The following is a 72,089-nucleotide window of genomic DNA, read 5'->3' as shown; positions in this document are numbered from 1 at the left end:
CGTTGCTGCTCAAACTCCCTCCAACCCCGTTCCCCCTCACTCAACTACCCCCTCATCACCCTCTCCCACGGCCCCACCACTGCTCTGACCCCCACTTCCACCCCACCCTACATTCCTCATACTGAAGCCCCCCCAACACTCCGCACCTTTGACCTTACTACCATCGAGGAAGTCTCCAAGATCCTCTCTGATGCCCGCCTCACCACCTGCCCCCTCGACCCTATCCCCTCACAACTCCTACGACCTCCCTCCCCCTCCATCCTACGCTCCCTCACCCACATCTTTAATCTCTCCCTCTCCTCCGGCACTTTCCCCTCCCCTCTGAAACATGCACACATTACCTCCATACTTAAAAAGCCCTCTCTGGACCCCAATAACCCGAACAACCTCAGACCCATCTCCCTGCTTCTATTTACATCTAAACTCCTCGAGCGCCTAGTCTACACCTGCCTAAGCTCTCACCTCAACGACAACAACCTCCTCGATCCCCTACAGTCCGGCTTCCGTCCCCTACACTCCACCGAAACTGCCTTACTCAAACTCTCCAACGACCTGCTAACTGCCAAAGCTAATGGCCATTATTCAGTGCTCCTACTTCTTGACCTCTTTGCGGCCTTCGACACAGTCGACCACCCCTTCCTCCTCAAAAAACTACACTCCCTTGGCCTCAGAGATTCTGCTCTCTCCTGGCTCTCATCCTACCTGTCACAACGCTCTTTCAGCGTTACCTATAATGCTACCACCTCCCCCTCACTCCCCCTCTCTGTTGGGGTCCCTCAAGGCTCTGTCCTCGGTCCCCTTCTCTTCTCCATCTACACCTCCTCCCTTGGCCAACTCATACACTCTCACGGCTTCAACTACCACCTCCATGCCGACGACACACAAATCTATCTCTCAACCCCCCACCTCACCCCCGCGGTCTCCTCCCGAATCACACACCTACTGAGCGACATATCAGACTGGATGTCGCTCCACTTCCTTAAACTGAACCTCTCCAAAACCGAGTTTCTTGTCTTCCCCCCAGCCCGGACATCACCCCCCATTGACTTCTCTGTCACATCCAACAACGCCACCATCAAATCCGCCCCGAAGGCCAGAGTACTTGGTGTCATTCTGGACTCCAACCTATCCTTCCAGCCCCAATTCCAATCTTTAACAAACTCGTGCAGACTCCACCTCCGCAACATCGCCAAAATACACACGTTCCTAACCCCAGAAACCACTAAACAGCTCATCCACTCCCTCATCATATCACAACTCGACTAATGCAACTCCCTCCTCACTGGCCTGCCTCGCCGCTGGCTATCCCTGCTTCAGTCCATCCTGAATACGGCTGCCAGACTCATTCACCTTTCCAACTGCTCCATCTCCGCCACCCCCCTCTGCCAATCCTTCCACTGGCTTCCGATTGCGCAACGGATCAAATTCAAAATCCTAACACTGACGTACAAAGCTGTCCACCATACTGCCCCATACTACATCACTGACCTAATATGCAAGTACCGCCCAGCACGCACACTCCGCTCCTCACAAGACCTCCTTCTCTCTAGTTCCCTGGTCTCCTCCTCCCATGCCCGCCTCCAGGACTTCTCCAGGGTGTCACCCATCCTCTGGAACTCCCTGCCCCAACCCATCAGATTATCACCTACTCTCCTCTCCTTTAGGCGCACCCTGAAAACCCATCTCTTCAGGGAAGCCTACCCCACCCCCTGCTAACCTGCCGACCTCCTCCACTCTTCCTACCACTCCATCCCCCACAGCTATCTCCTCCTGTGCCACCATCCCCTGCCTCCTAGATTGTAAGCTCGAAAGAGCAGGGCCCTCAATCCCCTCATGTTTTGCATTGTATTGGTATTGTTCTGTCACATGTTCTGTCCCCCTTTGTAATGTACAGCGCTGAGCGAACCATTGGCACTTTATAAATACTGTATAATAATAATAATTCTAAAGGAAATCCTTTTATTTTTTTTTCAATAACAAATATGTTATACTTATCTGTTCTGTGGTTTTGCACAAAGCAGCTCTGATTCTCAGGTCCCCTGCTGGCGCTCCTGGCCCCTCCCCCTTGCTGAGTGCCTCCATAGGGGTTGATTACACCGCTTTAATTTTATCCTTTTTAGTACAAAGAACAGTTCTTTTATCAAAGCTATCATGTAGACAGTAGTGCCAAATATGGATTTAGAGCAACAAATATTGCATAAGAAGCAAAGGTAATACCTTGTATCTCTGGATGTTTCATCATTATTATAAAAGCATATCTCAGAGTATTGCTTGTAGTTTCTGTACCAGCAAAGAACAAGTCAAGTACTGATCCCAATAGGTTTTCCGCATGAAATTCTGTATTTGGGTTTTGCTTCTCCTGAAATACAAACACACAGGTAACACTTAGTGGTACATGGGTATGTTTATTGTGTAGCACCCTCTAGTGTGCTACTAGAATAGTGTAGTGTATTGTAGCTAAAATCATTGCATATGACTCATGATAATTGTGTGAGTCTGTAATTGATGTTGGTATATTGCAGGTCAGCTGGATGACTCAACAGGTTGTGGCTCTATTGCCACCTCCTGACTCTGGAGGACCATAAAACCTTTCAGAAGTCAGTAAGCAGGAAGGGTTGGAGACCTGATCTGCATGTTCATGGGAGTCTGGCCAATCCCAGGTTTGGAGGCCCTTATAGAGTGGTGGGCTGGCCCATAAATATGGGAGAGTCAGGCTGACAGAGGAGTCGAGTGGAAGATGGAAGACTGTTGGTGCCTAGGAGGAGTCCACTAGATCTGGGGGGGGGGCAGCCTCCAGGCTTGGCTTGGGCTGGCTCAGGAAGATACATTCAGCAGTGAGGCGTGAATGGGATCAAGACCTGGAGCAGCAGGGAGCAAAGAGGACAAAGTGAGTACAGTAGCAGTGTGTGGGAACCACAAGGGGAAAGACTGCCACACACAGCAAGCTTTCTAAGGGCAGTGCTGGGCTCAGTCCTGTATCTTTGTCCTGGGAGATCATCTGAGAAGCCAGGAGGGCTGGTAGTGTTGGCAGGGCATGGAGCTGGGAGCAAATCTACAAGGGGAGAGAAGACATCCCTGCATGTAGTTATGAGAAGTTAAGATGATTTTTGAGGGGCTGCTAGTTCCAAACCCAGAAAGGTCTGTTGCTATTGATCCGCAATGACTGACAGCTTTCAAGAACAGAACAGTCCAGCATCTTTCTTTGAACATAGGAAGGAAATACCCCCCTTTCATTGATTTAACCATAACAAGGGTAGCACTACAATTGTGTTATAAATACACATGCTCACTTACACTACTGCGCAAAAGTTTTAAGCAGGTGTGAAAAAATGTTGTCAATTAAGAATGCTTTCAGAAATAGAAATGTTAATAATTTATTTTTATTAATTAACAAAATGGAAAGGAAATGAACAGAAGAGAAATACAGATCAAATCCAATATTTGGTGTGACCACCCTTTGACTTCAAAACAGCATTCCTTTTTCTTTTTTGTTTACAAATAATTTTATTTTTCAAGAAATAAACTGTAAGGTGACATTACAGCTTCAAACAGTGTTTAAAACAGTAACAAGGTACAACTGAAGTGTACATTTCAAAAAGGCACAATCATATAGAGTAAAGAAAAAGTAAAGAGAAAAGAAGAGGAGAGAATAGAGTTTAGGTGCATGAGCAATATAAATAAAGAGGTAGGCAGAGTTATACATCTACCAACAGAGTAAGTCAATTAACCCAAATAAGGATTGCCCTTAGTCATGTAGTAAATGTCTATGAGTTCTCCAAATTTCCCATTTTCTATAAAATGAGTGCATCCAGCACAGTATAATGAATTCTTTCCATGAGCATCACAGCATCAACTCTATGTAGAACAGAGGCCAATGGTACTGTAATAGATTTCTAGTGTAGGGAGATAGCCCACAGGGTGGATATACAAATAGTATGAATTATCCCCATAACCTCAGTCTGAACCCCCGGGATATGAGCTCCCAATAGGCAAGACTGCATAGTCAGATGTACTGGGGCACCCACCAGTGCAGGAGCTATCTCAGAGATCCTGCGCCACACCAAGGAGAGGATTGGGCAAGCCCAGAATGTATGCACCAGAGTACCAGTAAGGCCACATCCCCGGAAGCATAGATGGGACGTCCGTGGATACAGGGCGTGTAGTCTAGATGGGGTATAATACCATCTGGTTAAAACCTTGAGGGCTGTCTCACGGACAGAGAGGGATCTAGAACGCTTTCGTATGTTATCCACCATGGAATTCCAATCCTCATCCAAAAAGGTGATACCACTATCAGCTTCCCATTTTTGTCTATATAGAGGGGATGTGGGAAAGGAACTACCCAGGGAATTGGTGATACAAATCAGAGATAAGACCCTTGCCCCTAGGAGAGTCACAACTAATTTGTTCAAAGAACGAAATCGGAGATGAGGGTATAAGACCAAAATGTGAATTTAAAAAATGTCTAATCTGTCGATAACGATAATATTCATGAAGCGGGATATCAAAAAGTATGCGTAGCATCTCAAAGGTGATATAAGATCCTCCTCTTTGAAAGTCAGAAAGCATCCCGTTTTCTAGGTACACTTGCACACAATTTTTGAAGGAACTCGGCAGGTAGGCTGTTCCAAACATCTTAGATCTTCTGTGGATGTAGGCTGCCTCATATTCTTCTGTCTCTTCATGTAATCCCAGACAGAATCAATGATGTTGAGGACTGCCAAATACTTCATATTTTAACTCATCAGTCCAGAGCACCTGTTGCCAATTTTTTGCAACCCTTTTCCTATATTTTCATGCATAGTTGAGTTGCATTGCGTTGTTTCCACATATGGCTTTTTGGCTGCAATTCTTCCAAGAAGACCACTTCTGCCCAAAGATCTCCAGATGGTAGATGGGTGTACCTGGGTCCCACTGGTTTCTGATGTCCAAGAGAAGTAAGTATGATGTGTCTTTCATCTACTGCATTAAGTTATCTTGGCCAACCACTGCATCTACAGTCCTCAACTTTGCCCATTTCTTTGTGCTTCTTCAAAAGAACTTGAACAGCACATCTTAAAACCCCAGTCTGCTTTGAAATATTTGCCTGGGAGAGACCCTGTTGATGCAGTATAACCTTGTGTCTTGTTGCTGTGCTCATTCTTGCCATGGTGTATGACCTGTGACATGAAACTGTCTTCCACACTCTCACCTTAGTAGCAGAGTTTGACTGTTCCTCATCCAGATTTAAACCTCTGTTTCAGGTAAAGGATAAGTTCACCTATGGGAACAAGTTACATGTTCCACCTGTTTTAGGGTGGAACATGTATTAAGCTCCCAGTGCTGCAGCCACCGCCCTTGGCTCCATCCTCCCTCTGACAGAAGTATGGGGAGGAGTTCCCCCATACTAGCTGTCAGATTTGACAACAGCACGGCCATGCCAGGCTCCACCCACACAGCAGCATCATTCATTCACAGAGTTTCGTGAAAAAATACACTGCAAGTCCCAACAGCCTTAGCGACTCTTGGCTTGTAGTTTTCAGTGAACTACCACGGCGCTCAGGAGCGTCGTGCTAGTTCATTGAATCTTACTCTCAGTATATCTGTAAGCATGGCACAATAATAAACCACAATCAATAAACCTCCAATATTTCACAATAATTAACCCTTAGCATGGCACAACAATTAAATCCCAACAAATGGCACAGTAATGAACCCTAGCACAGCACAGTAATTAACCCCTAGGAATGTGCATTAGTAACTACCTGAACCACACAATTAACCCCAACAATATATTATTATTATACAGGATTTATATAGCATCAACAGTTTGCTCAGCGCTGTACATTATAATGGGAGACAGTACACGAGACAGTACAGTAACAATATGATTCAATACACAAGGGGTTCGAGGGCCCTGCTCCTTGGAGCTTACAATCTAGGAGGGAGGGGATAGTGGTACAGGAGGAAATAGCTGTGGGGGATGGAGTGGTAGGAATAGTGAAGGAGTTCAGTAATTATCTGAGAGCGGGGTAGGCTTCCCTGAAGAGATGGGTTTTCAGAATGCGCCTGTCGGAGATCGCCGCGCCGCTGGGCTCGGCGCAGGCGCAGTACACCTCCCTGTACGCGGGCGCCGGGACTTGGCCGACCGCGGCAATCAGGTTCGCGCATGCGCAGTAGAGACCACGGGCGCGCGTCTGGCACCAATGACAGCGCAGGGCGGGATATTTAAATGGGGGCCCCATCAGGGGCCCTGGTGAACAAGTACTCTGGGGCTTAGACTCCGTGCGCTGGGAACATCCGATCAGTGGAGTGCTAGTGGTACCGCCGGGCGGTCCCTTACAGCGCCTAAAGGTGAGGAGAGTAGGTGATAGTCTGATGGATTGGGGTAGGGAGTTCTAGAGGATGGGGGAAGCCCTGGAGAAGTCCTGGAGATGGGCATGGGAGGAGGAGACCAGGGAACTAGAGAGTAGGAGGTCTTGTGAGGAGCGGAGAGTACATACCAGATCGGTAATGTAGTTTGGGGCAGTATTATGAACAGCTTTATACGTCAATGTTAGCATTTTGAATTTTATCCGTTGAGCAATCGGAAGCCAGTGGAGGGATTGGCAGAGAGGGGTGGAGGATCCGGAGTGGTTAGTAAGGTGGATGAGTCTGGCCGCAGCATTCAAGATAGACTGAAGCGAGGATAGCCTGCGGTGAGGTAAGCTGATGAGGAGGGAGTTACAGTAGTCGAGGCGTGATATAATGAGGGAGTGAATGAGTTGCTTAGTGGTTTTCGGGGTTAGGAACAAACGTATTTTGGAGATGTTGCGGAGGTGATGTCTACATGAGTTTGTCAGCGATTGGATCTGGGGCTGGAAGGACAGATTGGAGTCTAGGATGACATCTAGTACTCTGGCTTGAGGGGAGGGACTGATGGTGGTGTTGTTGGTCTTGATGGAGACGTCGGGGGGGCACGGGCTGGGGGGAAAACTAGGAGCTCAGTTTTGGAGAGATTTAGTTTGAGGAAGTGGAATGACATCCAATCCGATATGTCGCTCATTAGGCTTGTGATATGGGCAGAGACTGAACGGGTGAGGTGAGGGGTAGAGAGATAGATTTGCGTGTCATCGGCATAGAGATGGTAGTTGAAGCCGTGAGAGTGTATCAGTTGGCCAAGGGAGGAGGTGTAGATGGAGAAGAGAAGGGGCCCCGAGGACAAAATCTTGAGGGACCCCAACAGAGAGGGGGAGTGAAGAGGAGGTGGCAGCGTTATATATAATATTCACCTCCAGGATTATAGCAGTCAGTGTGCCCCCTTCATTGTGAAAAATACAACAGAGCATACAGAGTGAAGGAGTCAGCACTATGCAGCGTATAATGTGTGGCGGTCAGGACTGAGTAAAACAATACTTTGTTGGGGGAGGCAGTGAGCATTATACATTAGGGGGACAGTGAGCAGCATACAGTGGGGGGGATGGGAGAGTGAGCAGAATACAGTGGAGGGCAGTGAGCAGTACACAGTGCAGAGCAGAAGTGACCCCTTATAGTTCCAAGATTAGGAGTGACCCCTTAGAGTTCCAAGATTAGGAGTGATCCCTTGAATCAGTGCCCATATCAAGGATGTTTAATTCCTATCGCCCGTTGCCTGGGACATTCAATTCTGGGCACCGGGCAAGAAGTTTTGTTCTACATTTAGCCCTGCTGCGGGCTACTCCGGCAGCGGCAGAAGCTGAAGACAGAGAAGCCTAGCTTCTAGTCCAACAGCACAAACCCCTCGCTGCTCTGCACATGACAGCAGAGGAGAGGGCGGGGGAGAGGTGTTTCCTTCAGTGCGGCTGCCGTTCTGAGCGAGTACACACAGACTCCTGTCTCCTATGAAACATCCCTTTTTATCTCTTAATCCTGAATCATATTACAACCTGTCCTCGCCCTGCACTCTACTGCAGCTAATCATCTTCTGCAATGAAAAGCCAGCACTGTGAGTTTTGCTTCCCTTTCCGAAGGAAGTGAATGCACACTTTCCTGGCTTCTTCCTATTGGTTGTCAGTCCTGGGACACTGAGCCGCCTCCAGCCTGTGCACCTATTGCTCAGAGCTCTGCTCCTCTGCTGTTCCAGGAATGGGTGTACCACTTATCCCAAATGTCCCCCTCTCCCCCCACCTATACCAAATGTCCCCCTCTCCCCCACTTATCCCCAATGTTCCTCATCTCCCTCTACTTATCCCCAAATGTCTCCCCTCTCCCCACTACTTATCCCAAATGTCCCCTTCCCCCCTCTCCCCACCACCTACCCCAAATGCCCCCTCTCCCCCACTTCTCTCCAATTTTCCTCCCCCTCCACTAAACCCCAATTCCCCCCCCACTAATCCCCAGTTTCCTCCCTCTTCTCCCACTTATCCCAAATATCCCTTCTCTCCCCCCACTTATCCCTAATGCCCTCCCTCTTCCCCACTTATCTCCAATGTCCCCCTCTTCTCCCACATGTCCTCCTCTTTTCCCACTTATCCCAAATGCCCCCCTCTTCTCCCACTTATCCCCAATGTTCCTCCTCTCCCTCCCCTAATCCTCAATGTCCCCACTCTACCCCACATTATAAATTAGCATATTTCCCCCTCCCCCATTTAGCACCAATGCCTCATTAACTTGGCACCAATGTCATCCCCTATCACCCCTTAGCACCAATGCCCCCTCTCCCCACTTAACATTTCACTCCTACTGTAAGTTGTAGCTGCTCTCCTGCAGCAGCCCCTCTCTCTGATACTCTGTAGGTGGGTAGAGAGGATTTGGAGGTGGGTGGAGGGCTCTGTACTAGAAGGGGGGGTTGTAAACTGTCCTGTGAGATATGCATTCCTGAGAGCGGCATTTTGAACACACTCATGAACTCTGTACATAGCACACTCATGAACTCTGCACTCTCATGTACCCTGCACTCTGTTCGTAGCGCACTCCTGAACCCTGCACTCTGTACGCAGTGCACTCCTGAACTCTGCACTCCGTACGCAATGCACTCCTGAACCCTGCACTCTGTACACAGTGCACTCCTGAACTTTGCACTCTGTACACAGTGCACTCCTGAACTCTGTACGCAGTGCACTCCTGAACCCTGCCCCATGCAGTATGCACTACTGGTATTTAACAATGCTCCATTAGGACCCTACCACTGTTAGGCTGTGGAGAGGTGAGGGCGTGGTTGAGTTCCTGCACCTACTTTCTGAGAAAAAAAGCCCTGGCGAGCTGTCCCATCCTGTTCCATGGGACACCCGGTCAACCAGCCGCCTCACAACCAGAACCACTCTGTCCACCTGTATGATATAGAAAAAAGGAAGCAATGACCATACATCAACACCGGTTTCCCCGGCATTTTTAAAAATAGATAGCATTTGATCACTTGATTTTGGTGTGATCAAGGGCAGAAGAGGGATCTGGGGTCTTATTAACCCCATATTTCTCGAAAAGGAGCACCTGCCATCGTTTAAAAAAATATATAACGTTTGGGGGTTCTAGCAAATTTTTTGCAAAAACTAAAAAACATTAAAAGTTTAAGTCATCATAAAGCCGGTTTTCATTTTTGCATTGGTATAAGACTCCTGTAGTACTTCCTGAAATTAACTCAAGTTTCTCTGATAAATGCTGGAGATGTGTAGAAGGAGTGGGTACATTGTCGCACATCTTTTGGTTCTGCCTGCAGATTATGGGATATTGGTTTGTGGTTCAAATGGTATTGGAACAAGTACTTAATGTTGTCCTGCCCCTAGATCCACTACATTATCTCCTGGGTCTACCCTTTAGGGATATCCCCAAACCATCTAAACGGTTGGGGGTTCACATTTTGACAGCTGCCAGAAGAGTGATACCACGTTTTTGAAAATCAGCAGATATACCATCGCAAAAGGATCTCTTGGGAGCGATCTCTGAAATAAGGGAAATGGAATATCTTACGGCTCTAGTGGGTGAACACTCTGGTATTTTCCACTCTATTTGGGGGGCATGGGAGCACTCTCCTTTTGGTAAATTCCTTTCATCTTCTCTATCATTCCCTCTTATATAGTCTGGACACTATATTATAAGTAGTATGCCTCTGACTTATAATGTAAACCACTGTAGTTTGAAGATGTGCAGGTTTATGATTCATGTTCTTATAGAGTACTGAATGACGTGCTGTTCATATATGTTCCTGTTTTTCTTAACCTTGCTTATTTCTAAGCCGATGATAGATTTTTGTCACTGTAATGTTTAAACACAATATGTTCTTGTTGAAATTGTGTACTGTTCTAAAATTTGGGTATTTGACCCTCAATAAAAATTTACAATTACAAAAAAAAATTAGGTATTTATTTGAAACTGATCACCATGTAAATTATAATATTATAAACATATTTTAAAAACCTTCTTTATGTGTACAGTTTTTTTTTACCTCTGAAAATACTCTGTGGCCCCTTTCGCACAGGGCAGACTCCCATGAATCCATAGGGCTGAATGGACCGACCGACCAGGTCCGCCTAAAAAACTGATAGGCTGGTCTTATCAGAACAGTCGTGTGATGGGGACCTATAGGCTACCTTTCCTAAAAGTATTTGTGCTAGTTCCAATTCTTCTTTAAAGACTCCACATAAAAGAGACAACACTTCATAAACATTCCATCACCAGTTTCAGTCAATTCTTGAACTCACCTCTTCCATTTTTATGAGGAAACAGTCTATGAAGTCCTGTGGACAGTTCTGATCCAGAACTTCTCGGTGGGACTTCACTGATTCTCTCACAAATGCCCGCAGGTTTTCAAAATTGATAAACAATTTCTGATGGGGTCCAGGAAGCTTACTCAGCAATTTTGGGAACATGCCCAAGAGCTAAAACAAAAATATAGTTTTAATATAAAATGCCAATAAATCAACCTGATCTGAATCTATCTGACCAAAATAAAATGGTTTAGGTGACAATTGTTTCATTTCTCTGAGTATCTTTACAAATTATAATGGTATTAAAGGTTTATAAAATGCACTTCAAAGCTGAATGCATGCAACTATCCAAGAATGTATTCCAGCTTTGCCACTATATATTCACCTGACCAGATTTGGAGTTCATTCTCATGAAGATCTCTCTGATGTATTCCAGAAGGGTCATAAACTTTTTGTCCTCATAATCAAATCTCTTTCCAAACACAACAGAGCAGATGACATTGGAGACAGCTAATCCCATTAGATATGTTGGGTCAAATGGAGTGTCTGTTGTCAAAGAGAAAAGGCTAGTCACTCTTCATATGGTTACGCCACTATATAGGTTTGTGTTGAAGAAGATGAAAGCAAGTGCATAATACAATACAAAATCCCTGAGCAATCAGATCTACCAGGCAGGAAGAGGACTTTCCTATTGTTTCTACTTTAATTCTAGTGTCAGAACAAAACTGTATTATATACAAAAGAGGTCATCTCATACAACATTCACAAAATGTATTTGACAGAATAGGTAATCGGATGAATGATCAGAAAATAAGGCTAGCCATATATTATTGCAATTTTCTTTCAATCAAACATAGGTTGAAGGAAAGAAAATTGCTTGATTCCCCATCAACACAGTCAGCGTGTCCTCCGGCAGCACTATTGTGTTTATTTGGCTGGGAGCGTTCCCTACCAGCAGAATACAATGATAAAATCTGGTAGCTATAGTTGCCAGCAGTGATTTCATGAAAAAACATGTCAGATTGGTTATACTGAAGGTAATCAACAGACTGACTTCAGTACAACTAGCCTGCCCATAGATGGAACAACATCTGGGTGGTTCCTCTTGGACTGTTCGAATTTCAGTCCATCTTTGTAAGGCATAACTGTAACTTGCAATTTTCTAAATAGGTGCAGAATTAGAAGCAATATGGCAAAACAGGTTTCGGGTGGCAAAAAACATGCATATACTGCATAAAAATTAAAGCTACAGAAATCTATGGAAACTACGCAAACATGAACTTTTACCAGCAATGTTTCTGACTCAATCAGGTTAAGATGGGACTGTATAGAATTGTCTCTGTAAGACACTACAACAACAGAGAGTCAAGCTGAGAATCACCACTTTAGTAAAATAGTACATAAGACAGCTATTTGTGATTATCCTCATAAACACCGTCCCTCACAGTGAAGTTCCGGGTAGCTCTGACAACAGGTAGACAGCTGAAGGAATCCACAGACATAGGGCCACACCACTGGTACTGGAGTACTCTGGTAGCAATTAGGAAGGGCCTCCCCCACAGTTGTTGAGACTTTTGGAGAAGCTGCAAGTTATAAGGCTCTGGCCTGACTACCTGCTTGCCAGTTCTGACCATGGAGGGCCTCCCACCTGGCTGCAAGTCATTTACCCGGCCACTTCTGCCTCATCAGATGAGGACTGTCTAAGCTGAGCTGGGGAACATGAGAAATTTATACTCCCTGGGCATGTCCAGGAACCCAAAGAATTATAGAACGAGGGCCCTTCGCTAGAAGTATATGAAAGGTACAAATAAAGGAAAGGAAGCCAATTTTATTTTCTGCTATGTATCTGAGGAATGATAGTTGAAAATCAACAAATTGACCTCATCTCTATCACCTACCTTTTTCTTTCATGAATTGCTCTCTCAGGTTCTGAGCCTCTTCCTGAATCCGCTCTTCAATGCTTCTCTTCCCCATTCCGAAATTTCTCAAGGTCATTAGAGCAAAGCGCCTCATTGTCTTCCATCTTTCTCCATTACTCATGACAATCCCTAGATCATTGCAGGAGAGTGTTTGTCTACAAATTGCAATGGCCACAAGCTTATCAAATATGAATATGTAAGCATTATGGATGGAGCTTATGAGACTAGACAAGTGGCCTCAGATCAAAATATATGAAATAGAACAAATCTGTGCCTTTAAGAAACAACTAGATTTTGGCTTTCTGTCAATGTTTTGATGGAAAAAGGTAGTTTGAATATTGTAATTTGTCAGGACAACCCAGTCCCAATTAAAATAAAACTTTCACCCAATTTAGGCTTAAAGCTATTTCTTTAAAGTCGCCATCCCTCCTCTCCACCTTGACCAGTCAAGGAATGTCTTGTATTCATTGAAAAAATACTGTTCTGTGAACAGCGATAGTTACCCAGCAGGTGAGCCCCTGTGGTCGGTACACTGAACGTTCCACAATGGTCCCTACAGTAATCACCACAACTGATTGTGGTAATCACTGTAGGGACCCCTGTGGTAACTGACAATATCTGTAGTAGTCTGTGCAAAAGCTACAGTGATTTTCAACTTCCATGGTGGTCCCTCAGGTATAAGCTGGACCAATGTAAATATGCAATCATGATCATACCTGGAGTTCAGGTTTAAGTCAACGGTAATGCTTATAGGTAATTGACTAACAGTGAGTGTTTGTTGAGTTTCTTGGCAAGACACTTAAAAGAAGGTAAACTGCCAGGAATTCTGTATTCTGGATATTCATACTATGGACATTTTAGTCAGTGAATGAATATTAATACTCTTGATTTATGTAGTGGGATCTGCTCCCATTGCTTTGTACAATGTAAGTGGTAGTGGCAAGAGTGAGTAATACAGATTACAACATTCATCCAAAAACGACCACACACTGATGATTCCACCAACTGGCTTACTGGTGGTCCCCATCTATTGCAACTTCCCTCTGATGTGTTTCACCCTTTTTGGGCTTTCATAGAGGTAGAGGTTAGAGAGGAATAGCCATAGGTGGGCACCACTAGGAAGCCAGTTTGCAGAATGAACATACTGTAACTGGAGCGATGTGACCAGTGTGCAGCCTTTTTTTGGTGATCATTATGGATGCATAGCTGAGACTGGCTTTTGGGCCCAAACACCTAATTCAACAGTAATGCAGATTTTACTGTGAAACATTTCCATTGACAGGTACATGAAGATTTATAGCAAAAACACGTACTGCTGAAACACCTGGACAGAGGGTTCTACTTTTATAAGGTTATGGTGCTTTGGCAAGGAAGCAGGCCACATCCACACAAACATAGTAAGAACATGCAACTCCATGTAGTAAGACAGGCCATAGATGATGCGATTTTCTTTCCTGCAACCATGAATCGCAGGAAAGAAAATTGGTTGATTCCCCAATCAACATTGTCAATGTTGATGGGGGAATCCCTTCAACCGAGGTACTGTGTTTTTCTGGTGGAGGTGTTGCTGGGAGTCGTCCCTGCCAGGAGAACATAGGGATTATTGCTAGTGGCTATGGTCACTGGCAATAATCGTACAACAATCAAATTGGGTACAATTAGTCTGCCCATAGATGGTTTGAGTCCTGGCCATTCCCTGCTGAACTGGCTGAGATTCAAACCATCTATGGCTGGCTTAAGAATCCCCATAAGGAACTCACAGCTAGTACCCAAGCACTGCAAAGTTTTACACATGTAGACACCTTGTTTCCAATTAGAGCTTACACAGTTTGGATATAAAATAAAACTATATATCATTTTAACATTATCTCAGTCTTTTATAATTTTACAGGAGACTTGGTTTACCAAAAGGAAATGCACAAGAGCAGAGAGAAATTGCTAAGAAAATGATTGGTATGCTTATATGGTGAATGAGCATATGGAACTTTACACGCTTATCTGCTATGCTAATGAAGAGATTCTGAGTGTGTTCCTATTCTGCAATATTAAAAAAACTGTCATGTAAGAAGCCTTATGATTTATTCATATATATCATTACGACATGCATTGCCAGCCAGCAATCTATTAAGTACGCATGCCTACCCCAATCAAAGACTGCACAAAATGACCATGCACTGTGGTATGCCCCATCAAGCATGCACCATGAGATACAGTATGTTTAAATGTTTATCATAGTTCTCTCCTTACCATAACTTTTGAATAATATATGGACTGCCTCGACTTCTCCTCTGTTGCTGAACACATCGCTGCGGTCCACCAATGCCTCCTTCACCGCATCATATCCAACCAGTACAACCGCCGGAAGGTTGGCCATGTAGCAGGTGTACACTGGTCCGTAGGTTTTACTTATCTGTATAACATGATAGGATATGTTGTTCCCAGGATGGAAGAGCAGCAAGTAAAAAGACTGTCGTTAAACATTCCTCCTTTCCCCAGTAACAATGAACATTCAAGGAAATATTACCTTTACAAGATCTTTGGGAATTTCCGTGATGCTTAGCTGCATTATATTTCCTATCAGAGGCAGAGGTGTGGGGCCTGGAGGGAGATTACTGTGCTTTATCCTTCTCCACCATGACACCAGGTAAATTACGAGAGTGACTACAGTAGCCAGTAGAAGAGTTGTCCCTATTCCCAGTGCCATGCTGATGATAACTAGTTCAGTGGTCTGCGTCCTTTTTCCTGATTGTATATGAGCTTTGAACTCTGCCAGCTTTTCTGATAAAAATGTGCATGACATGAAACTAGGAAGTGCTGTAAAGGATTGGTGCTGTTCACAATTCCTTTAGGGCCTGGAGCCAAAGGGGCCCCACTAGGGAGGTAACACAGATCTAGTGCTGTATAGTCATTCCTGATTTTACAGATTGTCTTGATTCTAGAACTGACTGCCAGAAACAGGACAAGTATTTGGGATCTTGCTGTTAGTCACATAATTTCTTTCTTTCCCACCAGTGAGTAGATTTATTGTCTTCAGAACTTCTGATCATCCTGGCCAGGGCTCTGCTTTTAACTCTGTATGTCTAACACCATCTTCCTGAGGCTAAAATAAATCCTAAACGTGAGAATTTGATTACTTTTTTTAGGTTTGTAACTTTCAAAACAAGCCATAGTTTAACCACTTATACCCCCTTCCTGCCCAGGCCAATTTTCAGCTTTCAGTGTTGTTGCACTTTGAATGACAATTGTGCGGTCATGCAACACTGTACCCATATGACATTTTTATCATTTTTTTTCACACACATAGAACTTTCTTTTGGTGGCATTTAATCGCCACTGGGTTTTTTTTTTTTTCTTGCACTATAAACAAAAAAAGAGCAAACAATGTGAAAAAATGTTTTTCTTTGTTTCTATTATAAAATTTTGCAAACAATTAATTTGTATCCTTCACTGATGAGGCTGCACTGATAGGCAGCACTGATGAGGTGGTATGGATAGGCAGCACTGATGGACACTGATAGACTGCACTGATGAGGTGGCACTGATGACACAGCACTGGTTTATCCTTCTCCACCATGACACCAGCTAAATTACGAGAGTGACTAAGGTAGCCAGTAGAAGAGTTGTCCCTATTCCCAGCACCATGCTGATATTGACTAGTTCACATAAGGGACTAAATGCTATTTTAATGTTTGTATATGAGCTTTGAACTCTGCCAGCTTTTGGCTGAAATGTGCATGACATAAAACACAGAAATGTTGGCGTCATTCACAATTGCTATGGGAGAAGGGGCCCCACTAAGGAGGTTGTGTGCGTGTACAGAAAACACAAATCTGGTTTTATATATCCCTGATTCTAAGGGCTGTCTTGATTCTAGATCTGACTGCCAGATGCACAGGACAAGTACAGGTGATACTCGAAAAATTAGAATATTGTGCATAAGTTCATTTATTTCAGTAATGCAACTTAAAAGGTGAAACTAATATACAAGATAGACTCATTACATGCAAAGCAAGATAGTTCAAGATGTGATTTGTCATAATTGTGATGATTATGGCTTACAGCTCATGAAAACTACAAATCCACAATCTCAGAAAATTAGAATATTACATGCAATCAATAAAACAAGGATTGTACATAGAACAATATAGGACCGCTGAAAAGTATAAGCATGCATATGTACTCAGTACTTGGTTTGGGTCCCTTTTGCAGCAATTACTGTCTCAATGCGGCATGGCATGGAAGCTATCAGCCTGTGGCACTGCTGAGGTGCTATGGAAGACCAGGATGCTTCAATAGCGGCCTTCAGCTTTTCTGCATTGTTCAGTCTCATGTCTCTCATCTTTCTCTTGGCAATGCTCCATAGATACTCTATGGGGTTCAGGTCAGGCGAGTTTGCTGGCCAATCAAACACAGTACTCCCACGGTCATTGAACCAGGTTTTGGTGCTTTTGGCAGTGTGGGCAGGTGCCAAATCCTGCTGGAAAATGAAATCAGCATCCCCATAAAGCTCGTCTACGGAAGGAAGCATGAAGTGCTCCAAAATCTCCTAGTAGACGGCTGCGTTGACCCTGGACTTAATGAAGCACAGTGGACCAACACCAGCAGATGCTGGCCAATCAAACACAGTACTCCCACGGTCATTGAACCAGGTTTTGGTGCTTTTGGCAGTGTGGGCAGGTGCCAAATCCTGCTGGAAAATGAAATCAGCATCCCCATAAAGCTCGTCTACGGAAGGAAGCATGAAGTGCTCCAAAATCTCCTAGTAGACGGCTGCGTTGACCCTGGACTTAATGAAGCACAGTGGACCAACACCAGCAGATGACACGGCTCCCCAAATCAACACAGACTGTGGAAACATCACACTGGACTTCAAGCATCTTGCAGTGTGTGCCTCTCCATTCTTCCTCCATACTTTGGGTCCTTGGTTTCCAAATGAGATGCAAAAGTTGCTCTCATCAGAAAAGAGGACTTTGGACCACTGAGCAACAGACCAGGTCTGTTTTTCTTTATCCCAGGTTAGACACTTCTGACGTTGTTTGTTGTTCTGGAGGAATACGACATTTGAAGCCCATGTCCAGGATCCGTCTGTGTGTGGTGGCTCTTGATGCACTGACTCCAGCCTCAGTCCACTCCTTGTGAAAGTCCCCAACACTTTTGAATGGCCTTTTCCTGACAATCCTCTCCAGGCTGCGGTCATCCCTGCTGCTTGTGCACCTTTTTCTTCCACACTTTTCCATCCACATAACTTTCTATTAATGTGCTTTGATACAGCACTTTGGGAACATCCAATTTCTTTTGCAACGTTTTGAGGCTTTCCCTCCTTATGGAGGGTGTCAATGATGGTTTTCTGCACAACTGTCAGGTCAGCAGTCTTTCCCATGATTGTGATTCCTACTGAACGAGACTGAGAGACCATTTAAAGGCTCAGGAACCCTTTGCAGGTGTTATGGCTTAATTAGCTGATTAGAGTGGGACACTTTGAGCCGAGAATATTGCACCTTTTCACAATATTCTCATTTTCTGAGATTGTGGATTTGGGGTTTTCATAAGCTGTAAGCCATAATCATCACAATTATGACAAATCACGGCTTGAACTATCTTGCTTTGCATGTAATGAGTCTATCTCATATATTAGTTTCACCTTTTAAGTTGCATTACTGAAATAAATGAACTTTTGCATGATATTCTAATTTTCGAGTTTCACCTGTATTTGGGATCCTGCTGTCATTAGTCACATAACTCCCTTTCTTCCCCCCATCTATGAATATATTTTTTTTCAGAACTGTAGAACTTCTGATCATCCTGGCCAGGACTCTGATTTTAACTCTATACTTACTAAATTAAAAATAAATAATTTGATTATCATTTTAGGTTTGTAACTTTGCTTTACAAACAACAGTTTAACCACTTGCACTCCAGAGGATTTACCCCCCTTCCTGACCAGGCCATTTTGTGCGATACGAAGCTACATTACTTTAACTAACAATTGTGCGGTCATGCAACGCTGCACCAAAATGAAATTTGCACAGTTTTATTCCCACAAATGTAGCTTTCTTTGGTGGTATTTGATTTCCTATGCATTTTTTTTATTTGTTGCACTATAAACAAAAAAAGAGCCATAATTTTGAAAAAATAACCTATATTTGTGACTTTTTGCTATTAAACATGTCCAGTAAAAAAATTCAGAAATCATATTTCATCATAAATTTAGGCCAAAATGCATTCTGCTCCATGTCTTTGCTAAAATAATTATCCCAATACATGTAAATTAATTGGTTTATGTGAATGTTATAGCGTCTACAAATGGCAGTATATATACTGGAATTGTTTTTTTTAATCTAGTAATAGTGGCGATCAGCGACTTATAGTGGGACTGTGGCAGGCATTCTGACACTGGGGGAACTGACTTGGTGTCACTGATATCCCCAGTGACACCAATACAGTGATCAGTGCTAACAAAAAGCACTGACACTGTACTAATGGCACTGGGCAGGAAGGGGTTAACATCTGGGGCAATCAAAGGATTAACTGTGTGCTGTGGGCTGTTTTACTATGAGGGCTGTGTGTGTGTTTGACAGTAAGAACACTGCTTTGTATGCAGTGTGCAGGAGCTGACAAGGGAGAGATCTGTGCTGCTTAAACACAGGCCTCTCCCCCATTGGTGATACTTGGTGATCATCGGGTGCCAGTGGGGAATCACAGGCCGGAACCTGGTGATTGACAGCCGAGGCCATGAATGGTGGCGCAGTTAGGGCGCAAGCATCCCCTGCCCGGAAATGCAAAATCATGTATAAATATGTAGATTTTGCATACCCGTGCCGCCCTGTAGCAGTATATCTGCTATAGGGTGGCGCAGAAGCAGTTAAAAAATATGCCAACCCAACATTTCATATTCCTGATATGTGCCTTCTGTATCATGTACTTATATGAAAAAAATATCCTATTCTCTTTGTATTGCTTCCTTTGTGTGAAATCCCTGGTGTTTCTGCCAGTCCCTCTGCTTTCCTACTAAAAACTGATCGCACTATGCATGTGAACACAGTGTGTTCAGATCTGTAGCTGTGCTGAGATCTGTCTGCTCTCTCCCAGTGATCAGATTTGTCCTGACACCCACCCCACCCTCTCCACCTGCATAGCCTTTTACTGGGAAGACTAGTTTCCTGCTGTTTCTGCTCCTCCAGCTCTATAAGCTCCTTATGCAGATGAGAACAGAATGTATGTGATCATTGTTTTTTATATGTATACACAAATGTTTTATTTGTCATTTCTATTTTAACCACTTGCCTATCGGGCACTTATACCCCCTTCCTTCTCAGGCCAATTTTCAACTTTAAGCGCTGTTGCTCTTTGAATGACAATTGCCTGGTCATGCGATACTGTACCCATATGAATTTTTTATATTTGTTTTCACACAAATAGAGCTTTCTATTGGTGGTATTTAATTGCATCTGGGTGTTTTATTTTTTGCGCTATAAACAAAAGCAAAACATTTGAAGAAAAAACGTTTTTCTTTGTTCTATTATAAAATTTTGCAGACAGGTAAATTTTCTCCTTCACTGATTGATGAGGCTGCACTGATGGGCACTGATAGGCAGCACTGATGGGCACTGATGAGGTGGTACAGATAGGCAGCACTGATGGGCAGTGATAGGCGGCATTCATAGGCGGCACTGATGGGCTGGCACTGATGATGCTGCATTGATAGGCGGCACTGATGGGCACTGGTGGGTGGCACTGTCGGGAACAGTTGGATGGCACTGCAGGGCACAGGTGGGTGGCACTGCTAGGCACAGGTGGGTGGCACTTATGGGCACAGGTGTGTGTCACTGATGGGCACAGTTGGGTGGCACTGCTAGGCACAGGTGGGTGGCAATGATGGGCACAGGTGGGTGGCACTGATGGGCACAGATGGGTGGCACTGCTAGGCACAGGTGGGTGGCATTGCTGGGCGGCACTGATGGGCACAGGTGGATGGCACTGATGGGCACAGGTGGGTGGCATTGCAGGGTACAGGTGGGCAGCACTGCTGGGCACAGGTGAGTGGCACTGCTGGGCACTGATCAGTGCTGATCACATATCTGACAATTGTCGGTTATCGGCAGTACATTTCTGACGCTGTAACATGAGGAAAGTGCAGCTGATAACCGTATTTACCCGATGATCTGCTGTGTCATTTGACACAGCTGATCATGTGGTAAAAGGCCACCATGATATCCCGTGATCAGCTGTGTCCATAGGAGGACTGGCGGCACCTGGTGCGTGCCACTGGGGGTGCGCAGGGGGCATGTTCTGGAAAGACGTCAATGGACGTCGTCCCAGAACCAGACAACCATGATGTAGCCGTCCTTCGGCTATAGCGCAGCAGTGAACTTGGTAAACTGAATGGCTCATTTTACAAGGTGAGGGATCATTCTACACCTAAAAGAGAAGTATGGACTTAAAAAAAAAATATACTCACCTAGGTGGATGCAGCATTAATCTGATGCTACATCTTTCCAGCTGCCATTGCTGTACATTCGATGTAAACAACATCTGCGAGATGTGGTGCAGAAGATAGCTGTTCCTTGAGTCCCTCAAAAGATTTGGTTTGGGCAGATGCCAGCTGAACAGAATGGAAGGGTAAGTTTTGCCTTGCAGGTGGTTTGGATGTTCATTCAAGTCCATATTGCTAAGTACACTGCTCAAAAACATTAAAGGAACACTGTTTAATCAGAGTATAGCATCAAGTCAATGAAACTCCAGGGATATTGATCTGGTCAGTTAAGTAGCAGAGAGGGTTGTTAATCAGTTTTAGCTGCTTTGGTGTTAATGACGTTAACAACAGGTGCACTAGATGGGCAACAATGAGATGACCCCCAAAACAGGAATGGTTTTACAGGTGGAGGCCACTGACATTTTTTCCCTACTCATCGTTTCTGTCTTTCACTAGTTTTGCATTTGGCTAGGGTGAGTGTCACTACTGGTAGCATGAGGCCATACCTGGACCCTACAGAGGTTGCACAGGCAGTCCAACTCCTCCATGATGGCACATCAATACGTGCCATTGCTCAGGGCCGCTGATAAGGGCCGCCTGGCCCCATCAGCTGCAGAGGGGGCCCAGGCAGCTTACATGCCCATCTGCAGCTGCTAAATGCCATTGTTAGCCTCCTGTCATTCTATCACACAGTGGCTCAGTGTTCTGAATGTTAGCTGTGCTCCTGCTCTGCTCCACAGGTTTGACAATGTCAAGTTTCCTTCTGTTTATATTTGATAGCAATTTTGCTTCTCTCCTCTCCCCCAGACTGCTCATCACTTTTAATAGTCACTGTTACAAACCTCCCCCCTTATACAACTTCCAGTGCGTTCCAGTTGCAGAAAAAAAAGTAGAACATGCTGTATTTTTTTCTGCACACAACTGTACTGTAACGTGGTAAACGTGGCCTATCTCTGTCGTAACCTGACATGCTTATGTTGTCCACAGTGTCGCACTCTACCATGTTGTTTCTTCCTGTATTTTGGTTTAATCTGTGTCTATGATCTGATTGATGCTGTGTGTGCATTTCTTTATATTTTCCTGTAACATGTTGTCACTTCTAAATAAACTTTTATGGAAATAAATGCACTGTAACGCGTCAAAAATGCACCAAAAATTCACCGGAATGCGCTAAAAATGCATCCAAAAATGCACATGCAAAAACGCATCTGGAACACATCTAGACTGCATTTCTATAGTGTGAATTGGCACTTAGAACTTGTTCACACCATTTGTGGTGCAGAAACGCATGCAAGAGCACGCATTTTCCTGCACAGCAAAGAAACTTAATGCCCTTTGCAGATGTGCGCAGGTACCATGAATACTTAATTGCACCTCCACACATTTAGTAAACACTGATGCATTCACAGCCACCAAAACGCATGGTACCACACTACTGTGTGGTTAGGTGCAACACACTTTTAAAATAATATGCCTGCAGTATTTGTGCATGTTCCCACATGTTAGGCAGCTCATTGAAATTAATGGAAAGAAAATTGTCAAAAATGCCACATTCGCACAGGTCCTCTGGTCTGTACAGCATGAATGAGTGTGTTATACATGTGGCTGGAGCCACCTGTTATGGTATGGGGACACAGCAGTTGTATGAACACAGGTTTTAATCTGACAGGTGTGCAGGCGTGGGGAAGTGGCCCTGAATGCTCACTGTCTGTGTTCATGGCTCTACACCTGCACCCATATGCCTGTCAAATTAGGACCTGCAGCATTTCCATAGTGTAACATAGTTTTCCTGCAAAGAGCTCCAAGCGGCGACAGCCACATAAACAAACCACTGATTCACACTCTACAGGCCACAGCACCCACATGAATGAGCCCCAAGACCTCAATTACACATACAGCTTTATTTATTAACTCAGTACAGTTTTATAATTTAGATTTAACAGGAATTTTGTTGGGATTGTGTATATTAATAAAATTTTTAGTGTATTTTTACCATAAATACAATTTTTATATTTTCTCTGGTGGTGTGGGGGCTGTCAGGTAGGCTGTACAGGGCCCCATGATATCTAACAGCGGCCCTGCCATTGCTAGAAGGTTTGCTGTGTCTCCCTGCACAGTCTCAAGAGCATAGAGGAGATTCCAGGAGACAGGCAGTTACTCTACTGTAGTAGAGCTGGACAGGGCCTTAGGAGGTCCTTAACTCATTGGCAGGACTGTTATCTGCTCCTTTGTGCAAGGAGGAACAGGATAAGCACTGCCAGAGCCCTAGAAAATGACCTCCAGCAGGCTATTGGTGTGAATATCTCTGACCAATCAGAAACAGACTTCATAAGGGTGGCCTGGGGGCCCGACATCCTCTAGTGGGCCTTGTGCTCACTGCCCAGCACAATAGAGCTCGATTGGCATTTGCCAAGAACACCAGAATTGGCAGGTCCAACACTGGCGCCCTGTGCTTTTCACAGATGAAACATTTAACCCTCAGCACATGTGACAGATGTGAAAGGGTCTGGAGAAGCCATGGAGGACATTATGCTGCCTGTAACATCGTTCAGCATGACCGTTTTGGTGGTGGGTCAGTAATGGTCTGGGGAGGCATATCCATGGAGGGACACTCAGACTTCTACAGGCTAGACAATGGCACCCAGACTGCCATTCGGTATTGGGATGAAATCCTTGGGCCCAATGTCAGACCCTACACTGGTGCAGTGGGTCCTGGGTTCATGACAATGCCTGGCCTCATGTGGTGAGAGTATGCAGGCAGCTCCTAGAGGATAAAGGAATTGATACCATTGAATGCCCCCCACACTCGCCTGACCTAAATCCAATAGAACACCTCTGGGATATCATCATCCGGTCCATCCGCTGCCGCCGCCAGGTTGCACCTCAGACTGTCCAGGAGCTCAGAGATGTCCTGGTCCAGATCTTGGAGGAAATACCCCAGGAAACCATCCATCATCTCATTAGGAGCATGCCCCGACGTTTTCAGGAATGCATACAAGCACATGGGGGCCATATAAACTACTGAGTACCATTGTGAGTTGCTGCAATGACATTTCAGCAAAATGGACTAGCCTGCTGCATCATTTTTTCACTGTGATTTTCAGGGTGTCTTTGAATTCAGTCCTCTGTAGGTTGATAATTTTAATTTCCATCAAACGATGGGGCATCCTTACATTCCTAGGGCCATTAAAGTCTCTTTTACTCACGGAAAAGGATAAGAATCATGGTAAACACAAACATTTAACTTTCTGTAATCTACACAGAACCTTTTTTCTTTACAAGGAGTATGAATGCAGCCCAGGGACTCCTGCTTCCTGAAGGCCCCTATTATGCAACAGATTCCTAACCTTTTGACAGATGGCTGGGGGAAGGCTAGAGGAATTTTTATGTATCTTTCTTTAATAGAAGCAGCATCCCCACTGTGTATAAGATAGTCCAGAGCGTAGTATATCTTCAACAAACACAACAGTATGTTTTATCAGTAACTCATATAACAGTTTATTGTTGATCAGGTTATAACTCACACACTAGCAAAGATGGCTGTTCTTCAACTGTTGATACTGAAATTCATCAAAGGCCAACATAGTGACTGTCAAGGAGGCCCATGCTGCTTCTACCTCAGGAAAGGATGTTGCAATATGCTTCTTTTTTGGACTGTGTAGACATCAGCAGTAACCAGCTGAGCAGGAATTTGAACAGGAGTAACTCCCACATTATCTGAATGAACACGTTCCCACAATGAACTACAGATAAAGTCCTGGATACCAGCCATTCTCACCTTACCTCCAGATCATGCCGGGACTTGACCATGACAGTAGCTCTTTAATGTTTTACTAGCTCTACAAGGATTGGACAAACTTGCTCCTGTGATGGTGGTATCTTTAGCCTATGTCAAGGTGGCAACCATACCACCCCCACCTTCTTTGTCTGCTGGGTATTCTGTATCTGTTGAGCCTGATAATTGTTGGTCAGATTATGGAACTGGGTCTGTTTCCTCTAATCCCTCAAATGTGCTGCTAAAGTACTGTAACCTGCTGTAGTAGTCGACTTAAATCCAACTACTTCAGGCCCAGAACTGCTGGGTCATCACCAATCCAATCAATTGTCTAATCAAACACTAGGATGGACTTCCAGGCGACTCCGTCCACAGTGTTGGGAATATTGTTAGTTGCCTTCAAGGTAAACCAAGACAGGTCTAATGTTGAGACTTGTCTAAGCTGTCCCTGGTAGAAAGTATATTACATGTTGGTCACCTTGGACTAAGTGTAAACTGATGGCCATTCAAAATAATAAATGCCACTGGTCACGACGAGATAATTTCAGTGTTAAGTCTAGGACAGGCTGAAGCAATTCCCACAGGTTGCTTGATTACTCCTTGTTCCCAACTGTGATATGTCCAAATTGTCACACTGCCAACCCTTCCGGTTTACTCTGTGTTGGCGTCCCTTCAGCAGGGATTACTGCCTGGTGGAGCTTGACCCAGTGCTCATTTGACAGCAGATACTTCTTGCCAAATGGAAGCGATTGACTTGGTTAAAAATCTAACGGCACTTTCTAATGTAGATTAAAGAAGGGAGCAGCTACTTATTACCTCAATAATGGCCTTATGTCCCCATAGTGACTGCCACGCTGGCTTTTGTCTACTCCTGGTCTCACTCTACTGCTTTTTGAAGGATGTCAATAAACTCTACCATTGCATCAACTATCACACACTCTTTCAGTGCCCTGAAGGGATAAGTTTTAATCCCTATGATAAACTGACTCTAGATCACTTTAACCAGAGTTCTGATAGTAGCACAGCCTTGTTGGTCTTTTTCTGTCAGCCATCTTCACAGATCCAGAATGACTAATGAAATTGGGGTATGGACTCACCCTCTTATTGGCTCCACAAAAGGAATTTGCAGTTTAGTATTCTTTGGGAGATGTGTGCCTGGGGGACCTTTTTAGAGTAGTTTTACTTTGGATTCAAGTCCATGTCTCCCCGAAACACATAGACTCTGAGAACTGGATGATCCAGATATAATTTGAGATCTCTTTGTTTCGTTGGGGTATAGAACCAACAGCCCAAACCAGCATTGACTGCTTCAACCCCCTCCTAGAATCAGAAACACAAAGTAAAAGATTATAATCTGCTCAAACAACCTGATGCTGGGGTCTCTCTTTGCTATATGTAATCTGTTTATTAAGGTGTGAAGTGTCTTTCTTCCATTGTATAATTTCCCCATTGTGTGCCCCCTCGGTGTGAATTCCCAATGTTAATTGAGTAACCCATCATTTCTGTCTGTTTACTAATCCTCCTGATGTGATTAGTTCGGTGTCAACTTTACCTCATTATCTAACCATTGTGGGATGTTACCCTAATGTGTAATATTTGTTTTTTATTGTTCATTTGGGGACTGCCCCTATTTTTGAAATGTATAAAAACCTGTATTTCTGTTCAATAGTTATTTCTTTGGTTTTTACTTTACCCAAAGCATCATACACAAACAAGATGTTAAAGGGCTGGTATTAGCTATCAGTCTGCTGGAAGGGTTTGGAGGGCAGGAGGCTCAGTTTGGCAGAGACACCCAGGTGGGATGCCAGGTCGTCCATCACAGTACATAAGTACACTGCTCAAAAAATTAAAATAACACTTTGAAAATACATCAGATCTCAATGGGGAAAAATCTCATGCTGGATATCTATACTGATATGGACAGGGTAATGTGTTAGAAACATAAGTATGTTTGATGGAAATTAAAATGATCAACCTACAGAGGACTGAATTAAAAGACACCACAAAAATCAGAGTGGAAAAAAATGATGCAGCAAGCTAGTCCATTTTGCTTAAATTTCATTGCAGCAACTCAAAATGGTACTCAGTAGTTTGTATGGCCCCTGTGTGCTTGTATGCATGCCTGACAACATTGGGACATGCTCCTAATAGGACAACTATAGTGTCCTTGGATATTTCCTCCCAGATCTGGACCAGGGCATCACTGAGCTCCTTGACAGTCTGAGGTGCAACCTGGTGACATCGGATGGACCGAAAGATGATATCCCAGAGGTGTTCTATTGGATTTAGCTCAGGCGAGCGTAGGGGCAATTCAATGGTATCAATTCGTTATTCCTCATTTCATCCTCCAGGAACTGCCTGCATACTCTTGCCACATGAGGCCGTGTATTTTCGTGCAGCCAAATGCAAAACTAGCGAAAAACAGTCAGAAGAGATGAGTAGGGAAAAAAATGTCAGTGGCCTCCACCTGTAAATCCATTCCTGTTCTGGGGGTAATCTCATTGTTGCCCATCTAGTACACATGTGTTTCATTAACACCAAAGCAGCTGAAACTGATTAAAAACCCCCTCTGCTACTTAACTGACCAGATCAATATCCCAAGAGTTTAATTGACTTGATGCTATACTCTGATTAAAAAAGTCTTCCTTTAATATTTATGAGCAGGGTATATAAAATAATGGTGAAGGTGTAAACTAGCTCAAATGTACAAACTACATCAGAGCAGTCTTCATATTTGTTACCATTTGTTTTGCATGGACTCTTTTATGTACACCACATGCACTATTGTGAAAAATTAATAGATCACTTATGAATTTATGTTTTAGTTTTATTCAATATAATGCAGCACTTTTCCCATTTGATTCAGTCCTCATACTACCCAACACTGAATATCAATGTTGTACAAATAAGGTCTTAATACTATACACTGTGTATAAAAGGTGTACGTGAGCTACCAGCTATGTATATAACATAGTATGCTTTAAGTAGCTTGTGTTTCCATCAAGCCCCAGTCCCCACCAGTTCAACTAAACAAGGACCCAGAGTTAGATGTGTTGGATCTAGGGCCTTTGCCTCTAGGTCGCAAAGGAGTAGTACTGGAGGATACACGGGGTAATAACCAATATCTAGGCTTCATCTATTTTTATATGACCTCCTTATAGTCAATATCTTATCTTTCAGTGTATAGAAAGAGAAAACAGTTGGACCAGAGGTTTATAATAATAATTCTTACCAGTCCCAAAATGGCAGTATTAATGTCGTCTAAGTATATGTATTCTGTGGGGATCCAGAAGTGAACGAAAATGTCCCAAAAACCTTAATTTCCATATATAGCATTAGAAAGTGCCCCTCTTCAAATGTGAATGGTTAAGCCGCTGTGGGGCATATCTCCAATCCATCTTGCACATCTGTCCCCCAGCTGCGTGTGCTCCATCATGGCCTTTAGTTTTTCTGGAGTCAGGGTACCACCCTGCCAATTCCAGCGGGATGACGTTACTGAGCCAGAAGGCCAGCACATGCTAGCTTCGCCTTCCAACAGGGAAGCTCAGTGAGGCATTGAAGAAGCATATCCAGTCACCTACCTGCCCAAGAAGAGAGTAAAACATCTCCCAGTTGTCAACGGCTTGTTAGATTTACACTTAATCCGCCAGAGGTGTGTGTACAACTCCCCCCCTCTGTCAGGTCCATGTGATGTACAGACCTGGCAGCAAAAGGGTTCAATTGCTTTTACTGCTTGATTAGATTTTAAGTACTTCAGTGTTCATGATCTGGGCAAAGGTTCAATTTAAATTTAAACCAGGCTGACCTAATGCTATAAATTTATAAATGCGATAAATCTTACCCTATATTTTATGCTTTTTGTGTTCTTGTTCCTGCCCTTCCTTACATTTCACCTGCAGGTTTAAAATTATAGGAACTTATATTTCACATAATCACCCTGAAGGCCAACTTTCATCTCCTCCTTCCTACAAGTTCAGAATCTCCAGAGATCTTGCAAGAGCAGCACACAGGGGCTTCAGGTATTCGCTATTCTTTTTATTACTATTGTCAGTTTGGTTTTGTGCAAAATTCTAAAAAGGTCAGATCATACTGAACATGAAGATTTTGATTTCTAGATATGGTTCAAAGTTATTTCATTTGCAAAATGGTAAGCCTAGAATGACTGCAATATACAATAAAATGTGTACTGCCAAAACAAAAATAGTTGTCAGTGTGACATCATGTTTGATGTTGCATGAGGTGTATTTCACCGAGGGACAGCAAACATCTTGTAATTCCGAGCTCTTGAAGCGTTGGTGTTGGGCTCTGGGGTGATCTCTAGGTCCTTCCTGTCCACTGTAGGTTTTAAAGTAAATGTTTGCAGTATAGTAATAAAAAACAAGAAAAGTTCCATACGAGCCAGCCCTTCTCCTGCACAAACGCGTTTACCTAGAGAAAATGGGAAAAGAAAATGAGCATTTCAATACCATTACAAAGCCAACCTGCAGGGCAGACTCATGCTTGTCAGTAACCTGGTGCCCAGGGACAACTGATTCTAGGCTGGTGATGCTGAAGGTCAGGGCTTTAGAACTCTATGCATAGGTTTCTTAGCAGATACTGTGATTACATATTTAGTTTTATTCTGTTTTTTAAACATTTTATACAATTGTATACCTTAAAGCCCAACTTGATAAATGTAAACTCCTACCCATCCCTCTGTCTGATCCCTGGGTTAAGAAAAAAAACTCTCTAAATTCCCATTTTCACTTACCTTAAGCTATGGTCATGTCATCATCCAGCGCCGGGTACTTCTTGCTGTTTATTTCCTGGTGGGTCCTTCTTCTAGATGGTTAGTTAAGACTTTCTATTAGGATCCAGAAGAAGCCTGATCTCAGACAGCGGGAAGTGAAGGGTGCCAGCTGATGATTAACATGTGGGCACTTAACTAGCGTTCCTTGCAGGTGGAAACAGTGTCAGCAAGGGACCTGGATGGGGAACTCAGTTGAGTATAACTGACTTCATCAGGTAAGGAAAAAACATCAGTTGGCAGGAATGGTTAGACTGGGGTGGGGGGGGAGGAGGGATGGGAAAAAAATAGATTTTTGCCTTGAGCTGGACTTTAACAAACCACATTCTTGACCAAGGAGAGGAAAAGTATTGGCGCCCATGATCTGACTCCACTGCAGTCTTCTGGTTGTAGGGCAGCTATACAGCACAAATGATTGCCATGAAACTGCAGTTCTGTCCAGAGGATAAAACTTCAAAAAGCAAAAATCAAAGCAAATTAATGAATGCCCTAGTAAGTGTTGTCTATCTGGGATTCATTTTGATACATATTTATATTTTTACTCTTTACATTCATATGTATATTAAATTTCAACATCCATACTGTGCTATAATATGGAGGACATGTTGTGGAGGCTTGGATTGAATTGCTTTTTTTGGATTAGAGAGAGTCACTGTATAATAAAAATCACACAGGTTGAATTGGATGGACCTTTGTATTAATTCAATTTTATAAATGATGTAACTATGCATGGGTCTTAGATAGTTTTTGGTTCATAGAATGGATTTCCACTTTAATCATCACAAAGTTCTATGGTACCTGCAGAAAACGGCATGAAGGCATCATTCTTCTTAAAGGCCCCATTCTCTTCAAGAAAGTGGCCTGGATCAAACTGAGTTGGGTTCTTAAACCAATTAGGGTCTTTTAAGACAGATGTTAGTATAGGAGCCACCACAGTGTTCTGAAATGAAAATAATAATAGGAACTAAATTATTGTCTTTGAGCTTCTTCAGAATCAATTTAAATTGTGTTGTTCTATAAATCAAGCCTTGGCAACCTCAGGTGCTCTAGCTACAAGGAACTACAAATGGGGTATCATAATAATAATATAAAACTTTGACATTAAATACTGAAGTGATATCTGCAGCAACAAATCAGATTGTTATTTTGATTTTCCAACTGCCATCTAAAAAGCTTAGTTGGGCATCAGTAGAAGTATAACTTTGGGAGCCTGTAATGTGTATAGTCTACCCGCCCTGCTTCTCGCATTACCAGTCACTTTCTAACTTCTATGGCAGGTTTGATTCTGATTGGACACATCTTGAAACATCAGAAACATCTTGGTACAGGCATTCTTTTACATAAGGCTGTATGTAGAGCAGAAGAGAAGCTTCAGTGAATCTTCCAGCATCTCAAATAGGCACATTCCAGGATCACCAGTCTAAAGCCAAAATGGAGTGTGGTGGACCTGTGCAGTTCAGCAATGTTTGAATGAAAAACTGAAGTATTGATCAGGTTGCCTGAGCTTGCTATATTCATCTCAAGGTTTCCTTGTGCATCTTTAAACTACTGCATGTAATTCTAGGTCTTTGTCACAGCATAACTCTATACAATTCAGATATGAAGTGTATCCTAGATTGTAAGCTCGAAAGAGCAGGACCCTTGACCCCCTCGTGTTTTGTTTTGTTACTGTACTGTCTCATGTTCTGTCCCCCATTACAATGTACAGCGCTGAGCAAACCTTTTAGCGCTATATAAATACTGTATTATAATAATAATAATAATATTCTATGGGGTTGAAATACTGAAAGCAAATGGGCTGTGCAAAATAAAATTACTATTTTCAAAGAAATCTACACTTAACTTAGTCAATGAGGTGAAGCTCTGCTGACTTCCATCATCAAATCATGTGCAAGCCGAATGCTGTTTTTTTAGTATTCTTGCCAATGATTGGGTATCCTTTGCAAAGTGAATTTTCACTATATTAGCTAGGCTTAGGGAAAATCCCTTTACTAGTACATATTCCCCTGCAAGTGAACAGTCTATTTGCCATTAGTGAACATAAAAATATTATAGATGTGGTAATCTAGTGGCAACGGGTAAAAAAGACCAAAATCCATTATATTTACTATATTCTAAATTATTTAGGCATATAAAAATATTGCTGTAATACCGATTATCCAGAGGAAGGAAAAAAATTCCATTGAGGAAGCTGCATTCATTCTGACAGTGAGGGAAATGTTTTGTAAAATGTTTTAATGGTATTAATCATTGGACCTGGATTAAACAGTTAATTCATGAATTAGCTAACTATAACTAGACATGCCATTGCTGCTAGGAATTACATCCAGTTCACATTAAAATTCACATGTCTTGTTGATGATCACCATCCTGTTTGAAAAACAGTTTAAAAAAATAACCACAGCTGGTATGAGGAACTCCCTTAAATGTTGATGAAGAAATGTTTTCAAAGGTAAGTGGATACCTACAGGTGACTTTTAGGCCGCTTTCACAAGGCCCCTTTCACAAGGGGCAGACTCCTTTTAGGCCCCTTTCACAAGGGGCAGAGTCCTTTTTGATATGCAGGGGATCTGATCCCCTGCTGATCTGAGTAGAGGCGGCAGATGATAGGCCTGTGTCCACTCAGTTTCTGTAGCTGATTGCCCTCCAGTTCCCTTCTGTTTCTTTGTAAGTGGATTAGATTGGATTTGATTGGAGGTAGGTGGATATAAACAGACAAAAGTCCATTTACACTCACTGGTCCACAGGCCTGAAAAACTGACAGGCAAACCTGATCAGATCCTTCATGTGAATGGGGTCTTACGAACCTTGGGTTTGTTTGTTTGTTTGTTTGTTTGTTTTTCTTATAAACCTCTAAAATACTTTCCTTGTATTAACTATAGCCCTTCTAATATGCTTTGCCATTGTTATCAACCTCTGGTATGTTCTTCATATAGTTAGATCACTAAAACAATGCAGAGTGCTTTACTAGTCTGTAAATTCCTTAAATTGTTTCTTCTTTTAGGCTTAAAAAGGAAAAATACGAAACAATGGGGTTTATTTACTAAATATAAATATACTGTGCACTGCAACAACACTTCAAGTGCATGGCAGGTGCAGTCACTTTAGATCCGAGGGGAAGCTCTGGAATTATTTCTTTCATCCAATCATGTGCAAGCAAAAATGTTGTTTTTTATTGTTCTTGCTTTTTCCTCTCTAATCTAGAGCAACCAACTGCACTTTCAAGCCTATTTTCCTTTAGTAAATAAACCCCATAGTCTTGCTAAAAACTGATTGCTAACAATACACGAGTGCACTTTGTACTATGTTCTTTATGAACATTAGTCCTACACATCTTTGAAGTCACCTTGGGAATGTGGTATCCCCGGAAGGTGGTGTCTTTGCTGGTTGCATGTAATAATCCTACAGGAAAAATATCAGCAAATCTCTGAATTTCATGTATAACAGCATCTGTATATGGCATCTTGCTCCTGTCCTCCACAGATGGAAGGCGATCTTGTCCAATAACGGTGTCAATCTCTGTCTGCACCTTTTCTGTAGATTGCATAAAAATTATGAAATAATTTAATTATAGATTTCATCATACAAAAATAATAACAGTAGTTATGACCAGCAAGTATGCAAACTTTCACACAAAGGCAGAACACACGCTAGAAGACTTGAGCCATGTATACATTACAGTACATGCTCCATACATTTCAAGGGAATCTTCCAGAAAAAAAACAGCTGCAGAGGAAACTTCTAAACTGCCTTAGGCTGGCCATACACTATACAATTTTCTTACAATTTTCTTTCCAATTTCTGCCCAATTTCCTTTAGATTTACCTTCAACTATGTAGTGCAAGGGCCTGCCTAATTGGATACAATTGAAAGTGTTATTTAGGTTTGACCTCCTATTATATGTTTTTTGGTAAATCTAAAGCAAAAATCTCAAGAAAATTGTATAATGTATGGCCAGCCTTATAAATTTCGAGGGCTGGAGCAAGAGTCCAGAGTTGCTGCCAACACCATGAGTTCCACAGGAAGCACCCCTTGCACTTTCAGGGTCCCAAACACCAAAGAACAAGATCAGCCTTCACAACAGAGTAGTGAGAGGCCACTGGCCCCAACCTCATTACCCTCTTGAAAGGATAGTGCAACCCTATCTAGGAACTTAATTTGGGGCTTGCCCTTTTTACTGTGTGATCCAAAATCTTGAGCGCTCCAACACGGGAATCTAGGCCCCAATATTTAGTACCATACTGGCCAGTGGGAAAGGTTTTTAGGATACTCTAGTACCCCTCAGCTTCTAGGCGAGCATCATTCCCCCCTCCCCCAGATTTAGGATACAGGTACCTGGATTGGGTCTAGAAATAATTTGTTTTTGCATTGTTGTTTTTGTAATGTACAACATTGTTTTAATTTGTGGCTGTTTATTTCAGTTGACATTTTTTGTTGTTGCCTCATTGGGTGTTTAGACAATACATGCTCCTTCTTCAATCTTCATGTGTCAGAGGGTGTGGCATTGCCTGAAGGGTCGTTCTCATCCGGAATCATGGGACCTATCCATCAGCCTTTCCTTCAGGGGTAAATGCTACAGTGATAATATCCTTGCCCATTATAATGTTGAACCATATACTTATATTAAAATTTAGAGTTTGTGTTTGAGTTAAAGAGTGGTTTAGGATTTAGTGGTTTGGTTAAAATGGAACTTTAGGCACAATTTAAAATGCAAGTTCCACCAAGAGAAGCAAAACTATGAAGTTTTTCTCTTATCGATCCCTCACCTTTTCTATATTATTGCTTGATCTGTAAAGTCACTGCAGGCATGCATGCACACTATCTACTTCAGTTCTTGCAGATAAGAGATTCTGGGAATGTAAATGATAAACTTGCTGATGAGGGTAACTCCTATTTGTACAGAACAAAGACACCTCACACCTGATTGCTATGTAACATACCTTTGGTTAAGTAATATAAATATTTATAGTGCCGCGCTCCTATTTTTATATATATATAGCTAAATCAAATCTACTCTCATTCTAATAAATACATAAATTGATACCTAAAAAGATAATACATAAATCACTGTGATTAGTGAAAAAGAAATAAATAAATTGTGAATCTCTGTGACTTGTGAATCAATTAAGAGTGGATGAATATAAATAAATCAAAAACCTTAATTGATGTGGCTGATATCAATCAAACAAAAATCCTTAATTAATGTGACTAATAAATGGATATAAATTAGGTATAAAAACCTAAATCTGTGCCACTCTAATCATATATAATCAATCCATCAATTTTGTGCAAAAACATATATAAATGTGCAAGTGCAATCAATAAAGTCCATAAATAAAGTCTTTTAAAAAAGTGCAATGTGCAGGTGAATTCCTTAATCCCTCTCGCCAGGTGCCTTGTGGTCTCCCTATGCGCTCACCTTGATATTTGCCTAAATAAATTCAGGCAAATAAACTTTTAATCCTTCCAGGACTGATGGGATAATACTCATGTATAAGATGTTCCAAGAGGTGGGTGTAGATCAATTGGGATCCTCCTGTGCTCTCCTCTTTCTCTTTGTGCAGCTGCTCATAGGTGGATATTTTGACCAGCTCTATAGGAATCTCCTAAGTTCCCCTCCTGGGGTCACCTCCTTCTCATATCCTCCTTTCTCCAGCATGGGGAATATAGGTTAGATGAAGAAAAGAAGAGAAAAGACCATGGTGCCTTATCCTTTTGTATAAAGGGAATTTATTACTGCCAGTTACGGTATTACACAGCGGTTTATGGCTCTTTTGAGATCCAGGACAGCATAGGTTACATCAGTCAGTAGTGAGTGAGTAATACTCTGCCTCTGCCTCTGTCTCCCTGCCTGCCTCTGTCAGCGCTGGAATCGCCGAGCCTCTCTGATGCAACGTCGTGACGAGAGCCCCTCCCCTGGGAGGATTAAAAGTTTATTTGCCTGAATTTATTTCATTTATTTATTTCCATTTATTAGTCACATTAATTAAGGATTATTGATTGATTGATATCAGCCACATCAATTAAGGTTTTTGATTTATTTATATTCATCCATTCTTAATTGATTCACAAGTCACAGAGATTCACAATTTATTTCTTTTTCACTAATCACAGTGATTTATGTATTATCTTTTTAGGTATCAATTTATGTATTTATTAGAATGAGAGTAGATTAGATTTAGCTATATATATATAAAAATAGGAGCGCGGAACTATAAATATTTATATTACTGTACAAACACTAGCAAGTGAGTCTGTGTAAGTGCCAGCGCACCAAGCACATTATATTAGTAGATAATTATTTATAACCCACTGAATACCTCATTCATAATAGCTCACAAGTATTCACAATTTACAGCATACCTTTGGTTAAGGCTGCTTTCACACAGGAGGACTGATCGGGTCTGCCTATCCAATTGGGCCATGTGTCTGTTTACACCCGCCTGCATTCAATCCGCTAAGAACAGATGGATGACAGTTGGTTGTAAGCAGACATGCGGTTCATTTACATCTGACCTCCACATAGAGAAGAGTGCGCTGTGTCCATTCCAATTTGCACAAGCACGGACATGGACCTCTCATCCGCCTGCTCAGAGGGGATCAGTAGATAGATTCCTCATGATGCAGGGGAATCCATTTACATCTGACCTCCCCATAGAGAAGAGTGTGCTGTGTCCATATCCGCTTTGCACAAGCACAGACATGGACCTGTCATACGCCTGCTCAGAGGGGATCAGTAGATAGATTCCTCATGATGCAGGGGAACCCATTTACATCTGACCTCCCTATAGAGAACAATATGCTGTGTCCATGTCCACTTTGCACAAGCACAGACACAGAACTGTCATCAGATAGATTCCTCGTCACATAGTTACATAGATAGTCTGGCTGAAAAAAAGACAAAAGTCCATCCAGTTCAACCATTAAAAAAAAAAAAAAAAAAAGTTATAATCCTATAACAACAATTGATCCAGAGGAAGGCAAAAAAACAGCAAAGCATGATCCAATTTGCTCCTGCATGGGAAAAAATTCCTTCCTGATCCCCAGAGAGGCAATTGGATATTCCCTGGATCAACTTTACCTATAAATGTTAGTATCCAGTTATATTCTGTGTATCTAAGAAAGAATCCAGGACTTTTTTTAAAGAAATCCACGGAGCTGGCCAGAACCAACTCTTGAGGGAGTCTATTCCACATTTTTACAGCTCTCACTGAAGAAACCTTTCCATGTTTGGAGATTACATTTCTTTTCCTCCAGACGTAAAGTGTGCCCCCTTGTCCTCTGTGATGACCTCAGGGGGAATAACTCTACACCGAGTTCACTATATGAACCACTGATTTATTTATACATGTTGATCATATCAACCCTTTTGGGGTTGCAGTCCACTCATTTGAAAAGGGCCTTACAAACAAGAAATATGATTAGCAGGTCAAATGAGGACTTGATGATGACATGTGCTTTGTTTCCAATTTAAATTAACCTTAATTTTATCCCTTTTTGTAGTATAAAAAACATTTTTTTTAAACAAAGCTATAATATGGCCAGTAGCGCCACAGATGGATTTGGAGCAACAAATAATGTACAGTATAAGGAGCAGAGGTAATACCTTGTATCTCTGGGTGTTTCAGCATTATTAGGAAAGCATATCTCAGAGTACTACTTGTAGTCTCTGTACCAGCAAAGAATAAGTCAAGGACTGATCCCAATAGGTTTTCCTCGTGATATTCCGTATTTGGGTTTTCTCTCTCCTGAAAGAAAAAGACACAATTGTAGGTAAATGTCTATATATGCTTATTGTATAACAAACCAAGACGCAAATAAATAAAAAAAAAACAGGCAGATGGGCTACCAGCCATGATACCTATATGTAAGGTATATTCTTAGTTATTTAGGTACTCCCTACTTGTTATTTTTGTTTTTTTTTTCTAGGCTTACATCTATGCATTTTTTTAGTGCATCTTCAGATCTGCAGAAAAACACTGCAGGCCATTTAACCTTATTTATGTGCAATACAAGAACCTTATATAACATCAACAGCTCTTATTTCAGAAACCAAGATGGCCACGGCGGAATCGTGTATGCGAAGTAGCGTGTGCTCAAGGTTCGTCAGAGGTGATATCATCAAGGGCACGAGGTGACATCAACTCTGAGGAAACATGTTGGACGGAGCTGGAACACATGCAACTGCGCATGCTTGATTCCGCCATGGCCATCTTGGTTTTTGGAAAAAGAGCTGTTTGTGTGATATGAAGTGCGTGGTGCCATGACCTTTGTAAAGTAAATGCATTTAGCACATTAAGCTGGTGTTTTTACCTGGATTACACCATGGAGAGCACTTCTTTTCTCTTTCATTATATAATTTCAAAACTGAGCATATGTGAACTGTGATATATAACAAAGTAGCAGTACAATCGTTTCACATGTGGTTCTGAGGGAAGCATCTTGGAGTAACACACAAGCGCTGGTTGACCACTCTTTATTGTGGGTCATATAATTCCAGTAAGCTTCCCTCTTTTGTGCACCGAGGTGTTGTGTGGTTTTAAAAGTGGGAAAGTTGGTGGCTTTTGTGATCCACATATATCACTCCCCTCATGATTGGAAGACTGCTGAATACAAGTTTGGTTCTTTATTTGGACTTTCTGATTTATCTTATTATTATATTGTGACGCATATTAGTTTGTATTTATTTTTATTGGGTGATTGTATTGCACATATATTAGTTGTTTTCATATCTTCATTTTAGCATTGTACTATTGTTCTGTGATACTTTGTTATGCTAAGTATTATAGTACTGTGCTAGCTGCTACTCACTTCAATATTCACTAGAGCCCTAGAGTGTTTTTTTTTTCCAGTTTAACCACTTGCCTTCCGGAGGATTTACCCCTCTTCCTAACCAGGCCATTTTTTGTGATACTGCGCTGTGTTACTTTAACTGACAATTGTGCAGTCATGCAACGCTGCTCCCAAATGGAATTTACGGCCTTTTTTTCCCCACAAATAGAGCTTTCTTTCTGTGGTATTTGATTGTCTGTGCGTTTGTATTTTTTTTGCATTATAAGCAAAAAAAGACCGACAATTTTGAACAAAAAACCAATACTTTTGACTTTTTGCTATTGAACATGTCCAGTAAAAAATTTTTGAAAAATCTAATTTTGTCATAAATTTAGGCCAAAATGTATTCTACTACATGTCTTTGCTAAAACAAAAATGCCATTATGTGTAAATTAATTGGTTTACGTGAAAGTTATAGCGTTTACATCTGACGATATATATACTGGATTTTTTTTTTTTACTAGTATTGGTGGCGATCAGCGACTTATAACGGGACTGCGGAGGGTATTCTAACACTGAGGGGAACTGAATTGGTGTCACTGACATTCCCAGTGATACCAATACAGTGATCAGTGCTAATAAAAAGCACTGACACTGTACTAATGGCATGGGCAGGAAGGGGTTAACATGTGGAGCGATCAAAGGGTTAACTGTGTGCTGTTTTACTATGGAGGCTGTGTGTGTGTTTCACTGTGAGCACACTGCTTTGTATGGCTGCGCTATGCAGAGCCATACAAAGAAGTGTGCAGGAGCTGACAGGGGAGAGATCTGTATTGTTTACATACAGGTCTCTGCCCCATTGGAAATCCTCGGAGATCGGCGAGTGCTGGTGGGGAATCACCGGCGATTGACAGAGCAGCGAATGGCGGTGCACGACCCTACTCAGCACTGCAAAATCATATGTATATATACGTGATTTTGCACACCCATGCTCCCTGTAGCAGTATTTCTGCTATAGGGTGGTATGGAAGCGGTTAACATCAATATATAGCTTGCCATTGGCCAAAATAAAAAATGCAAGATGCATCAAAAGTACACATGAAAAACATGCAGCAAAAAGGCGCCACAAAAACACATCAAGCGCACATGCATAGATGTGAACCTAGCCTTAGGCAGGAAGTCAGCAACCTTGCTGAATATCTGCAGTTCAGTAATTAGTTACAAGACCAACAGATCCCATTAACATATTTCAAAAATGTATTTCTGTGTACAGTTTGTCTGCCCTCTGAAAATATTCTATAGGTTATCTGCTAAAAGTATTTTTACTACTTAAAATAATAATATTTTCTCCAGACTCAACATAAAAGAGACAAATGTTTCCCCATCAATCCACCAGCTTCAGTCATTCCTGGACTCACCTCTTCCATCTTTATGAGGAAACAGTCTATGAAGTCTTGTGGACTGTTCTCATCCAGAACTTCTTGGTGTGACTTCACTGTCTCCCTTATAAATGCCCTCAGCTTTTCAAAATTGATAAACATTTTCTGATGGGGTCCAGGAAGTTTGCTTATCAGTTTTGGGAACATGCCTAGGATCTAAAACAAAAATGTGGTTTTAATATAGAATGTCAATAAATCAACATGCTCTGAATTTATTTCACAAGATAATATAAGCCTCAGAGTTGTCACTCTCTCTGTAAGGTTTCCTGTCGTTGGATAAATTATTACATTCAATTCAGGAAGGTTGATGGATGGTTGGCCAGTTTTAGGCCAAGTCTTTCGTAGAGATGAATCCAATATATCACCAGCACACCATATTTAGGCAAACAGACAGATCATTTTAATGTCAACAAATTAAATCTGTAATGTTTCAAGCCCACTATGGGCCTCTTTCTCTTAGCAGTGACATGGGGTTAGGGTCACTGCCTCCTGAAGGAAGAGTCTTTAGGGGCCTCAAAGTCTTACTGCTTTGTGTTGGTGACATTGAAGTACCCAGTCTATTTATATAAACATTGTGTGTTGGTGATATCTTGAATTGGACATATGCTTTTGGCAGCTCCATCCACCATTTTACAACAGCATCCCAGCATATCACTGGATCTCATTGTTATATGGAGTGACCTGGACTTTTTTGGAGGTGATTTACAAAAACTAATGCACACATAATATGGTGCAGCTGTGCATAGTAACCAATCAGCTTCCAAATTCAGCTTGCTCAATTAAGCTTTGACAATTAATACCTAGAAGCTGATTGCTTACCATGCACAGCTGCACCAGATTCTGTGTGCCCCAGTTTTAGTAAGTCTCTCTCCTTGTATTTTTGGAAGAAATGAGACATTGCATAGTGCAACCTCAGTGTTTCTATCCCTTGGGACTTCAATGGTAAAATCTCCCAGCTGGAAATCTATGCTCAACTCATTATGCCCTACTCCCCAGATATATTTTCATACATAATAAAGGTTCTTCACCATAGTAACAAAAAATTAAAGGTCAGCAGCTTCAAATACTGTAGCTGCTAACTTAAGAAAACACTTACCTGTCCAGCGCTGTCCTCACCTAAGCAGTTCTTCACCGGCCAGCATTTTAACTGTGGGCAGCCAGCTTTGACTCCTTGCGGCTTCACCTCTGGCTGCCCACTGCACAGTGTGAATGGTCCTGTACCCTTCTGCCACCTGTGATGTGTCCCTAAAGGCTGCAGGCAAGGTGGGGGGACTTCAAATGAATCTGCTGTGCAAATCTGACCAGAAGTGGGATCAGGTACCTGTCAAAACCAGGTACCAACTTGCCCTCCCCAAAAATTAGTAACAACTAACACTAGAATGTACTGTTGGAGGCAGCATAGGCTTTATGTGCAGAACACTATACAGTATTGCCAAAAGTATTGGGCCAGCCCTCCAAATCATTGGATTCAGGTGTTCCAATCACCTCCATGGCCACAGGTGTATAAAATCAAGCACCTAGGCATGCAGACTGCTTCTACAAACATTTGTGTAAGAATGGGTCACTCTCAGGAGCTCAGTGTATTCAATCATCGTACCGTGATAGGTTGCCACCTGTGCAATAAGTCCATCCATGAAATGTCCTTGTTGCTGAATATTGCACGGTCAGCTGTTAGTGGTATTATAATAAAGTGAAAGCAACTGGGAACAACAGCAACTCAATCACAAAGTGGTAGGCCATGTAAAATGACAGAGCGGGGTTAGTGCATGCTGAAGTGCACAGAAGTTGCCAACTGTCTGCAGAGTCAATAGCTATAGACCTCCAAACTTTGGGTGGCCTTCAGATTAGTACAACAACAGTGTGTAGAGAGCTTCATGGAATGGGTTTCCATGACCGAGCAGCTGCATCCAAGCCTTACATCACCAAGTGCAATGCAAAGTGTTGGATGCAGTGGTGTAAAGCATGCTGTCACTGGACTCTCTGGAGTGACAAATCACGCTTCTCTGTCTGGCAATCCAATAAACGTGTCCGGGGTTTGGCGCTTGCCAGGACATCAGTGCCTGACCTCACAAATGCGCTTCTGGAAGAATGGTCAAACACTCCCGTAGATACACTCCTAAACCTTGTGGACAGCCTTCCCAGAAGAGTGGAAGCTGTTATAGGTGCAAAGGGTGAGCCAACTCAATATTGAAACCTACGGACTAAGACTGGGATGCCATTAAAGTTCATGTGCATGTAAAGGCAGGTGTCCCAATACTTTTGGCAATATATTGTACGTTTTACAGTACAGACCATCAAACAATGATCGGTTCATGTTTCCTCAATTATAACAAGATTTCTGACTTCTCTCAACATCTCCTTAACCCTTTCCACTACAGTGAAATAGGCTTTGGCTAATGATGTCCAGATGTGTCAATTATCTGGGTATGCAAAAGCTTACACCATGAAATCCTAAAAGAGCTACTGTAGGTAATGTTTTTCAATGATTGATGAAGTTTATATTTCCTTAAAGAATGCATATGTAATGTATACCTTGTTATCCGTGGCATAACATCCATGCATGCAGAGCATGTAGGGCACACAAGCCCCATGGAAAGGGGGGCCCACTGTGCTCTGATCCATATTGCACACATGGTAGAGACAAGTTTGAGGTTCTGAAGCTGACTCCTATCTCTACCAGTGCTTGGCTCCTGTCACAGCATCCTGTGTGACTCTTGCTGCCTGGAAGCTGCAGCCAGCTGTTTGGTAGTGAGTCTGACATCATGGGGGGGGGGGGAGGTGATGATGTCATCCTAACCACCAAGAGCCTTGGGGAAAGGAAAACTCCCATAGAGCTGAGAACTATCTGAGGTCTGAGGAGGGAGGTGGAATTGTGCACAATATGACAGACTGATGAGGAAGAGGGGGGTGTACTTATTGTACTGGGGGACAGACTGCAGCCCCTTATGTAATGTGCCCCCATGTAAAGTACCTTCCTGTGCCCCCATGTAATGTGCCCCCACATAATGTGCCCTCCTGCCCCTGAATACTGGGCCCTATGTACCTCCTGTAAACTGCCCTGGTGACCCCTATAGTTTGCCGTGCTGACCCCATGTTTTGCCCTGCTAAACCCCTGTTCTCTGCCCTGCTGACCTCTTGTGCTCTGCCCTGCTAATCCCCTGTACAGTGATTATCTCAGGTTTAACCCATAATTGAGCATCTGTGCAGAAAAAAAGCAAGCTCAAGGTTCTATTAAAACAGTACATTTTAATATTTATTCTAATACTTAAAGTGTTACTAAACCCACAACAGTGAAATCAGTCTATATATGCAGTAAAGCATGCTTGTTATACTCACTGTGGAACCTAAGGATAACCTTATCCTTTGCATTGTGTAAAAAGGATGTTTGGTCCTGTATTCTCTGATCCTTCCCTTCTTCCAGTGTCCTCCTCTTACAGTATCTCCTGATAAGACATATTGTGTGGAGACACTCTGCACATGCTCAGTTTGGTGTGTATTGGTAGAGAGGGGTTTTTTTTGTCTTGGGAGAGTGCATGTGATCAGCACAGGGCCAATCAGCACACTGCAGACAGAGGTCGGGGGTTCTGCATCCTCCTAGAGTAAAATGAAAACTCCTCCTATAAGCTTTAACAAGTGCTCAGCTGGACACTGATAGAAGTCACAACACTGCTATATATAGTTGCAAGAAAAAGTATGTGAACCCCTTGGGATTACGTGGAGTTTTGCATGAATTGGGCATAAAATGTGCTCTGAACGTCATCTAAGTCACAACAATAGAAGAACACAGTCTGCTGAACATAATACTACACAAACATTAGATGTTGCCATGGTTTAATTGCACATAACATGTAAACATTTACAGTGCATGGAGGAAAAAGTATGTGAACCTTTGGACTTAATAACTGACCATCCTTTGGCAGCAATAACCTCAACCAAACATTTCCTGTAGTTGCAGATCAGACCTGCACAACGATCTGGAGTCATTTTGGACCACTCCTCTTCACAAAACTGTTTCAGTGTAGCAATATTCTTGGGATGTCTGGTGTGAATTGCTCTCTTAAGATCATGCCACAGCATTTCAATCGGGTTGAGGTCAGGACTCTGACTGGGCCACTCCAGAAGGCGTATTCTGTGCTGTTGCAGCCATTTTTTGGTTGAATTACTTGTATGCTTTGGGTCATTGTCCTGTTGCATCACCCATCCTCTGCAGAGCTTCAGTTGGCGGACAGATGGTCGTACGTTTTCCTGCAAAATGTCTTGTTAAACTCTGGAATTCATTTTCCCATCAATGACAACAATCCATCCAGGCCCTGAGGCAGCAAAGCAGCCCCAAACCATGATGCTCCCTCCGCCATGTTTTACAGTGGGAATGAGGTTTTGATGTTGGTGTGCTGTGCCTTTTTTTCTCCACACACAGTGCTGTGTATTCTTCCCAAACAACTCAATCTTGGTTTCATCTGTCCACAGTATATGTTGCCAGTAGTGCTGTGGAACATCCAGGTGCTCTTTTGCAAACTTCAAACATGCTGCAATATTCTTTTTGGACAGCAATGGCTTCCTCCGTGGTGTCCTCCCATGTACTCCATTCTTGTTTAATGTTTTCCTTATTGTAGATGTGTCAACAAAAATGTTAGCATGTGCCAGAGATTTCTGTAGATCTTTAGCTGACAGTCTGGAATTCTTCTTTACCTCATGCAGCAATCTGCGCTGTGCTCTTGCAGTCATTTTTACAGGATGACCACGCCTAGGGAGAGTAGCAACAGTGCTAAACTTTCTCCATTTGTAGACAGTCTGTCTTACCGTGGACACATGAACATCAAGGCTTTTGGAGATACTTTTGTAACCCTTTCCAGCTTCATGCAAGTCAACAATTCTTGATGGTAGGTCTTCTGAGTGCTCTTTTCTGCGAGGCATGGTTCACATCAGACAGTGCTTCTTGAAACCAGTAAACCCAAAACAGGTGTGTGTTTTTTAAGGGCAGGACAGCTATCAGCAACACATCCAATATCATCACACTGATTGAAGTCAAGGTTGGCTCACTCCTGGCTCCAATTAGCTCTGGGAGAAGTCATTAAGCTAGGGCCTCTCATACTTTTTAATCCCTGCACTGTGAATGTTTACATGTTATGTGCAATTAAACCATGGCAACATCTAATGTTTGTGTAGTATTATGTTCAGCAGACTGTGTTCTTCTATTGTTGTGACTTAGATGACGTTCAGAGCACATTTTATGCCCAATTCATGCAAAACTCCACATAATCCCAAGGGGTTCACATACTTTTTCTTGCAACTGTACTGCTGATGAGAAAATGTATTTAGTAATTTCTATTTACTAAAACAATTGCACTTCCATGTTGTGTGTACTGTGGGAGACCAGATATAGTGAATGCAGGGTCCTGGGTTTAGCAACACTTTAATGGTATTTCTAAAAATAGTTGCTTTATCAACAGCTTGCTGATCACACCAATGTTCCGTGAGCTGTAGATCAGAATATTATTTCAGGGGTTCTCCAAGATCTCAAACTTTTCACCAAGAGTTAATCCAAGGTAAAAAGGTTCATTACAGATTCCTGCACCATACACACCATAGTGTGCTGCACTACGTATATACACTCTGTCTCTGTCTGCCTCACAGGAGACACACTGTTAGTAGCCTTACTTACTTGCAGTCCCAGTCTCTCTGGTTTGGTATCCATGATGCAGAAACCTGTGTCCCAGTCCACCTGGTAAACTGTGGATGGTAGATTATTTGGCATCAGCTGAAACAGCAGCTCCTCACATGGACTCCAGAATGGGATTCCCGCTGTCAGCCATTCTCACACAGTGCAGACTACACAAGCATGTTTGGCCCCCCAGATGGAGCTGAGAGCTAGTCTGCCCTTTGGCACCAGCTCCACTCTTCCGGCCTCCGCCTCCTGGCGCATTAACACCACTTAACCCTTCCTCTTCCAAACGCAACTCGTCTTCAACATCTCACCATCTCCACTGCAAACAGTTCCTGAATAAAGGCCAATGCCCTCCTTTAGCTCACGCACTGTGAAGTTGCACGTCACTGGCTGCATTCTCTTTACACAAACTTCCTTTTCAATTTCCCTTAGCAACAGCTGCCTGTGCTAGGCGGGAATTCAGGACTGAGCCCCCACATGTAGCGCAGACCTGGGACTGGTCTGATTGGCCACAGATTCTTCTCCCCAATAAGTACACAGGAGCAAGGCACACAGTTCACAGTCACTTGAGTCAAGTTATTTTGCTGAAAAACTGGGATAGATTGATGGTGAAAAAATCATAAAATTTCCTCCAGGTCCCAAAATCACTCAGCTCCACCAGAGCATGGGATCTCATAACATATCAAAAAATGGCTTGGGAGTCTCTAGTAAAATATCCATTAGAAAATAAAAAATAGAAAGCTAATTTTGGACTCTAGACCAAACCTACATAGAGCTGGGTCCCTGTAAGTACGATATGTAAACCTAGACCAATGCACCATAAAAGCCAGTCTTTATTATACACATATCATGTAGACAAATCTATATTCATACATAATCCCCATGTCGCTTTGTTTATACCGTACAGGTACTACTAAATAAACATATTCATTTTTGTACATACAAAGGTGGATTCCAAATATTTAAATATTAGCTATAGGTGAAAGAAACACATATAAATCTCCATAACAGTTCCATATAGCACACCCGAAAAACTATATTTCTTCACATATAAATAAATATTAAAGTGCAAAATGTCCTTGTGACGGAAGAGTAGGCAGGACAGAACACACTCGGAGGATGATAAACACACAAAGTTTTATTGAAATATGGGAGACACTCAATCAGGGTAGGAAGGTAGCGTCCGGGTACCCAAAAAAAGGGGAAAAGAGGGGCGGGGCCCAAAACAATTGTAATCCGGCCCATGGTAGGGCGATTTGGGTAGCAATGGCCCAAACAAGTATTAATCCAGGCAGGGTAATGGAGATTCACAGATAGTCCAGGCAGGGAAAATAGGGAGGTTTACAGACATTCCAGGCAGGGCAAATAGGGGGATTCATGGACAGTCCAGGCAGGGAAAATAGGGAGGTTCACAGACAGTCCAGGCAGGGAAAATAGGGAGGTTTCCAGATATTCCAGACAGGGCAAATAGGGGGATTCATGGACAGTCCAGGCAGGGAAAATAGGGAGGTTCACAGACAGTCCAGGCAGGGCAAATAGGGGGATTCATGGACAGTCCAGGCAGGGAGGATAGAGAGGTTCACCGACTCCTCCGCGACTTCGCCAAGGAGAGGTGCTACCCGCACCACAGGGGGCGTTTCCTCCTGTCCTGCACAGCCTTTGATGTAGGCTGGTGCAGGACAGGAGAAATCTGCAAGGAGGGAGGGAGGGGTGGATCAAAGGGAGAGGGAGCGGAGGGACAGCAGGCAAGGGGGGTAGGGGGGGTGGACCATGACAGTCCTCTTCAGAGGAATATCATAAGTAGAGATGAGCGAAGTATTCAAAAATTCGATTCGGCTGATTCGGCGAATTTCAGGAAGAAATTCGATTCGATGCGAATTTATTCGCTACGAAGATAACTTATAAAAAGGGTTTCTAGGCTTCAGAGAGCCTTTAAATTAGTGCAGAACACTGTACCTTTAATTTAAATGCCCTTGGAGATGAGGAAGGAGAAGGAGAAGGATGAGAAGAAGGAGAAGGAGAAGGATGAGAAGAAGGAGAAGGAGAAGGATGAGAAGAAGGAGAAGGATGAGAAGAAGGAGAAGGATGAGAAGAAGGAGAAGGAGAAGGATGAGAAGAAGGAGAAGGAGAAGGATGAGAAGAAGGAGAAGGATGAGAAGATGGAGAAGGAGAAGGATGAGAAGAAGGAGAAGGAGAAGGATGAGAAGAAGGAGAAGGATGAGAAGAAGGAGAAGGATGAGAAGAAGGAGAAGGATGAGAAGAAGGATGAGAAGAAGGAGAAGGATGAGAAGAAGGAGAAGGATGAGAAGAAGGAGAAGGATGAGAAGAAGGAGAAGGATGAGAAGAAGGAGAAGGATGAGAAGAAGGATGAGAAGAAGGAGAAGGATGAGAAGAAGGATGAGAAGAAGGAGAAGGATGAGAAGAAGGAGAAGGATGAGAAGAAGGAGAAGGATGAGAAGAAGGATGAGAAGAAGGAGAAGGATGAGAAGAAGGATGAGAAGAAGGAGAAGGATGAGAAGAAGGAGAAGGATGAGAAGAAGGAGAAGGATGAGAAGAAGGATGAGAAGAAGGATGAGAAGAAGGAGAAGGATGATTAGAAGGACAGTTCTGTGACAGTTTCTGTCTATTTCTGACAGTTCTGTGACATTCACTCCATACAGCGGTTTCAACCGCTGTATGGAGTGAATGTCCCAGAACTGTCAGAAATAGCCTATTTCTGACAGTTCTGGGACATTCACTCCATACAGCGGTTGAAACATTGTATCTATTTGTTTCCATAAATGGATCCATTTATGGAAACAATTAGATACAATGTTTCAACCGCTGTATGGAGTGAATGTCACAGAACTGTCAGAAATAGTCTATTTCTGACAGTTCTGTGACATTCACTCCATACAGCGGTTTCAACCGCTGTATGGAGGGAATGTCCCAGAACTGTCAGAAATAGTCTATTTCTGACAGTTCTGGGACATTCACTCCATACAGCGGTTGAAACATTGTATCTATTTTTTTCCATAAATGACATTCTGCAGATACACTTAGAGGAGCTCTGCAGATACACTTTTTGCCGGCTTGGAATTAATCTTATTTTCATCCTACTTCTTCTTCTTCTTCATCCTCATCCTCATAAGAAGAAGAAGAGGATGAGGATGAAGAAGAAGAAGTAGGATGAAAATAAGATTAATTCCAAGCCGGCAAAAAGTGTATCTGCAGAGCTCCTCTAAGTGTATCTGCAGAATGTCATTTATGGAAAAAAATAGATACAATGTTTCAACCGCTGTATGGAGTGAATGTCCCAGAACTGTCAGAAATAGACTATTTCTGACAGTTCTGTGACATTCACTCCATACAGCGGTTGAAACATTGTATCTATTTGTTTCCATAAATGACATTCTGCAGATACACTTAGAGGAGCTCTGCAGATACACTTTTTGCCGGCTTGGAATTATTCTTATTTTCATCCTACTTCTTCTTTTTCTTCATCCTCATCCTCTTCTTCTTCTTCTGAGGATGAGGATGAAGAAGAACAAGAAGAAGAAGAAGTAGGATGAAAATAAGATTAATTCCAAGCCGGCAAAAAGTGTATCTGCAGAGCTCCTCTAAGTGTATCTGCAGAATAGAGGAGCTCTGCAGATACACTTTTTGCCGGCTTGGAATTCTTCTTATTTTCATCCTACTTCTTCTTCTTCTTCATCCTCATCCTCTTCTTCTTCTTCTGAGGATGAGGATGAAGAAGAAGAAGAAGAAGTAGGATGAAAATAAGAAGAATTCCAAGCCGGCAAAAAGTGTATCTGCAGAGCTCCTCTAAGTGTATCTGCAGAATAGAGGAGCTCTGCAGATACACTTTTTGCCGGCTTGGAATTATTCTTATTTTCATCCTACTTCTTCTTCTTCTTCTTCTTCATCCTCATCCTCAGAAGAAGAAGAAGAGGATGAGGATGAGGATGAAGAGGAAGAAGAAGAAGAAGTATGATGAAAATAAGATTAATTCCAAGCCGGCAAAAAGTGTATCTGCAGAGCTCCTCTATTCTGCAGATACACTTAGAGGAGCTCTGCAGATACACTTTTTGCCGGCTTGGAATTATTCTTATTTTCATCCTACTTCTTCTTCTTCTTCTTCTTCATCCTCATCCTCTTCTTCTTCTTCTGAGGATGAGGATGAAGAAGAAGAAGAAGAAGTAGAATGAAAATAAGAATTCCAAACCGGCAAAAAGTGTATGTGCAGAGTTCGTCTATTTCTGACAGTTCTCTGACAGCTCCTTCACATGTACAGCAGTTGAAACATCTGTATCCTAAATGGAAACTAATAGATACAATGTTTCAACCGCTGTACATGTGAAGGAACTGTCAGAGAAATGTCAGAAATAGCGGAGCTCTCTGCAGGGACACTTTTGCCGGCTGATCGGGAAAAATTTGATTCGCGCACCCGAAGTAGGCAAATTTTCGGATTCGACACGAATCAAATTTTTCCTGAAATTCGTATCGAATTCCGGTTCGCCTGGTTCAATTCGCTCATCTCTAATCATAAGTAATGCACATCAAAGTGTATATTCTAACTGCCAGGGAACAGAATCTTATATGTGCTTCTTTCATCTGTAACCAATATTTAAATATTTGGAATCTGCCTCTGTATGTAAAAAAATGAATATGTTTATTTAGTAGTACCTGTACGGTATAAACAAAGCGATATGGGGATTATGTATAACTTTAGATTTGTCTATGTGATATGTGTATATTAAAGGTTGACGTTTATAGTGAATTGGTCTAGGTTTACATATAGTACTCACAGTGACCCAGCTCTATGTAGGTTTGGTCTAGAGTCCAAAATTAGCTTTCTATTTTTTGTTTTCTAATAGATTGAGAGTGAGCCTTGGAATACTCCAAGAAACGTCTAACAAACTGTAGCTGAGAACTCTAATCTGCTCTTTCAGGGTAAAACCACCCTCATTAAAATGAAGAATAAACTGATTCTAAGCAGCAGGAGTAAAATCCTGGATGTACTGTGAAAGCTCTCCTGAGTAAAGCAAAGGAAAGTCTCTAAAATACAAAAAGGTTGGTACTCACTGTGCCTTGGATATTGTGTTGCATCTGCAGTTCATCAAAAAAAAAAAATCAAGCAGACAGTTGCTACTTACTCCAACAATGGTTACCCAGCAATTTCTGCTGTTAGCCATAAATGTGAAGATAGACGAAAATAAAATGCATCAGGTGACAATTATTTCATTTTTCTAAGTAACTTCAGACATTAAAAAAGCTATCATGGGTTCATAAAACACACTTCAATGGCAAACACATTGCAGCTGTCCAAGAATTTATTCCTGATTTGCCTCTATATATTCACCTGACCAGATCTAGAGTTCATACTCCTGAAGATCTCTCTGATATATTCCAGAAGGGTCATAAACTTCTTGTCCTCATAGTCAAATCTCTTTCCGAACACAACAGAGCAGATGACATTGGAGACAGCTAATCCCAGCAGGTATGTTGGGTCAAACGGAGCGTCTGTTGTGAAAGTTAAAAAGCTAGTCACTCTATAAATGGATACACCACCATATAGGCTTGAGTTGAAGAAGATGAAAACAAGTGCGCAATACTGTACAAAGTTGCTGAGCACTCAGATCTACCAGACAGCAAGAGGATCTGTCTAGTGTTTCTAGTTTACATCTAGCAACAAGGCAAATCTGTATCATGTAGAGAAAGAAGTAATCTCATACAACATTCACAAAATGTATATAAAAGAATTGGTAATTTGCCAAATGATCAGATAGAGAGTAACTGTAAATTGCAATTTACCAAACAGGTGCAAAGTTAGAAGCGATAATGAAAAACAAGTTCAGGGTGGGAAAAACATGCACATACTGCAGAATAATGAAAACTGTACAAATAGGGATTTTTCACAAGTCATTCCTCTAAGAATCAATCAGGTTAACGTGACTGCATAGCATAGTCTCTATAAGACTCTTTTACATCAAAGAGACAAGCTGATAGTCAACACTTCAGTAAAATAGTACAGAAATCAGATACTTGTGATTATCTTCATAATCAAGTCCAGATAACTCTGGTAACACACACGTGAACAACTGGAGTAAGCCAAGAACAAAGGGCCACCACACTGGAACTGGAGTACTTTGGTAGCTATCGGGAAGAGGCTTTCCAGAGTAGTGGGTCTTCAAGAGAAACTGTGTGTTATTAATTTCTGGCACACCATTTCTGACTGCAGAAGGCCTCTCCCCTGACTGCATATCATTTACCCAGCTACCTCATATATCTTATCAGATGTGGCCCATCTGAGCTGTTGAGGGATGGAAGGTGATAAATTGATACTCCCTTGGCATATCCAGGAAGCCAGAGAGTTGTGGGAAATGGGCACTCTGCTACAGGTACAGTTTAAGGTACAAGGAAAGAAAAGTAAACAAATATATTTTCTTTTATTTTCTACTATGGATCTGAGGAAGTATATCTGAGAATAATTGCAAACTGACCTCATCTCTGTCACCTACCTTTTTCTTTCATGAATTGCTCTTTCAGGTTCTGAGCCTCTTCCTGAATCCTCTCCTCAATACTTCTCTTCCCCATTCCAAAATTTCTCAAGGTCATTAGAGCGAAGCGTCTCATTGTCTTCCACCTTTCTCCATTACTCATGACAATCCCTAGAACATTGCAGAAGAGTGTTTGTTTACAGATTGCAATGGCTGCAAACTTATGAAATCTGGTTGAGTGAACAATCTTGCGCTGTCTCCTGAAATAAATCTATTTCGCCACAATATGTCATCCTCCAGGTTGAACATTGTCCTTCAGAAGGGGACATGCTGTGAATGCAGGCCATCGTGGATCTTCTCTCTGTAATCACAGTAAAACAATACAGAAAAAGGAGCCAACATCATCATGTCAGCTCTTTTCCTTATCAAGGGCTACCCACCATTGAACAAGAAGCAGAAAATACAAACTGGGGACCCCTGGAAGGGGGGCATAGAGAGTGAGTCCTGAGGTTTCAGTTGGGCTCTAATAGGGCTTTAAAGGATCTGGCATCTCAAACCTTTTTTGTTCATCCCTCTGATCTCCATTTGACTTTTACTGGTGGCATAAGTTTCCAGGCTTCAGCTCTAAGCATCTCCCAGGGGGATGGTAAATGAATGGACCCTAGCTGTGGGCACAGAACTTTGCTTTAAAGTTAGATAATTCAGGCTTTTAGAACTAAAGTAAAACTAGGATCAGAGTGGAGTAGAGAAGAGGCTTTTCTGGATAGTAAGCTAATGGCAGGCACATTATGGTGCCTTCTCCAAGGCTGTCTACTGGCTTCAAAGCTGAACTCCATGTATGATCTTAGTTGCATACTTAACGCATCACTGTAGGAACCCCTGTGGAAACTGACAATCACTCTACTAGTCGGTGCAGCTACTACAGTAATTGTTCACTTCCAAAGCAGTCCTGTGGATATGAGATATGCCTACATATATTAGTCCAAGTTGGACCAATGTAAGCATACAATTAAGATCATACCTGAAATTCAGGTTTAAGTCAATGCTAATGATTTTAGGAAATTGATCAATAAAGACCATTCATTGAATTTTTTTGGCAAAAAAGTAGTTCAGGTTGAACATTGTCCTTCAGAAGGGGACATGCTGTGAATGCAGGCCATCGTGGATCTTCTCTCTGTAATCACAGTAAAACAATACAGAAAAAGGAGCCAACATCATCATGTCAGCTCTTTTCCTTATCAAGGGCTACCCACCATTGAACAAGAAGCAGAAAATACAAACTGGGGACCCCTGGAAGGGGGGCATAGAGAGTGAGTCCTGAGGTTTCAGTTGGGCTCTAATAGGGCTTTAAAGGATCTGGCATCTCAAACCTTTTTTGTTCATCCCTCTGATCTCCATTTGACTTTTACTGGTGGCATAAGTTTCCAGGCTTCAGCTCTAAGCATCTCCCAGGGGGATGGTAAATGAATGGACCCTAGCTGTGGGCACAGAACTTTGCTTTAAAGTTAGATAATTCAGGCTTTTAGAACTAAAGTAAAACTAGGATCAGAGTGGAGTAGAGAAGAGGCTTTTCTGGATAGTAAGCTAATGGCAGGCACATTATGGTGCCTTCTCCAAGGCTGTCTACTGGCTTCAAAGCTGAACTCCATGTATGATCTTAGTTGCATACTTAACGCATCACTGTAGGAACCCCTGTGGAAACTGACAATCACTCTACTAGTCGGTGCAGCTACTACAGTAATTGTTCACTTCCAAAGCAGTCCTGTGGATATGAGATATGCCTACATATATTAGTCCAAGTTGGACCAATGTAAGCATACAATTAAGATCATACCTGAAATTCAGGTTTAAGTCAATGCTAATGATTTTAGGAAATTGATCAATAAAGACCATTCATTGAATTTTTTTGGCAAAAAAGTAGGATTTTCAGGCCTGTCTGTATGCAGGAGATTCATACTATGGACATTCTAGTCAGTGGATAATGATTATTTAATAACTATTAATAATTATTAATACTTTTGATTTATATAAAATAGATTGTATCCTAGATTGTAAGCTCCAAGGAGCAGGGCCCTCCTATCCCTCTTGTATAGAACTGTATTGTCTCCCGTTACATTGTAAAGCGCTGAGCAAACTGTTGGTGCTATATAAATCCTGTATAATAATAATAGTAATGGGATCTGCTCCCATGGCTTTGTACATAAGTATGTAAGTAGTACTACAAGGGTTTGGAAAACAAGGAAAAAGAGAGCGCACCAGTCTAGTGCATTACCTGAGAAGTAACTTTTATTAAATCCAAAGTAGATATATACTCACAAACAACAGTAGTATCACAAGCATATTCATGCCCAAGCGACCAAAACACCAGGTCAGCTCCCAAATGTGAGAGGACCCTGCAATGGCTGACAAATTTCAAGGGGCGTCAGCCATTCGAGGGTCCTTTCGTATTTGGGAGCTCACCTGGTGTTTTGGTCGCTTGGGCATGGATATGCTTGTGATACTACAGTTGTTTGTGAGTATATATCTACTTTGGATTTAATAACAGTTACTTCTCTAGCCTGGGGCGCCTTCTCTTTCCTTGTTTTACAGTGACTCACTTGGGTTCCGCCAAACCTTAGAGGGTTGGATATGCTGGATGTTGGATATGCTAAGGACCTGATGTTCCTTTTATCATCATTGCACAACTCTTGAGCGCAGGGGACTTTCTTCTTGTTATAAGGGTTTGTAATACAGATTACAAAGATCATCCAAAAAGGCAGCACACTGATAATGTTACTCCACTAATATTTATTCCACCAACCAGTTTATTTATTTATTATTTATTTATCGAGTTTATATAGCGCCAAAGGGTTTGCTCAGCGCTGTACAATAGAGGGGGGACAATACATGAAACAGAACAGTAACATCAAACAGTACACAAGGGGTAAGAGGGCCCTACTCTTTCGAGCTTACAATCTAGGAGGGAGGGGGTAGAGGCACAGGAGGAAACGGCTGTGGGGGATGGAGTGGTAGGAGGAGGGAAGGGCAGCGGCTGTTAGGTGAGGGTGGGGTAGGCTTCCCTGAAGAGGTGGGTTTTCAGGGAGCGCCTGAAGGTGAGGAGGGAAGGTGACAGTCTGATGGATTGGGGTAGTGAGTTCCAGAGGATGGGGGAGGACCTGGAGAAGTCTTGCAGTCGTGCGTGGGAGGAGGAGACCAGGGAGCAAGATAGAAGGAGGTCCTGTGAAGAGCGAAGGGTACGGGTAGGGTGGTACCTGGGAATCAGGTCGGTGAGGTAGTTAGGGGCAGTGTTGTGAATGGCCTTATAGGTCAGGGTGAGCAATTTGAATTTAATGCGTTGGGCAATGGGGAGCCAGTGGAGGGAGAGGCAGAGGGGGGTGGCAGAGGTGGAGCGGCTGGTGAGGTGGGTGAGTCTGGCCGCTGAGTTCAGGATGGTCTGAAGCGGGGAGAGCCTGCACTGGGGTAGGCCGGTGAGGAGGGAGTTGCAGTAGTCCAGGCGTGAGATAATCAGGGAGTGTACTAGTAGTTTAGTGGTGTCTGGGGTAAGGAAGGAGCGTATCTTGGAGATGTTCCGGAGGTGGAGCCTGCATGTGTTTGTGAGAGATTTGATATGAGGTTGAAAGGAAAGGTTTGAGTCCAGAATGACGCCAAGGACCTTGGCTTGCTGGGCGGGATTGATGGTGGTGTTGTTGGTAGTGATGGAAAGGATGGGGGGGGGGGGGCGCGGGCTGGGGGGAAGATGAGAAGCTCGGTTTTGGAGAGGTTGAGTTTGAGGGAATGGAGCGACATCCAGTCAGAGATGTCGTTTAGGAGGTGAGTGATGCGGGCGGAGAATGTGGGGGTGAGGTGAGGGGTGGATAGGTAGATTTGAGTATCATCAGCATAGAGGTGGTAATTGAAGCCGTGGGAGTGTATGAGTTTGCCAAGGGAGGAGGTGTAGATGGAGAAGAGAAGGGGTCAAAGGACAGAGCCCTGGGGGACCCCAACAGAGAGGGGGAGTGAGGAGGAGGTGGCACCGTTGTAGGAAACGCTAAAGGAGCGTTGGGATAGATAGGACGAGAACCAGGAGAGAGCGGTGTCTCTGATGCCAAGGGAGAGTAGTTTATTAAGGAGGAGGGGGTGGTCGACTGTGTCAAAGGCCACGGAGAGGTCTAGGAGGAGGAGGACAGAGTAGTCGCCTTTGGCTTTGGCGGTTAGTAGATCGTTGGTGATTTTGAGGAGGGCAGTTTCGGTGGAGTATAGGGGACGGAAGCCAGACTGTAGTGGGTCAAGGAGGTTGCTGTCAGTCAGGTGGGCGCTTAGGCGATCGAAGACCAAGCGCTCAAGGAGCTTGGAAGTGAGTGGCAGCAGGGAAATTGGTCTGAGGTTGTTGAGGTCAGTGGGGTCCTGGGAGGGCTTTTTGAGTATGGGGGTGATGTGTGCATGTTTTAGGGGGGAGGGGAAGACGCCAGTAGAGAGGGAGAGATTAAAGATGTGGGTAAGGGAGCAGATGAGGGAAGAGGGGGGTGACCGGAGGAGTTGAGAGGGGATAGGGTCCAGGGGGCAGGTAGTGAGGCGGGCTTCTGAGAAGACTCTGCTGACTTCCTCAGTGGTAGTAGGGCTGAAGGAGTGCAGTGATGGGGGGGTACGGTAGGCAGGGCCTTGGGTGTGGTGGGGGGCAGTGCCATTGCGAGGTCAGAGGAGGGGAGAGATGAGGGGGTGGTGGAAGGGGGGAGGCTAGATGGGGAGGTAGATTGCAAGTTGACTATGTCCTTGCGGATTGCGTCAATCTTGTTGTGGAGATGAGTGGCAATCTCGTGGGCGGTAAGTGAGGTACTGAGTGGAGGAGGGGGGGGAGAGAGCAGGGAGTTGAATGTGGAGAAGAGTCGGCGAGGACAGGTGGAGAGGGTGTTAATCAGGTCAACGAAGTAGGCCTGCTTGGCGGCGTGGAGGGAGGAGGTGTAGGTGAGGAAGTTTACCTGGGGTCCCCACCTAAGGCCGTTCCTCACCACATTTCACCCTATTGGGCTTAGTCATAGAGGTGGAGGTTAGAGGTGGAGGTTAGTGTCAGGGACCGCCGCGGCTCCGTCCCCGGCGCATGCGCACTAGCGGCGGCTCACGCCGGGACACAAGCACCAGGTCCCGGCGGGCCGCGGCTGACAGGAGGCCGCGCATGCGCAGTAGGAGCCGCGGGCGCGCCTCGGGCGGCCAATGACAGCCCGGGGGCGTGTCCTGGGCGGCCAATGACAGTGCAGGGCGCGATATTTAAAGATGCCCTGCACTGTCACAAATCACCGCAAGGTCTGATCTGTTACTTGAAGTTACCTGTGCCCTGTGATTAAAGACCCAGATTGTTTGACCTTCTGCCTGCTCCAGCCCTGACCCGGATTATCTGACTACTGTCAGGAATGGACTAGCCAGCAATGGTGGGACTCACCTGCCTTTTGATCTGCAGTACCAGGGTTGGCCAGCGGGTGCTCCCAGCAATCAGAGACCCAACTTTGCAGCCAGCTAACACCTGGAACTGATTATGCTGGGGTATTTAAGGGATGGCCAGACTTGCAGACTCTGCCTTGGTGTTGTGTTTCTCTTGGGCCCTGTATCCTGGTCCTGCTCTCTGTTCCTGTCTGATTCTCTGCTACCTGTTCTGATCCCTGGCTTGTCTGACCATCCCTCTGCCTGACCCTCTGTACTACGCTGCCTGCTACCTGTTCTGATCCCTGGCTTGTGACCCTGACCATCCCTCTGCCTGACCCTCTGTACTACGCTGCTAGCTACCTGCTGAACCTGGCCTGTGACCCCGACCAATCTCCGCTTGCTCCCCCTGTACCTACCTGCCCAATTGATATCGACCCGGCCTGCCTGACGACGCTTGCTTGTATGTACTGTTATCTGTGGGTGGTTGGTTTGGTTTGTTTGCACTGTATTATGTTTAGTATTGCACTGCGTTTATGTTTGTATTGTTAGTGTTAATAAATTATATTGTTTATCACATATCTGAAGTCTGCGTTTCCCTGCGTCAGTCACACACCTCTGGTCACACCTGGGAGCCCTGACATTACACCAAGGCCAATCCTGACCAGAAGTAGCTGCACAGGGAAGCCATCTTGGCTTGTTGCTGGGAAGGATGGATCTTGATGAGGTTGTGTATTTATATCTGCTAGTGTTTGATGACAGGGAGTATGCTTATCAAACTCTGAAGGAGTATCCCAGGGATCAACTACTAGAATGTATACGGCTCGCTCATGTTCTAGTAGATCAGGGCACAGAGTTCTCTGAGGTGCAGCCTTTGATTGAGGTTTGTGCTGAGTTGGTTTCATCTGGTTCCCCCGAATGCAGGGATGAATTTTTGCCACCATTTAGTGCAGACCAGGTAGAGTCCCTGGTATGGTTATTAGAGGATGATGTGGGTTACTTTCTGGAGCGTTATTCCACATGTTCACCACAGACACTAAGAGATTGTATAAACGCAGTGCAGTCATTGACCAGACAGGCTTTGTGTAAGCTCAGCTTTGTTCAACCCATACTGCAGACATGGACAGACTTGTTGCACCCAGCCTCAGTCAGCTTACAAAAACCCAGTCCTGCTTCTAACTCTACTCCTGTATTCCCACCAGCTCCTCCAGTTACAGCCCAGTATACTTGGCTATCTACCGCATGTCAGTACCCTGTTCCCACTCGCTGCACCTATCCTGCCTTTAACCCTGTAAAAAAGCCCTCTGTAGCAACTGCTCCCTCTCCTGTTCCATCCTCCAGTTTTTCTCTGTCTCCAGCTGCTCCATTCGTTTGCAGACCTGCGTTTACTTGCAGTGCTCCAGTAGTTAAAACCAGAAAAAAGCGAAAATTCTTTCCAACCAATACCATCCTGCCAGTATCCAAACCGGTGAACCTGCCTTCCGTGACTCAGCCTGAAGCCTCTACTCGGCCTGAAGCCTCTACTCGGCCTGATGCCTCTCTTCAGCCTGAAGCCTCTACTCAGCCTGAAGCCTCTACTCAGCCTGAAGCCTCTACTCAGCCTGAAGCCTCTCTTCAGCCTGAAGCCTCTCTTCAGCCTGATGCCTCTCTTCAGCCTGATGCCTCTCTTCAGCCTGATGCCTCTCTTCAGCCTGAAGCCTCTACTCGGCCTGATGCCTGCATTCAGCCTGATGCCGCTACTCAGCATGATGAACTGATCCAGCCCGACGATCCTATTAGGCCAGTTGACTCGATGCCCGCTGTTGATCCAGATGATCCGGTACCTGATCCAGTGCCCGCTGTTGTGCCAATTGACTCAGAGCCCGCTGTCATACCTGGTGACCCGGTGCCCACTGCCTTGCCAGATGACGCGGTGCCCGCTGGCAAGCCAAATGACCTGATGCCTGGTGACCCAGTGCCCGCTGTCATACCTGGTGACCCGATGCCCGCTGTCGAGCCAGACAATCCGATACCTGATGACCCGGTGCCCACTGTCGTGCCTGTTGACTCGGAGCCCACTGTCTTGCCAGACGACTCGGTGCCCGCAGTCTTGCCAGACGACTCGGTGCCCGCAGTCTTGCCAGACGACTCGGTGCCCGCAGTCTTGCCAGACGACTCGATGCCCGCTGTTCCGCCAGTTGACTCGATGCCCGCTGTTCCGCCAGTTGACTCGGTGCCCGCAGTCTTGCCAGACGACTCGGTGCCCGCAGTCTTGCCAGACGACTCGGTGCCCGCAGTCTTGCAAGACGACTCGATGCCCGCTGTTCCGCCAGTTGACTCGGTGCCCGCAGTCTTGCCAGACGACTCGGTGCCCGCAGTCTTGCCAGGCGACTCGGTGCCTGCAGTCTTGCCAGACGACTCGGTGCCCGCAGTCTTGCCAGACGACTCGGTGCCCGCAGTCTTGCCAGACGACTCGATGCCTGCTGTTCCGCCAGTTGACTCGATGCCCGCTGTTCCGCCAGTTGACTCGGTGCCCGCAGTCTTGCCAGACGACTCAGTGCCCGCAGTCTTGCCAGACGACTCGGTGCCCGCAGTCTTGCCAGACGACTCGGTGCCCGCTGTTCCGCCAGACAACTCGGTGCCCGCAGTCTTGCCAGACGACTCGGTACCTGCAGTCTTGCCAGACGACTCGGTGCCTGCAGTCTTGCCAGACGACTCGGTGCCCGCAGTCTTGCCAGACGACTCGGTGCCCGCAGTCTTGCCAGACGACTCGGTGCCCGCAGTTCCGCCAGTTGACTCGATGCCCGCTGTTCCGCCAGTTGACTCGATGCCCGCTGTTCCGCCAGTTGACTCGGTGCCCGCAGTCTTGCCAGATGACTCGGTGCCCGCAGTCTTGCCAGACGACTCGGTGCCCACTGTCGTGCCTGGTGACTTGGTGCCCGCCGCTTCGTCTGGGGGCCCGAGACCTGTCGCTCCACCTGGGGGTCCGGCACCCGCCGCTCCGCCTGAGGGCCCCAGACCTGTCGCCCCGCCTGGGGGCCCGATGCCTGTCACCCCGCCTGGGGGCCCGATGCCTGTCGCCCCGCCTGGGGGCCCGATGCCTGTCGCCCCTCCTGGGGGCCCGCTGCCTGCTGCTTCGCCTGGTAATCCGATGTGCCTCTGCCCAGAGTCCTGCCCGATGTGCCTCTGCCCGGAGTCCTGCCCGATGTGCCTCTGCCCGGAGTCCAGCCCGATGTGCCTCTGCCCAGAGTCCAGCCCGATGTGCCTCTGCCCAGAGTCCAGCCCGATGTGCCTCTGCCCGGAGTCCAGCCCGATGTGCCTCTGCCCGGAGTCCAGCCCGATGTGCCTCTGCCCGGAGTCCAGCCCGATGTGCCTCTGCCCGGAGTTCTGCCCGATGTGCCTCTGCCCGGAGTTCTGCCCGATGTGCCTCTGCCCGGAGTCCTGCCCGATGTGCCTCTGCCCGATGTGCCTCTGCCCGATGTGCCTCTACCCGGTGTGCCGCTGCCCGGTGTGCCGCTGCCCGGAGTGCCGCTGCCCGGAGTCCTGCCCGGTGTGCCAGTCTTTGATATCCCGCCAGTTACCAGACCCGAGGCGGTGGAACATTTTGCCCAGCTAGGACTGTTTGGAGCGTCCTGAGGCCGCTCCTTGAGGGGGGGGTACTGTCAGGAATGGACTAGCCAGCAATGGTGGGACTCACCTGCCTTTTGATCTGCAGTACCAGGGCTGGCCAGCGGGTGCTCCCAGCAATCAGAGACCCAACTTTGCAGCCAGCTAACACCTGGAACTGATTATGCTGGGGTATTTAAGGGATGGCCAGACTTGCAGACTCTGCCTTGGTGTTGTGTTTCTCTTGGGCCCTGTATCCTGTTCCTGCTCTCTGTTCCTGTCTGATTCTCTGCTACCTGTTCTGATCCCTGGCTTGTCTGACCATCCCTCTGCCTGACCCTCTGTACTACGCTGCCTGCTACCTGTTCTGATCCCTGGCTTGTGACCCTGACCATCCCTCTGCCTGACCCTCTGTACTACGCTGCTAGCTACCTGCTGAACCTGGCCTGTGACCCCGACCAATCTCCGCTTGCTCCCCCTGTACCTACCTGCCCAATTGATATCGACCCGGCCTGCCTGACGACGCTTGCTTGTATGTACTGTTATCTGTGGGTGGTTGGTTTGGTTTGTTTGCACTGTATTATGTTTAGTATTGCACTGCGTTTATGTTTGTATTGTTAGTGTTAATAAATTATATTGTTTATCACATATCTGAAGTCTGCGTTTCCCTGCGTCAGTCACACACCTCTGGTCACACCTGGGAGCCCTGACAACTACGCTGCCTTCTCCTGTGTTTGACCCGGATTGCCCCTGACTACATTGCCTTCTCCTATCCCGACCCCCGACTAGTTTGACCATTCTGCGGACTGACTCCGGTACTGACCCTGTGTGTGACCTGACCACTCTCTGCCTGCCGTCTCTGTACCTCGCCATTCCCCACGGTGACAACCGCCGGTTTATCCTGCCTGGTCCTGCCGGCCTCGTCACATCTGGCTCTATTCTGTCTTACTCTCATCCCCGGTGGCTCCCTCTGCCACTGGTGGTATTGCTCGGAGGTCGTGACCTAGTCCTGGTTCTGCTCCAAGTCCATCCCCACCATCAGGGGCCCTGGTGAAAATGCAGACCGGGACTTAGACTCCACGCTCCAGGTGATTCCGCCTAGTGGGCTGCCAGAGGTACCACCTGGTGGATCCGTAACAGTTAGAGGGGAGTGGCCATAGGCATGGACCACCAGTAAGCTGGTTGGTGGAATAAACATTACAGGAGTGACAGCATCAGTGTCCAGTTTTGTGGATGATCATTGTGGATGCAGAGCGGAGATAGGCCCATGAGGCCAGGCACCTGATTCACCAGTAAACTGCAAAGGTGAGCAGGGAATTCAAATGGTGCAGGCCTTGAAAAATACTGTTGTAACAACAGAACAGAGGGTTCTACTTTTAAAAGGTTATGATGCTTTTACACTGCTGAAGTGAAACAGGGCACACCCATACAAACATAAGAACACACTAACTCCATATAGTAAGAACATACTACTCTGACTATAGCACATAAGAGGGGGTGTCAGGGATCCCCTCGATCCCCGCCGCGATGGTCCCGGCGCAGGCGCAGTATGCCGCCCTGTGCAGGGACGCGGGCTCTAGGTCCGGGCCGGCCGCGGCGCGTGAGTTCGCGCATGCGCAGTAGGAGCCGCGGCCGCCCGCTGGGCACCAATGGCAGCGCAGGGCGCGATATTTAAACGGCCCTGAGCTGTCATTCAGTGCCTTCTGGTCTTGTCCTTGCCCTGTATCCTGTATCCTGTATCCTGTATCTGAACCTGAACCTGTAAGTTGCTGACCCGGATTGTACCTGACCACTGCTGAATTCTCCTGCCCAGACCCTTGCTTTGCCTGACCTCTCTTCCGTATGTCCCCTATTGGATCTGACCTACTGTTGATGACCTGGCGTGTGACCCGACTATTCTCTGCCCGCTGCCTTGTACCGTGCTGTCCACCCCGTTACCGACCCGGCTTGCCTGACTCTGCACTTGCTCCGCCATCCATCCATCCATCCATCCATTCCTCTCAGCGGGGTTCCCAGACCTCCTCATATCAGGCTCTTTCCCGTGGGAGCCCCTGGCGACCACCCCTACCACTGACGGGTGCCCTCAGAAAGCACGACCTGGTCCCGGGGTACTCCAAGTCCATCCCCACCATCAGGGGCTCTGGTGAACAAGTACTCTGGGACTTAGACTCCGTGCGCTGGGGACGCCTGATTAGTGGAGTGCTAGTGGTGTCGCCAGGCGGTCCCTTACAGTACCAGAAGGCCATGACTGAGCCTACAGGAGGGCCCTCCCCGCTGGAAGAAATTTGCAGGCATCTATCTAACCTGACGCAGGCCGTAGCAGCCCTGCAGGATAAATGTATGCAGCTGGAGAACCGCTTCCAGACCTGCTCCCTATCTGACCCAGCCCCACAGGCCCCAGTTTCTGCACCCCCGGCTGCTCTTGAGCCAGCATCAGGGGCCTCCGCCCCGCTACCTATGGCGGAACCCCGGGTACCCCTACCGGAGCGTTTTCACGGGGACCGCACACGCTTCAGGTCATTCCGTGAGTCCTGCCTCCTATTTTTTGAACTTCAACCCCGTACCTTTTTGACCGAATCAGTGAAGGTTGGGTTTATAATCTCACTGTTGCAGGGCGAACCCCAAGATTGGGCCCATCGGTTAAGGGGAAACAATGACCCACACCTAGGAACAGTCAAGGACTTCTTTGAGGCGATGGCCATCCTATATGATGACCCGCAGCGGGCTGCTTCTGCCGAAGCAATCTTATACACACTCCGACAGGGCCGTCGGGCGGCCGAGGAATACGCCTCAGATTTTAGGCGCTGGATGGGGGACACTCGCTGGAACGAGTTTGCTTTGTTGCACCAGTTCCGCATGGGGCTATCAGAACCCCTAAAGGATGAGCTGGCCCGGGTAGAGGTTCCTGAGTCATTAGAGGACCTAATTGCCCTGACGATAAAGATTGACCGACGACTGCAGGAACGCAGGTTTGAGAGGTCCGGCCAGGGTCGTGGAAACAACTGGGGTCCATTCCTAGGCCCCAGCCAACCACCCAGACCAAGTATCCAGAATCCACTCCCAGGAGATGTTCCAGAACCCATGCAACTAGGCCTGGCTCGGCCCAAATTATCGCCAGAAGAACACCAGCGGAGACGCTCGCAGAACCTCTGCCTCTACTGCGGGGAAGCCGGTCATATGGTACGATCCTGCCCTCAGAAAATGAGTAAGTGTACCTCTTTTTCTTCCTTGTCTATTGGCAATGTCAGTCCTTCCCAATACTTAGTTGTACCCCTCTCCTTTCAGCTTCCCGAAAGGACCGTGGAAGTGACAGCCATAATTGATTCGGGGGCATGCAGTTGTTTTCTGGATTTAGACTTTGCTCGTCAGCAGAAAATTCCCCTCCAACCCAGAAAGAGGGGTTTTAACATATTTTTGGCCGATGGTTCCCAGATAAAATCAGGAGTGGTTAATCAGGAAACTCCCCCCATTGCCACTACCATTGCCAACCAACACCAGGAATTCCTCCGTCTGGATGCCATTGCGTCACCTCTGTTCCCAGTCATTTTGGGGCTCCCTTGATTACGGGCCCATAACCCCCAAATTGACTGGGAAACCGGGTCAATCTTGTTCCCTTCCCCATACTGTCAGGAACACTGTCGCACTTCAGGCCCAGCAGGCCCCCAGGTCCTCCTATGCTCCGAGGGGGATTCTGATCTGAAACAGGTTATTCCCACAGAATATCATGAATTCCTGGACGTGTTCAGTAAACGGGGAGCAGATGCCCTGCCCCCCCACCGCCCGTATGACTGTCCCATTGACCTGTTACCCGGCTCTGAGATTCCTTTTGGGCGAATTTTTCCCCTATCGGAACTTGAATTGGGGGCCCTGAAGGAATACATAGAGGACAGTCTCCAGAAGGGGTTCATCCGTCCCTCCACTTCACCAGCAGGGGCAGGGATCTTCTTCGTGGAAAAAAAAGACAAATCTCTGAGGCCATGTATAGACTACCGGGAGCTGAACAGGGTCACGATTAAAAATCGTTACCCATTACCGTTAGTGCCAGAGTTATTTCAGAGCCTGAAGACTGCGGTCATATTTACTAAACTTGATCTAAGGGGGGCGTACAACCTAGTTCGCATAAGGGAGGGGGACGAGTGGAAAACTGCGTTCTGTACACGGTTTGGGCACTTTGAATACCTGGTCATGCCATTTGGTCTGTGCAATGCACCAGCCACATTTCAGCATTTCGTAAACGATATTTTTAGGGATTACCTGGACATTTTCGTTATCGTTTACCTGGACGATATACTGATTTTCTCATCCTCCCTGAAGGATCACAGGATACATGTGGCAAGGGTGTTGGGGCGGTTACGTCAGCATGGGTTATACGCCAAGGCAGATAAGTGTTGCTTTGAGCAACCTAGCATTACGTTCCTGGGGTTGATTATCTCCACCACGGGAGTCGCAATGGACCCTCAGAAAGTCTCGGCGATTTTGGAGTGGCCGGTACCCGCGGACAAAAAAGGCGTCCAGCGGTTTATCGGTTTTGCGAATTTCTACCGGAAGTTCATTAAGAACTTCTCGGGTCTGGTCTCCCCCATAACTCAGTTGACCAAGCTTGGAACCCGGTTCAGATGGACGCCGGAGGCTCAGGAAGCCTTTGAGGCCTTGAAGAAGCTCTTTACCTTGGCACCCATTCTGGGCCACCCGGACGCTGCCCTGCCATACATCTTGGAAGTAGACGCTTCAGAGAATGCGGTGGGGTCCATCCTGTCCCAGCGAAAGGGCACCAAAGAATTGCTCCATCCGGTAGCGTTCTTCTCAAGGAAACTTACCCCAGCAGAAAAGAACTACGATATCGGCGATCGAGAGTTGTTGGCCATCAAAACAGCTCTCGAAGAATGGAGGTACCTGCTAGAAGGTGCCTCGCACCCCATCTTGATCTTCACAGATCACAAGAAACTCGAGTACCTGAAGACCGCCAAACGCTTACGCCCACGGCAGGCAAGATGGGCATTGTTCTTCTCCAGGTTCATTTTTCACATCACGTATAGGCCCGGATCTAAAAATACGAAACCTGATGCACTATCTCGCATGTTTGAAGACTCCAAAGAAGATCCGGTACCTGATACGATTCTATCTGCAGGAAATTTCTTGGCGCTCCAGACGGACCTTCGGTCCAAGCTATTGGAGGCATCCACGGCCGCGTCAGTCCCAGTTGGTGTGTCCCTCCAGAACAAGGGGGGACTCCTATGGAAGGATGGGTTGGTCATGGTCCCTGAAGAGGTCCGGACCCTTGTCCTGGGACATTGCCATGACCACCCGATGGCGGGACACTTTGGCCCAGCCAAGACCCTGGAGCTTCTCCAACGCTCTTTTTGGTGGCCAAGTATGGCCAAGGATTGTAAACTCTATGTAAGATCCTGTACCATCTGCCAGAAAAACAAGCCATCGAGGAACAAGGCTTGGGGACTGCTGCGTCCCTTGCCGATTCCTGAACGACCGTGGCAAGGGATCGCAATGGACTTTATAGTCGAGCTCCCACCGTCCCAAGAACACACCACGATCTTCGTGGTCATCGATCGATTATCGAAAATGGCTCACTTTGTACCATTGAGGAAGACTCCGTCTGCGTCCGAGACTGCGCGAATATTCATCCAGGAAATCGTAAGGTTACATGGAATCCCGGAGGACATTGTTTCGGATCGTGGGGTCCAATTTACATCTAGATTTTGGAGGGCCCTGTGCAAGGCCCTGGATATCAAGTTGTCCCTCTCCTCTGCTTTCCACCCTCAGACCAACGGACAGACTGAGAGGACCAACCAGACCCTAGAACAATACTTGCGTTGCTACACATCCTTCCTTCAAGATAATTGGTTACCACTGTTACCTTTAGCGGAATTTGCATATAACAACGCAAGCCATTCAGCGACAGGGCAATCTCCGTTCTTCTCTAACTACGGATTTCACCCTGTCTTTCTTCCTGATTTGGTCTCTGAATGCCCAGTTCCGGCAACGCAAGACGCATTAAACTTCTTCTCCTCGAACAACAAAGTACTACAGGAAGCCATCGCTCGGGCCCAGGAGGATAACAGGAATGCATATAACAAGAAACGAAAGGGGAATCTGGTGCTGAAGCCTGGGGATAAGGTATGGTTGGCAACAACCAACTTGAGAATGCTTTGTCCCTCAAAGAAATTGGGACCTAAATTCGTGGGGCCTTTTTGTGTGAAGCGAATGATCAACGAGGTAACATACGAACTTACCCTCCCTGAAACATTCAGAATTCATCCTGTTTTCCACATGTCCTTACTTAAACCTGTGATCCCGGATGCCTTCCCAGAACGTGAATCCAGACCTCCGGAGGCCATAACGGTGGAGGGACAAGAAGAATATGAGGTGGAAACGATCCTGAAGTGCCGAAGAAGGGGGGGCCAGACCCAATTTCTTATAAAATGGAAGGGCTATGGCCCCGAGGACAATTCTTGGGAACCAGCCCATAATGTCCATGCACCCAGACTTGTCCGGCGGTTTCTTCGTGACCACCCGTGGTGGAGAGATCGGGTGGGCATCCGGAGGTTGCCCGTAGGGGGGGGGCAATGTCAGGGATCCCCTCGATCCCCGCCGCGATGGTCCCGGTGCAGGCGCAGTATGCCGCCCTGTGCAGGGACGCGGGCTCTAGGTCCGGGCCGGCCGCGGCGCGTGAGTTCGCGCATGCGCAGTAGGAGCCGCGGCCGCCCGCTGGGCACCAATGGCAGTGCAGGGCGCGATATTTAAACGGCCCTGAGCTGTCATTCAGTGCCTTCTGGTCTTGTCCTTGCCCTGTATCCTGTATCCTGTATCCTGTATCTGAACCTGAACCTGTAAGTTGCTGACCCGGATTGTACCTGACCACTGCTGAATTCTCCTGCCCAGACCCTTGCTTTGCCTGACCTCTCTTCCGTATGTCCCCTATTGGATCTGACCTACTGTTGATGACCTGGCGTGTGACCCGACTATTCTCTGCCCGCTGCCTTGTACCGTGCTGTCCACCCCGTTACCGACCCGGCTTGCCTGACTCTGCACTTGCTCCGCCATCCATCCATCCATCCATCCATCCATTCCTCTCAGCGGGGTTCCCAGACCTCCTCATATCAGGCTCTCTCCCGTGGGAGCCCCTGGCGACCACCCCTACCACTGACAGGTGGCCTCAGTAAGCACGACCTGGTCCCGGGGTACTCCAAGTCCATCCCCACCATCAGGGGCTCTGGTGAACAAGTACTCTGGGACTTAGACTCCGTGCGCTGGGGACGCCTGATTAGTGGAGTGCTAGTGGTGTCGCCAGGCGGTCCCTTACAGGGGGTGAACAGCAACAGTCTATGAAATCCTTAGCATGTATGTATTAACATGACCCAAAAGAACAGCCTGCAGCCTCTTTTTCATGATACCAGACCACATCCCCTCAGCTAGGTCTCTATGGAACCAGGGCCACTCTCCCACTCTCTTCAGGCCCTCAGTTCACCCACCTGAAGCCACGTGGCAGCAGGTGCCAGGGAAGGCAGCATGCATCTCTTAGCCTGATACAATCCACTCCTGGAAAGACCTAGAGCTCAGTGTGCCTAATGAATAAATACCTTCTCCCAGAATTCACCAGGGCCATCCTCCCTGTGATTGGCTGAAGGGGTGTTATTATTCATACTGTGTTCCGCATGAATTCTACCTATTCGCCCAGAACCTTCCTAGATTGCTTGGATACAGAGAAAGTCACTCCCAGCACCTAAACACACCTGAGCAAACCTCGATGAATAATTGCAGCTCTCTGAAAAACAGAACTAACTTTCCCTAGCAGTTCTCCTGTTAAGCAGGGGAACAGAACTACTGTATATACACTAACTCTCTATGAATCCTAGAACCTACCTAGGAGGGTGCTACATTAACAAAAATCAATATGCATTTCCAACAAGCAGCCTATTAGGTATATAAGCTTTCTACAATCAACGACTACACAAAATGCATAAGTACTGCGGTACCATCCATAAAGCATGCACCATGAGATATTTAAAAAAAAGTTTATCATTGTCTTTTACTTACCATAATTTTTGAATAACATAGTGAGCACCTCAAATTCTCCTCTACTGCTGAACACATCGCTGTGATCCACCAATGCCTCCTTCACCGCATCATATCCAACCAGTACAACCACCGGAAGGTTGGCCAGGTAGCAGATGTACACAGGTCCATAGGTCTCACTTATCTGTATGACATGATAGGATATGTTGTGCCCAGAATGGAAGAGCAGCAAGTAAAAAAAGACTGTCGTTAAACATTCCTCCTTTCCCCAGTAACAATGAACATTCAAGGAAATATTACCTTTACAAACGATTTGGGCACTTCTGTGATACCCATTTGCATTATATTTCCCAGCAGAGGCAGAGGTGTGGGGCCTGGAGGGAGATTACTGTGCTTTATCCTTCTCCACCATGACACCAGGTAAATTACGAGAGTGACTACAGTAGCCAGTAGAAGAGTTGTCCCTATTCCAAGTGCCATGCTGATGATAACTAGTAGTCTGCGTCCTTTTCCCTGATTGTATATGAGCTTTGAACTCTGCCAGCTTTTCTGATAACAATGTGCATGACATGAAACTAGGAAGTGCTGTAAGGGATTGGCGCTGTTCACAATTCCTTTAGGGCCTGGAGCCAAAGGGGCCCCACTAGGGAGGTTGCATGTGTGTACAGATAACACAGATCTAGTGCTGTATAGTCATTCCTGATTTTACAGATTGTCTTGATTCTAGAACTGACTGCCAGAAACAGGACAAGTATTTGTGATCTTGCTGTTAGTCACATAACTTCTTTCTTCCCCACCAGTGAGTAGATTTATTGTCTTCAGAACTTCTGATCATCCTGGCCAGGGCTCTGCTTTTAACTCTGTATGTCTAACACCATCTTCCTGAGGCTAAAATAGATCCTAGAGCACCTCCTAAAGTAAAACGTGAGAATTTGATTAACTTTTTCAGGTTTTTAACTTTCAAAACAAGCCAAAGTTTAATTAACCACTTGATGACCGGGCACTTATACCCCCTTCCTGCGCAGGCAAATTTTCAGCTTTCAGAGCTGGCGCATTTGAATGACAATTGTGCGGTCATGCAACACTGTATCCATATGACATTTTTATAATTTTTTTTCACACACATAGAACTTTCTTTTGGTGGCATTTAATCGCCACAGGGTTTTTATTTTGCACTATAAACAAAAAAAGAGCAAAACATTTGAAAAAATGTTTTTCTTTGTTTCTATTATAAAATTTAGCAAACAGGTAATTTTTATACTTTACTGATAATGCTACACTGATGGGCAATGATGAGGTGGCATGGATAGGCAGCACTGATGGTCACTGATAGGCTGCACTGATGAGGTGCCACTGATGAGGCGGCACTGGTGGGCATTGATGAGGAGGCACTGATATGCAGCAATGATGATCACTGATATGTGGCACTGATGGGCACTGATATGCGGCACTGATGGGCACTGATAGGCAGCACTGATGGATGACACTGACAGCACTGACTGACGGCACTGACTGGTGGCACTCCTGGGCAGTGAAGGGCCGTGCTAATGGAAGGCACTGATGGGCACTGATGGGTGCAAATGCTGGGCAGCACTGATGGATGGCTCTGCTGGGGGGCACTGATAGGTGACACTTCTGGGCACTGGTGGGATGCACTGCTGGGCACTGGTGGGTGGTATTGCTGGGCGGCACTGCAGTGCACTGATCATCAGTGCCCTGATGATCAGTGCCAATCTGCTCTGTGACAGCTGCCGGTTATCAGTGACAGCATGAGGAAAGTGCTGGCGATAATCAGCAACTGTATTTGCTCCGTGATCTGCGGTGTCATTGGACACAGCTGATCACGTGCTAAAAGGTCACTGTGATTGGCCTTTTACCTCATCACGTGATCAGCTGTGTTCGTAAGACACAGCGATCATGGAGACTGCCGGGTGCACGCCCCTGGGTCTCAAATTGTACCACATTGCCCCAAAGTTGTGCATGGACCTGTTTTGGAACTGCACTGCAACCAGATTGCATGGTCATTTTGCACTGCGTTTGTGACCTGCGTTTGGGGTGTCATTAAGATTGCACTGACTCCTGCTTTAGATCTCAAATTCAGTGTTATTCGAATGTTGTGCCAAAAAAGTGCATGAACCGGGGAGTTCCTACACCATATTCTAGTGTGAACCTAGGATCACAATGTATAGGGCCCTCTGATTTCTCCTGCATTGAATTTTATTGTAACAGCCACTTTATTCTCCAGAGGCCCTGGAGAATAAAGTGGCTGTTGTTGCAAATTTTTATTCTATACAATATTATGCGCACCGGTTTGTCAAACAAATTTTCAGGAAAAAATACACTTTATTGAATGTCAGTGCACACAAACACAACATAATACCCATTTTTTGGTACAATATAAGGCTAGGTTCACGCCTATGTTTGTGTTTGATCCGTTTCTGAAGTGCTTTTTGCGGTTCATTTGCATTTTTGCACATGCGTTTTTGATGCGTTTTGCTTTTTTTTTGCTTTTCCCAACTTGTTGCTGGACAGATTAAATGGCAAAACGCATCAAAAATGCATACAAAATACACTACATGCATTTCTGCAGCACCTCTATTGAAGTTTATTGAACCAAAAATGTAACGTTTTGCATTTAAAGGTTCCCTGACCCATTCCAAAAAATGCACCAGGTGAAAACGTGGAGATGTGAACGTGTCCCATAGGAAATCATGTTAAATGGACTGCTGTGCGTTTCTGCAAAACGCAATGGAAAATGTGTTGGTGTGATCCTAGACTAAGAGCCAGTTCACACTACATTTGTTTCAGTTGCTTTTTTTCTGCATCTAAAATGCACAGAAAGTAGGTTATATGGTTGTCAGTGTCATAGTTCACTTCACAGCTTGCAGTTCCAGTGCGTTCCAGTTGCAGAAAAATAAATAGAACATGCTACATTTTTCCTGCACAGAACTGTACTGGAGCGCAGTAAAACACATCACAAACACACTGGAACGCACCTATATGCACCAAAAACACACTGGAACACACATGACCCTGTTTAAATTTAAGAAAAAGAGAGGGGAAAAATGAACTGGAACTAATCAAAAACGCGCTGGAACGCGTCAAAAACGCATCAAAAACCCACCAGAACGCAA

At 44.9% G+C, this 72,089-nt stretch overlaps 2 protein-coding genes across 2 annotated transcripts in view; both read right to left on the bottom strand.

Moving 5' to 3' along the window:
* The window catches only part of LOC149445163 (cytochrome P450 2G1-like), a 29,802-nt gene extending 14,414 nt beyond the window's left edge, over positions 1-15,388 (bottom strand). The window contains exons 1-6 of the mRNA XM_089654209.1: positions 15,084-15,388; positions 14,807-14,969; positions 12,539-12,688; positions 11,026-11,186; positions 10,635-10,811; positions 2,218-2,359 (exon numbers count right to left, since the gene is read on the bottom strand). Of these exons, the coding sequence (XP_089510335.1) occupies positions 2,218-2,359; positions 10,635-10,811; positions 11,026-11,186; positions 12,539-12,688; positions 14,807-14,969; positions 15,084-15,359 (1,069 nt within the window). The 5' untranslated portion in view covers positions 15,360-15,388. The remainder of the gene's footprint in view (positions 1-2,217; positions 2,360-10,634; positions 10,812-11,025; positions 11,187-12,538; positions 12,689-14,806; positions 14,970-15,083) is intronic.
* Positions 15,389-28,821: 13,433 nt separating this feature from the next.
* Positions 28,822-69,452, bottom strand: LOC149445162 (cytochrome P450 2C8-like). Its single transcript, XM_089654210.1, has 9 exons — positions 69,256-69,452; positions 68,977-69,139; positions 51,970-52,119; positions 50,811-50,971; positions 39,784-39,960; positions 37,200-37,341; positions 32,940-33,127; positions 30,392-30,533; positions 28,822-29,235 (listed from the first exon to the last, which is right to left on the bottom strand). Exons 1-9 carry the CDS (start codon positions 69,433-69,435, stop codon positions 29,054-29,056), a joined length of 1,485 nt encoding a protein of 494 aa, XP_089510336.1. The 5' UTR covers positions 69,436-69,452; the 3' UTR covers positions 28,822-29,053.
* Between the last annotated feature and the right edge of the window lie 2,637 nt (positions 69,453-72,089).

Source organism: Staurois parvus, unplaced genomic scaffold, assembly GCF_062004578.1.
Source record: "Staurois parvus isolate SC_StPar_1 unplaced genomic scaffold, SC_StPar_1.0 ptg000746l, whole genome shotgun sequence".
Lineage (NCBI taxonomy): Eukaryota > Metazoa > Chordata > Amphibia > Anura > Ranidae > Staurois > Staurois parvus.
This window is presented reverse-complemented; position numbering and strand designations above follow the sequence as displayed.

Coding starts and splice junctions, on each gene's coding strand:
- LOC149445162 (XM_089654210.1), bottom strand. CDS start 69,435: ATGGCACTTGGAATAGGGACAACTCTTCTACTGGCTACTGTAGTCACT. Junction 50,972..51,969: donor GCAATTCATGAAAGAAAAAG/GTAGGTGACAGA, acceptor CTTTCACAACAG/ACGCTCCGTTTGACCCAACA. Junction 30,534..32,939: donor GGGGATACCACATTCCCAAG/GTGACTTCAAAG, acceptor TTTTCATTTCAG/AACACTGTGGTGGCTCCTAT.